Raw genomic sequence first — 72,089 nt, forward strand, 5'->3', positions numbered from 1 at the left:
AGCACTCCCTGGCGGGTCAATCATCTCCCTCATTTACCTATGGAAGCACGTCCAGTCACCCTTGTTTTCAGCCATCTGGGCCTATCTGTACTTTCTAAAAACCTGTCATGTTATTGGGGGCGGGGGACTCTGCCTGTGTCTCTCTGGCTGGTTCTCAGAGCCCTGGCTTCTCTGTCAGTGAGAGGACCCAGGAGTTTCTCCTTCATTCCCCACCTCTGTAGGGGCATGGGGAAAAGGGGCATCTAAGTGAACCCAAGTTTGGGTGAGACACCCTGCAGGTCACAAAATGCCCAGCATTGAAAAAGGGCCAAACTGCCATAGCAGGAACCATTCAACTCCAAGGAGCACCCCCAACTTGGCAGACTATTGTTTCCAGCTCACTTCCAGCAAATCTTGCTTCCTCTTTGCTACCAGGCCATCTGCCCCGTGTGAGTGACAGTGGCAAATGGGCCAGAATTTCAATGTCTTCATTGTATTGATTTCCATTTACTTTGATCTGCACAGCCTTCTCTCTTTGGCAGGAAAAGTTTTTGACCAAGGGAAATGCTATTCGGAGTTGGCTTCTTTCTAAGTTGTGGCACTTTAAAAAACACTAGGAAGTAACAAGACAAGTGACAGACAGGTGAGGGTCAAGAGACGACTGATCGAGGGTAAGTTGTAGAAAAGCACATCAAGGTAGAGTGAGAGAGAAAAGCAAAGCCTAATCCCTAGGTCCATGCTTTTTAACTCTCAGGTCTTTCTCAGATTCTGAGGAAAATCATAGCCTTGGACAAGAGAACCTGGCCTTGCAGAATTTCAGCGAAGGGACTCCGACAACTTCAGATCAAGTCGGTTATATCCCGATCCTGCTCTGATCTATGCAACAGTGCTAGGGTCACTACTTGTGCCTTTAACCCCTGGTCTAATGGCTGGCCCTGCTTCAATCACCCGAATAGTTCATTTCCTCCAGACATGAGGCCACAGCTTTTTTTTATTCCTGGTTCTTCCATGGAATGAAGGGGCCAGATATCCAGCCAAGTTTTCAGAGCCTATTACTTGTTGAGAAGTTTTCGTGTACAATGTTTCCTAAAATTCCTCATCCCTATGTGGCTAGCATTCTTCCCATTTTACCATTCATCCATACACTCCCACTGGACTCGTTCTATGTGACTGACTTTCAAGAATGTGGGTGCTCATGTGTTTATCATTTGGATGCGCCCCTCTTGGTTGCAGGGCAAGCTAGTAGGGGAAAGGGCATCTTCCATTTCTGTTTCCATTTTGCATTGTTGGTCTACTGATATTTCCCTATGATGTGTCAAAGTGTGGTTTTCTTTTTAATTAGTCTTTTTGGGTAGATGCATCAGGTCAACAAAGTTTGCTTGCAATACCTTAAAAAATAGATAACATAAATATTCTATTTTAAAGGATGTAAGAGAACCCTGAAAGTATTGAGGACTAGATGAATTAAAATTTATGAGAGGAATGTTTGGTGAGTTAACACTCACTGGCCATTTTTTCTCTCAGGAAAGCATTTACCCATTCTAGACACTGGCCAATAATCAGGGCTTGACTTGGCAGAGGTATTCTGCTGAAGGAAAGAGAAAACAGTGAGGTTTTTGTGGTTTGCACAGGTTGGTGAAAGATTGGAATGGGTGGGGCCACCAAAACACAGTTGGTTAACCCACAGAGCATTTGCTGAGTTCTGGGCAGCATGGGAGTTTGGGGAGATAGACCACAAATTTCTTAAAGGCAGCAAGAATTCTCTTGTGATCTCATACGCAGTATTTTGAAAATAAAGTCCAACCAGAAGGATTTGAACGATGACTAGTCTCTCCTGAAGACTGTGAGTAGGAAATTAAAGAACTAAGATTAAAACTCTAAGGGGCAAAAGTGAATCTCTCAGCCCTCCAGAGCTAAATCAAAACCCCAAGGATTCCACATCCTAGAAACAAAAAGTCATCCAAGGTGGACAGAGATTTAACAATCCTAAAGCCCAGCGCAGAACATTCTAATCCCTAGCTGTGCCAATTAGTTGCTCACAATCTCTGCCTAACAGAGAGCAGGATGGATATTTTCTGGGAAAAGTGGCACCATTCACAGTCTCTGTGCTTCTTTGTACCATAAAACTGTATGAAATGTGAGGAGGCAAGAAAATGTATCTGAAAATCAAGACAAAGGACAGATGATAGAAAGCAGGCCCCCAGGAATCTAAATACAGGGTTTAGCAGATAAGAATATTAAAATGACTATACTATACACATTAACAGTCTTAGGGTTTATTGGGCCTCTCCGGGTACCTCTCAATATTTCTGGAATTTTCTCATTCACCATTATTTTAAAGAGCCCCTCTTCCCCATTGTTGCGTCCAGAACTCTGATTAAACATACCATGTATGTTCTCATTCTACCCAATCTATCTAGTATACTTTGAGTTTGGTTATTTTACTTTTATCTGTTTCTCTTCAATTAAAGCACATGCTTCTTTAGGGCATGGACTTCAAACTTTTTGTTTATTGCTGTATCTCTAGGTCATTAAAAAGATATTTAATCTAATGAATCCTATGGAATATTCTGATTGGGGAGAATAACGCTTCTGAAAACATAACAATAAAGTATAGGTACAAAATTCTGAATAATATACACAACAAACTCAGTTCTGTGCATAAAATTAAGAAACAAAAACCATTGTACTATAATGTGATTAGAAATATGTCTACTGAGAAAGGAATAAGTAAAATAATATTTAATGTTCATTAAAGGCTTCCTTTGAACTTCTTATCTACCTCTCATTAGATCACTCTTGGTTGGTTCAGTGATATTATTATTTTACATAATCCTGGAACTCTTATTTACAGAAGGCATATAAAGTAAAAGAAATTACTAAAATCACACTTGTACACATAGTTTTCAATTCAGAAAGCATTGGGCTATCAGTTGAAACTCCATTAAAATTAATCAGAGAGCTAACCACAACTTATTTGAACACTTGTCTTTGGTAGCACCTTATTAACCTATGGCTTGATGTTGTGCAGAATAACATTTTAAAAAGTGCTAATGAATAGGTTTAACCTAATTTAAGTCAAAATCTGAGTAAAATTTGATGTTAATCTGAAAGTGATTCTAATGTTTCCCTGAATGGTGAATACACAATACAATATACAGATGATATATTATACCATTGTACACTTGAAACCTATATAATTTTATTAACCAATGTTGGTCCAATAAATTCAACAAAAGTTAGTCTTTGGTCAGATTTCCCATAAAGCAATTCCTGAGAAAGGATTTTAGTGAAAGTAGTATAATTGGGAGGTGACCCCAGGAAACACCAGTGGGGTGGAGAAGCGAGTCAGGGAGGGGAAGAAAGCCAATATGGGTTACCACTTTGGGCAACTGGGATTCAATTACACTTTAGAACATGCTAGAAAGTTGTCTCCCTTCAAGGGCAAGGGAGCGAGGGCAGGGGCTCTAAAATATTCATTAAAAATTTTTAAATAGAACTACCATAAGATCCACCAATCCCACTTCTGGGTATTTACCCCAAAGATTTGAAATGAGGATCTCGCAGAGATAGTAGCATTCCTATGTTCATTGCCGTATTATCCACAACAGCCCAAATGTGGAAATAACCAGGGAAAGAACCTAAATGTTCACTAACAGATGAGGGAATAAAGAAGATGCCACATATACATACAATTACTCTTCAGCCTTTAGAAAAAAGGAAATCCTGTCTTGTTTGACAACAGGGAAAAACACTGAGGACATTATGTTACCTGAGATAAGCCAGTCACAGAAAGACAAATGCTGTGAGATTCCATTTATATGAGATCTCTAAAATAGTCAGAAACTCAGAACCAAAGAGTGGAGTGGTGGTCGCCAGGGTCTTGGAGGGGAGTAGGGAGTTATTAATTAACAGGCATAAAGTTCCAGATAAGCCGGACGAATAAACTCTCAGAATCTGCTGCACAACATGGTACTATAGTCAATAATAATATATCATATATTTAAAAATATGTTAGGAGGAGATATTTCATGTTAAGTGCTCTTATCAGAACAAAATAAAATTTAAAAGGAAAAAATAGCTCTAATTCCCCCCTTTGCATTAATCAATAGGCAGAAGTGGTTTTCCAAAGAGGCAGCTCTGGGTTGCTCTCTGGTAACCTTTTCGGGCCCTTCACCCCTCCTGATGGAGCCGGTTCTCCCGGCGCCGCTTCCCGTAGCCAGAGGGCCCTGTCTACCCTTCCTCTCCTTACTTTGTGCCTCCAGCTGGGCAAAGTTTATTCTGTTTTATGTACTATAATCTGTCATGGCTGATTTTGTTATAACAAGATCGGAACAGATGGGGAATGGTTTGCTCAAGAATTACTTGCAGTATGAGTGACCTATAGAAAAAATTGGAAACTGGAATGCAATCCTGCAATAAAATCCCCACTCGCTACCCTCCCGGCAGGGTGCCCGCGTACCCCGCCCCCACGCGAAGGTGTTAATGACTAGTCCCCAGACCATGAAGGAGTCCAGTCCTTGAGGCAGCAACGGAGAAGGGCAGCGGCAATTCTTTGTCATAACTTGCCTTTCTGATTTTTTTTCCCATCATGCGACATATATTTAAAAGATGGCAACACAATCAGTTGACAATGAAATGAAACTGCTGCAAATAAAGCAATTTCCTTAGGACTGGAAAGACTCCAGAGTTAGACAGATTCCCATCAGCACTTAATAAACTTTTTTTTAACACCTACTGAGTCCAATTTCATAGTCCTTCGAAGTTCTTGCTAAGCATACCGGGGACGATCATCAGAAACCCTTACGGACAGTAGTCTGTCTGAAAAGCGTATTTAAAAAGAAGATCAGGCAGGGAGGGAACCGTTAATCCTCTAATCCAACTGCCCATATTCATGTTGCTTTTACACACACAAAAAAAAGCATTGTACATTGTTAATGCCTCCGCCTCCACTCCGAGGGACCATACAAATAAATCGGAATATCCTTCTCTGCCTAAGTTCTCTGTGGTTTAGCATGGTTTACAGTGACTGATCAATTAGAGCAAGCCCGGAGCCATTTCTACATTTAAAAAATTGCCACGTTAACCATATGATCTTTGAACAGCATTTGTGACCCAACTACATATTACCTGCAGTTTCCAAAATAACATGAGTGGAGAAAATAAAGAAAATGCAGAGAAAAGAAGCTCTCACTGTTTATGTTATTTCATGGGCTTCTTTTTTTTTGAAATGCGCTATCCATTTTTACCTATTTACCCAATATCTTGGGCATTTTCCATTCTCTACCGAGCCCTCCCTGATATCTTGCGTCTGTGTCAAAACTCAGGCATCACTTTTTTAAACACATTTGATTAAACTTCTGTTTTAGGTGAAATAGTTTCTTCTGTACAAGTAAAATTAATGTTTTGAAGGTCAAGACCACTGACTTTCATCTTCTATAGTTAATACTTAATAGTAGAATATCAATACCTCAATTTTCTTTTTTATGACCAAACAATTCACATCACGCCTATTGTGAAAACAGCACAGGGGGCAGAGGTCACTGGCTGCCAGGTTTGGTCACAGCGGAATTGGGCAGCACCTTGTGTTCGCAGCCCTCCTCCAGGGGGCAGCAGAGTGTCTTCTGAGAAAGCGACAGAAGCTTCAGACTTGGTATGTTTATGGTTTATTTTGCCCTGCACCCCGAATTCGGCATGGTTGGAAACCCAAGGCTTTAGTACCCTGGAAAGTTTCCCCACCGTGACTCACGAACTTTGCTAATCATGTCCCACAGCTACTGGGGAAAAATGAGTCACGGGGGTAACGACACTCAACATTTCAACGGCTCTTTATCCCTGTTAGTTAACTATCCTGCAACACAGAATATGACAATGATGCTTATTTAAGGGGGAAACGACTGGTTTTGCTGAAATTGAGAAACTCAGTGCAGCTGGCCTCTAGAACGCCGAGCACTTGGCCTCACCCCTGCCCAGCACACATGCGCCTTCCCGCTCCTCTGCCCCGGGCGCCTCGGCCACGGCGCCTTACCCCTGACTGCGCTGCCCTCCATGAACCAGCGATCCTGGCAACTGTTGTGTCGGCTGACTTCCCTCCGCTGCACCCCTGCCATGAGCAACGGAAACACCTGTGAACAGCTGAGGGTCACCCGGCTAATGCTGAAAGCTGGAAAAAGGTTCATGCCTGGAACGATGAAGAAGCTGGAGGAGCAATCCATGGGATGCTTGCTGCTTTCCCACCAAGGGTTTCCATCTGCTTTTTCGTGGGTTGATAATGTTTGCTTGTGAGCTTCTCCTTGGAGGGAGGCAATCTTGCTTGAGGCTGCTACGCTCGTTCAGGGTTGTGGGTTCATCACCACAGATCAGTATCAAATTTTGAGTCGTGGGGAGGAAATCGCATTTGTTTAACACAAGTGACTCACTTTCTACCCTTGGCCTAGGGCGTGTGGCCTGACTTTACAGTGTGTTCAGAGGTCAATGGTCTCTGCTAAAATGTCTGCAATAAGCCTGGTTCCAGCTTCCGCCCTCGTAGGGAGCATGTAGCCTTGATGGCACCTCAGAATAGCCATCCTCCCTTAGGTGTGCATCCCGTGGCCTCAGTGGTACAAGGGTCTAATCTCCATTTTGAGTTCCTTCTTTTTGGCACCTGGAAATTTCTCTTTCTTATTTTTAGTATTTGCTATGCATTTAAAGTTGGGCAAGTGATCTACCTAGTCGGCTCTTAGTCCGTCCTCTCACCAGACGTTCACTTCCCCACCATCCAATTGTTGGGTCGTACCAATGCCAACCACATTCCATTTCCCCACAGATGCCCAGGGCAGTCTCTGACTCTCTTTTCCTTCCAGCCTATGAATTGGTTCCCCCTACATCGTGACTACACCGCTTTTATTACCACAATCGCACAATGTCTTAACATTTCAAAAGGCAAAATTCACTCTCCCTTCCCGTTGCAGGTCCCCTGGGCTATGCTTGAAGCTTCACTTTTCTGTGGGAATCGTGCTGGAATCTGCTGGTGGTAGATTTACTATGATTATGGGACGAATCACTACCATCGAGGTATCGAAAAGCATATCCAGGTAACAAACAGTGTGTTGATGGTACTATGACCAGCCCTCGTATAAATTGCCTCATGACTAAATAACAGACTCTCTAGAGCAAATATTTCAACTTCTGTTCTGTGGCTCTGAAGAAAATCGGCCACAGCGGCAGAGGCAAGCAAGCAGGAGCCATCCACCAACGCAAGGACCGTCCCAAAGTGCACAGGGGCCTCCTGTAGGAAGGTCAGGGCTGGAGCGCAAGCCCTGGAAGCAGTCACTCTACAGAGACATCATTCCCATATCTACTTATTAAGGAATGGCGAAGGCTAGTGTATCTTCCATTAATATTTATAAGCATACAAGCTAGAGCAGTAACTGAGGTTTTCAACCTACTATCAGCTCCCACTATGGGCCTGATCCTTGGCTTAAAGAATGCTAGGTCAGGAGGCGTGGGGCATTTAGTCCATGCCCCGCACCAAACCCTTTCTTTCCTGCACCCATGCAAAGCAGGCGCTGCACTACCTTCCAGGGAATGACTGCAAGAAGCCACTGCGAGCATGGGGAGGCCCGGTGGAGGTTTCCTTCCACTCCCAGAGTCTGGCTAATGCCTCATTTCTTGGGAGAGGGGGGGTGAGGAGAGGGTGTCAGGAGGGAAAATGAATCACCACTCAGGGTTCTTCATCAATCTTACCCATGGCCTTTTAGCACAAATAGAGGCAGGTGACTGTGGTAGCTCTAACCGTGTTACAAGGACAGTGTATTATCACGAAATTACTAATTTGTTGAGGCGACGGTACAATTTACACATCTCCAGTCCCATCTCTAATTGTCTGACACTTATTTGGTGCTGAAAAGCAGCGCACAGCAGGAGAGGGGCTGCGAGGGCCAGTCAGTTGAAGGCTTTCAGGAGGCACAATGGGCTTCCTCCCGGCGCAGGACTCCACGAGGACCGCTCTCCAAGGGAAAAGGCCTCTTTCTGGTGCAAAAAAGGGACCTCTGAGACAGAAAACATTGTTTGATAGAGATAACATAAAAATGGGGACAATTCTGCTTTTTCTTACTTATAAGGCTGCTGTGAAGAAATTCTGAGATCATGGAAAAATGCTTTGTGAACCGAGTGTTGACAAATGTGAGGGGAATAGACATACATGGGGACTGTGCCCTTCATCAGGGCTGGAGTTCAGCGGAATCTCCAGCTTGCGGAATAACCCACTCACCCCACTCTCCTCAGCAGCCCCTTGGGATTGCCGCCACTTGCACTGCCTTGTCTTTTTAAAAATATTTTAACACCTCTAGACAGCTAATCAGCCCCATGCTTTCCCTTTTTACCCCTCTGAACATTTTGCCAGGAATAAGGGTAGCTTCCGCCGTCTTCTATTGCCTCGAAGGCAATGGGGAGCCCCACCTTGGATGGGTCAAAAGCCGAAAGCATCCAAGGTGACAAGGAAGGAAACCACTTTCTCAGCCCCCAAAGGACACCAAAGTAAATAAAGAACAAAAAGCTTGGAGCGCCCGCTCTCAGAGGCCAAATGCTTCCACAGCCCCTTCACGTTGCCAAAGCGCACCCCAAAGCTGAAAGAGGTTTGAAAGCCCCTGGGGGTGACCTGTTTGAAGACTCTGTGGAACTAAAAGATGCCTCTGCTATGGAGAAAATTAGAAATGTCCTCTAGGAGTATGTACACGCAAGGACACTTGCGCCTTCGTGTGTGGAGAAAGAATTAACATCCCAAAGGGACAGTGTGATCGATCAGCTGCTAAGTCCACGGAGCGCACATGTAAACGGGCTGAGGGTCCACGGGCTGAGAGAGGCCTTCCTGCTGCGGAGCAAGCAGGCTCCCCGGAGGAGGCTCCATTAGGTAAACCTTGAACTGCAGGATATGTACATGAAGCGAAATACAGACCAGTCAGCACATCAGTTGGGAATATCATTAGTGAAGGCTTCCAGGTGAGCAATCCCTTTAAAGAAGACAGTGGAATCACTTAAGTGGGAGCAGAGGATATGAGGAGGAGACAAGCATAGATAAATCTTGAAAAGGGTCATTTAGTGAAATTGCAGAAGTCCTTCACGACCAGAATAAAAGGAAGGATTGTTCAGATTAAGCAGAAGAGATGCAGTCACCACGCCCAGCCACAAGCAGTTTCAGCATGGACTTCAAGAACTGAATGAAAGGAAGATTAGTCTCAGGGACTATCAGAAATGTTGGTTTCTGGATAAAGACTCTGGAAGAGTCAGCAATGGATTGCCTTGCCCTAACTTCAACAAGATTTTTATTCATTTAAATGCAATGATCAAAAAGCTAACTAAAGAAATAGTTTACCTCTACCCTCTATCAAGCCATTAGTTATCAAAACCTTTGGGTCCCAAAGGCCAGCATGCTATGTAATCTTGGGTCATATATGAGTCATAGTGGAGCCCAAGCTTATTCTGTGTATTACTGTGTTTAACACACTTTCATTGGGACACTGAGAGAGGGCTGCGCAACCAGTCATGTGGCAAGTGACGAATCAGAGGCCACTTAGTCTGTGCTGCTCACATCCTAATCATTAACCTAGTTCGTATTTAAGAATACAAAACCCTTGAAGAGTTCGACAAAACAGAAAAAAACAATGATTTTTAACAATGAAAACTAACTTAAATATTAATTTAATAGAATTGTTTATCCAGAGGTTTGTCCACTAATATTTATCAAGCATATAGATAAACTTACTTAGAGATTATGAGCAACTGATAGACCTCTTCTGAGAACAACTAAGCAGGGAAAAAAGATATTAAAAATTGGGAACCAAATTTTAAACTGTATATTCACTTCATCCATAGATTTATTTATTCAATAAATATTTATTGAGAGCCTATAATATAGTAAGCACCATTCTGGGTATTGGGCATACAGAAATGAACAGCAAGAGCCTCTGCCTCCATGAAGTTTTTATTCTAGAAGGGGTCACAGATAATAAAAAACAAACCACAAAGGCATTTAGTGTTGTCAAGGAATGGTAAATTTCTTGAAGAAAAATTTTAAGCAGATCGGAGAAAACAGATTTTTAGAGGTATTTTCTTAAGTAAGGAAGTCAAGGAAAGGTTGTATAACATTTAGGAAGAAAGCAGATCCAAGAGAGGAAGATGGCCCTGAAAATATCAGGGGGAAGATTAGTAAAGGCAGAAGGATTAACGAATACAAAGGTCTTAATACAGGATCATGTTTGCTGCAGCAAAGAAAGAGAAAAATGTCAGTGATTCTAGAGCAGAGTGAATGAGGTAGAGAGAGAGGTTGGTAAGGCTGGAGAGTAGCCAGGCTCCTAAACACAGGGCATTGGTTTGTGTTAAGGACCTTGGATTTGAATCAAAATATAATGGGAAGTCTTAGGAAGGTTTCCTGTAGAAGGCTGACATCATTTGATTTTTTTCCCCCCAGAGGGTTTATTCTCTCTTTTGTGCAAAATAGGCTGAAGGGTGTAAAGATAGGGCAACAAGTCAAGATACTATTGCTGTAGTCTAGGTAAGAGATTGTAGGAACTTGAACTATGGTGGGAACTATGGGTATGGTGAAAAGTGATCAGTCTGGGGGTAGAGTTTGAAGACCAACAGGATGGCTTGGACACAGAGAGAGTGAGAGAAAGGACTCGGGGGTGATCTTCTGAAGCTTGGGGCTTGAACAGTTGAGTAAATGGTGGCACCATGTCCTGACAGGGACCCTGGAGGAGGAGAGTCCCGGGGGTGGTGGGGGGGTGGAATTGAAAAGTTTGTTTTGGAAATGTTATGTCTGAGATGCCTGTAAACGTTTAAGTGGTTATACTGAGTAGGTATTTGATTATAAGTTTGGAGTTTCTGAAAGTTTGGGTTGGAAAGAACATTTTAAGAGCCTTCAGCATGCAGATGATTATTTAAAACAATGGGACTGGTCGAGAACTTGTCTGAAGTGAGGACAGATAGAGATTACAGGATTCAACGTGAGGCATTCCAATGATCAAGTTGCCAACTGGAGAGGAATCAGCACCATTGGGTACTATTGGTTGTGGTATTTGAATATACAAATATTTATCTATTTTATTGCTAATGGACAGTTTTCAGTTGCTTCTAATACTTGGCTCTTCAGAAAATGCTGCAATGTACTCATTTTTCTACAGAGCTCCTGCTACACATGTACTACTTTCTCTTGGGTATACATCCAGACATAAAATGTATTGATCATAGGGTTCATCCATCTTCCATTGTGTTTGGTGATGTCATACTGCATTTCAACCCTAATTTACAACCCTCCATCAGTATATAATGGTTCTCATCACTTCAAGACTTTGTCAACACTTGGAATTCTCAGGCTTTAATTTGTATTCATTTGGTGGGTGTGAAACAGAAATTCAATGGAATGTAACTTGCATTTCCTTGGTTATAAATTATGTTAAGGAGCTTTTTGTATCTTTACATCCCATTCAGGTTTTCTATTTTGTGATGTTTGTTTTTTTCTCCCTTATTTTTCTCCTGGGCTGTGTGCCTTCTGAGAATTTCTTCAATGGCAGCACCTATCTCATAAGTTATTCTGTCCCCGACTTCTCAGCACAGTGAGATAGCGGGTGTGACGTAATCTTACGCTGGAAGAAGTGACATTGGGAGATTTTGCTCAGCTGTTTCATATTATTAATTGGGAGGGTTCCAACGCTGAGGAAGAGAGAAGCAAGGCATAAGCACTCACCCCACTTATTGACTTCACAGGCCCTGAGTGCCTTGTGTATTAACCAAGCAGATTGACTACAAGATTGCAGCTTTCTCTTGCCTTGTACTTCATCAATCCAAAGGATGTCATCCCCAGTGCAGGACTGACAGGCGCTCATGTCCAGCCTTGGTTCTATATCCCAATCCATTAGTATTGGCTCAAGGTCAGCTTTTTTAATACAAGATCAATTCTAATATAGTTACATTGACTTCTTTGTCTATCAGGGAGTAGATAGAAAGTTGAGAGGAATCAATAAATCCCAAACAACAAATCAGAAAATGCATAGTGTATATGAACCAGTTAGCATGCATGGATTTCTCTGTGCCAGTCATTATATAGGTAGACCAGAAATCATGTGTTTGTATTCATATCAAAAAGCAAACATGGAAATCAACAACTTGAGGTATGTCTTTAGCAGAACAGGAAATAGAAAATGAAAAAATCCTTGGCCTTGTACTCAAAATCGTATGTTTTCTGGGTCCGTGTTACCACTGCATACTTAGCCATGTCTTCTCTACTTTTGTTTCTGTCTGACTAGTCTAATTTGCCTTGTCCTGCAATATGTACTCCTTTGTACATATTTCTCAGACCCCGCAAGTAGCACCCCTCCACCTCTCAACTCCATCATCACCATACATTTCCTTCCCACCTCTTTTCTGCCTATAAAATCCATCCTCTAACCAAGGCCCTGCCCAAATTTATCTCTTCAAATTAAACCTTTAACTCCATTGCTCTGAGGCCCTCAAGCTGCCAAAATGCTCGAGCATTTATTCCCATTAGCACTGCTTTAGGGCCTTATCATGTCTTCCTTACATGATTAGTTTTCTCTCTCTCTTTGCTTCCCAACAAAATAATGACACCTGAAGACCTGGGACTGTGTTGCGGGTCTGAATATATGTCCCGCCCACACAGCCCATTGCCTGCCTACAAGCAGATGCTTAATCAAAACTGATTCATTCGTACAGATAGAGTCTGCACGCCTTCCCCTTGTTAATGTCATGTTAGTCAAAGTTGACCAGTCTCTTCTAGGATCCTTTTACCTTCTAACCTGAGGCACTAAGTCAGGCAGCCTCTATATTTCCACCCTCTTCCTATACCCATCCTGACTTAGTTTGATCTGTAAGGTGAGTCCCTGCTATTAAACAAAGAAAAATTAAGCTAACATAGCCAATTTGGTAATGCTGGCTGAGGTACGTGGGCACTCTATTCCTTTCTAAGGTCTATTGGCACATCCTGGTATCTCAGAGACTAGCTTGTTCCTGAATTGATCACAGAGATAAAAAATTATTCTAAAGATGAGACAATCATGTTCTCATAGAGTCTTGAACTGTGCTTGGGCCTGATGACTTAGGAAGATAATAACTATTAGTAAACTTCCGTGTTAAAAAAAACACAACCTCTTATATAAGTCTTACTATTCACTAAGCACAATTCTTAGTGCTTCCTTGACATTAAATCATGTAATTTGTATAAAAATTCTATGAGGTAGGTACTATTATTCTGCTTAATAGTCTTCCAAAGTCACTCTACACCCAGTCTCCTCCATTCCTCACTCTGCTCTGGGTCCAGCAGCTTGACCTCACCAGCCAGGATCCTTGCCCTCTGGCTTATTGTTGAATCCAGCCAGTGGAAGATGCCAGCAATAAGTGAGAGCTTGCGGGGAGAGAAAGGTCAGGATTTTGTTATCCTGTTTCCTTTCTACCAGACTGCATTTTGATACTGGGTACTTTTCTCTCCCAAAGTCCACAACTTCCATAGCTAGCCCGTTTCCGCAGCAGTAACTGTCCTAAGAGTCTATTAACAAGCCTCCCCATTGCCCTTTAGACCTATGAAGGGTAAGACTTTTATTGTCAGAAAACTTTACTTGTTTATATTAATTAGCCTATGGTAAAATTGGTTTTGTTATACATCGTTTCACTTAAAGTCACAGTTTTCAAAAATATATTGATGTCATTATGTGAGGGCTTATTGTATAGCCTCTTACTGTCTGGACTCCAACTTTTATAAATAAGGAAACTGAGGCATGATGACATTAAGTTAATGTTGAAGATCATACAACTAGTGAGAAGCACAGTTGGGATTCAAATGTTGGCTCTCTGACTCCACAGTCTGTGCTCTTACCACAACACTATGTTTTCGCTAGGTCTCCAAATTTAGCCAGACAACTGGTTTTTAACACTATTATAAGCCTCCAATTTCTACTTGTCAACTGAGGCCAAGAGCAAAGGGCCTTCTTTCTTTTCCAGGAGAGAAAAATCATCAGATCAGTTTTAGAAAGGATGTGGTCAGAGTAAAGCATGGGCAGGGGGAAGCATTACATTTGTCCATGGTTTTCATATAATCTTCTAGGTTCACCTGTTGTCTGTTTTGCATTTAAAGAGTGGAGATGGACAGGCACGAATCTAAGAAAACCTAATAGTACACAATTAAAAACAAGTGAGCAACAAAGAGCTGCAGTGTAAAATTAAAAATCCCAATCCTGTACTTTAAGAACTCAAGCCAGTCTTTAGCCCAAACGAAAACCAATAGCGAGGTTGAATTTTAACTCAAAAAGGAACTTTGGAAAGGAAACTCCCATACAATTATTTAAGGTGGCTGATGAGACATTTCACTCAAATTCTACAATAAATCAGCCAATCATTCTTCCTGTAATTTACCATGAAGACAGTGTTGTTTTAATGTCACTGTATATTACATGCCTACTATATGTGAAGCACTTTATATACATGTTATTGTTAAATTTCTCCCCACTCTTGAAAGGTACATAATATTAGTCCCGTGTATCAGGCAGAGAGTAGAGATCAGACTGACTGCATTATTTTCTCAGAATCAAAACATGAGCAGAGGACCAAGATTCAAACTCAAGTATGACTCTTAATATTGTGCATTTTTAAAATTATTATTGTACACAAGGTGTAGAATTACACAATAATTCACAACTCAGTGTCTTGGGAAAGGTGAAAACCACCTTGAATTCCACTTAAGATCTTCCCAGTTCTGTAGTATATACGTTATTTTGAGATTACGCACATGCAATAAAATGCATTTGTTTCCTTTTTATAGGTCTCTGAATGTAGCTACAAATGAGGTAAGAGTAGAGTATAATTTCACGTATCCAGCTGCAGCTTTTACATTTGATAGCTGAAATAATTGAAACTTATGAGCTCCAACAAACTCCGCCTATTGCAGAATACACCTGGCTTTACGCAAAGTGCAGGTCTCTGAAACCTTTTAGAATAAAAAATCTGGGGAATCATGTTCTTTTCCTGATGACTTTTAAGATCATTTGAGAAAGGAAATCTCAATTTTAGATGGAGCTCCTTTCATATTATTCTTCCTCCTTTTCTCCGTCCTTGGCAATGTGCTCGACAGTAAATCAAGTACTTTATTTCAAAGCAAACGTCTTAGCCCTGGCCGGGTAGCTCAGTCGGCTAGAGCACCGCCCTGATATGCCAAGGCTGTGGGTTCATCTCCGGTCAGGGCACATACAAGAAGCAACCAGCCAATGCATAAATCAGTGGAACAACAAATCGATGTTTCTCCCTCTCTCTCCTTCCCTCTCTCTCTCAAACCAATAAAATAAAATAAAAATTTAAAGCAAACTTAAAAAAAAAGAGTGGTTAGGTAGATGTAAGCCACCAGTGTCTGTAATAATCACTCAGTTTGCAACAGCTATAAGCACAGGGCCTGGTGCACGGGCTTTTCCTGGCTGCACACAATTTTCCACCCAGAGGTAGAGAGATCGCAGGCTTCTGTTGTAGGAAGTGCTGTTAACTGTGTTTACAAAAATGGTTGAGAAAACCCATGTCTGTCTGACAGCATTTTACCACATCAATTATAAATGCATCTTCCCTTGGGTGGTATTATCTCTCGCCCAAGGAATTTTCCACTGTCCTGGAGCGTTTGCTGAGGAGAATTGATTAGGAAGGCGGCTTCGCAGGAGATGGAGAGGAACTGCAAACGCTTCTGTTTGTTGTGGCCGATGCCCTCCTGGCATAAGGACTGCGAGCATGGGGACAGTCACAGCGGAAAATCCAAGCGGGAGCTGCTCTGATGCGATTGGCAGTTCTCCTGGGGGCCAAACAGGCCCAGGTAGCTGGGACTTGAGAATATCGACCTGGGCAAAGTGACCTTTGCTGGTGGGGAAATTATAAACGTCGGCCACGTGTAGGGGGGAAAGGAAGGCCTGTCTCTTGTTTGGGGTGGGCTGGAGTTATCTGGGTTGGCCACACTAAAGAGTTTTTGTCTGATTGTTTGTATAGACCTGGTTTCCTTTCTTTCTTTTGTTTAAAACTATATTCATGGGGCATTAACTATAGATTATTAGCAAATGAATTTATATTAAAATACTTTAAACAATTCTGGGTATGCTTCTCAAGACTTTTTATTTGCAAACGAGACACAAGCTTTTAAAATTAGCAAATTTATTTATATGCTCATTTTATTTTTATAATATAAAACTTCATCATACTTGACTCTAAGGTTATGTACTTACATCTTACCCTGCTTTTTGGTGTTATTTTATATTGAAGTTGAATGACACAATTTGTTTTAAGAACTTTTTCTGTAGCATTTGGCTCCAGATCAACATATAGAAAGCACTGAATTAATTAACTAATTAAAAGAGAAATACAGCTTAAGTTGATACATTTATTTGGGAAAATAAATAACTATAGAAAGTAAACGTCTTAAAATATCCAACTTCTTGAAGCATTAACCCCATGACTACAAATTTCTCGTAGGAAATACACTAAAACTCTTCTGTTCAACACAGAGGCCACCAGCCACACTGAGCATGTGGAAGCTGGCCAGTCCGATTGAGGTATAATATCAGTGAAAAATACACAGTGGGATTTTAAGACAATATGAAGAGAGAATGTAAGCTTTTGAATAACTTAACCTGAAAATAAAATATTTTTAATACATCAAATGCAATGAAACAGATTATTATAATTAGCTTCACCTGGCTCTTTTTACTTTTTTTAATGGAGCTATTAGGAAACATAAAGTTATGTACAAGACTCACATTTGTGCATCGCATTTCATTTCTATTAGACAGATGTTCTAAAAAGAAGAAAGAACTACTTGCATTGCAGATGTCCATTACCGCATGGTTTATAATGCTATTTTAGTATAGAATTGAAATATTTATTGATGAGAGAATGGCTATGAACATTATAATATTTATGTGATGCAATGGTAAGCAGATGATAGAAATGGTAATGAGGGAGGCTGTGGCAATATATAGAATACACACATAAGTGAAAAAGTAGGAAAATAATTGCATATACAGTAGGTAGAGAACTTTGTAAAAATATGTACATGAACAGAAAAAAGCTGGAAGACAATAGGAAAAATAGTAAGATATTGAAAGCATTGTTTTTCTTCTTCAAAACCTTATTGTTCACAGTATACTATTTTTTTTTCACAATTAACACAGCTAGAATAAAGAGATAAAACTGGCCCAGAAAGGTGCTGTGCTGCCTCTGAGTCGTCTAGCTGATGTCCCGGTAGGTGTTCAAGCCCCTTGCAGACCTGAGCGGCCCGTCATCACTGCCCGTTGCTGCCAGGGGGCAATCGGTGCTTCGGGTGTGGGAGCCTCGTTAACACTGGGGTCACCCTGCCGCCTTAGGATCGCCAAAGCCTGCACGGCTCCACCCGAATAGTTTAAAATTTACAGAAAATCTCTCTCTCTCTCTCTCTCTCTCTCTCTCTCTCACACACACACACACAAATAAATCAATTCAACTCAATCACAAACGAAATGAACACGAGTTCTTACATCATCCCTTCCCACCCATCATGTATATTTTTATTACCCTCATCTTCAGGGCCCCCCTGTCCCATTGCCTCAGTGTCTCATGTTTCATTATTTGGCGTCTGATCTAAAGGAGCTCTGCCGCCGTTCTCCCCATCCCTCCAGCCTTAGACATTACACAAGATAGTTTCCCTGAACTGCTTCTCTTACAGCATCTTGCCCCTCCTGATTCGGAGAAACAATGAAACCCTAAGTAAGCGGCCGTTTTCGTGCCCAAAGATCAAAAGCAGTTGTCTTTATAAAGGTCTCTATTCAGAAGCAGCCCTCAGGGGCTCCCTCACCACGACTACACACAGGTTCTACCTCCAGTCTCCTGGGTCTCCATCAATCAGCACAGCACCCACCCTTGAAGACCTAGCCTCACTGTCGCCTTTTGGTAAAGTGTCCCATGCACTACGTGCCGGTTATTTGAACAGTGACATGAAAACGAGGCCTCTGACTCCACTGCTCTAAGCTCCGTCCCACCGCACTGGGGTCCACTCAAGCTCTCCTGGTAGACAAGGGAGCTCCCAGCTCACCCCGCCTTCTCCTTCGTCCGTTCATCAAAGCCCAACTTTCTGTTGGTTTTACTTCCTAGCTGGTTCTTCATCTCTCTCCCTTTTCTGCAGTTTAGACCCCCCATCTTTACCATGCCCGCATTCAGGCACCTTCCAGGCGATCTTACCTGCTCTGACCTTGTTCCTCCAGCCAAGCAAGCCGCTCTCCACGTAACCGCTAAAGCATTATTCCAAGAACACAAACTTGATTACTCACTCCCTTTTTTAAAGGCCCTTACTTACTCTAGATCACCGTCAGGGTAACATTAGGGTGGTTTACAAAGCTCTCCCTCCGTTGCTGGCCTTAGCTACCTAGCAACATCTCTCAGTATTTATCTATCTAGCAGCATCCCTCAGTATTTATTATTTAATGCTCCAGCAACGCCAGTCTGTTTGTGGCAACACACAGCGCCTGGTTTTCAGGCTTTCTGCACTTTCCCTGGATTTTCACTCTGCCCCTTTGACCAGTCCCTCCCGCACTGCATATAAACAAATGGCACATGACTTATCTCTCCTTTATCTTGGAAATTAAAATGAGCATGGCTTTCTCTAGGAATGATTAGAAAATCGGTTCCCGTCGATATCGACAGCTGATTCCATTGCATTTCCCCTGTTCTCTCCCCTCCTGTACTTTAGACATACAGCGACCTACTGATTTTCACAGTGTTTCAGAACCGTTTGCTTGTCCCTCCCGGCAGACAGTGAACACCTCGAGAGCAGAGAATATTTATCCAGTTCTCCGCCACCAGCTCCTAGTGTGGCGGGCACTCAACGCCAGCTTAGCTCACCGCACATGAAATAGTTATAATGGCAACAGTTAAACCAAGTTTGAATTGTATTACTGCCAGTGAGCTCACTAATATTTATTTAATCTAAGGATTTTTTTTCCTGTTCTTGCTAAAAAATTAGTGCTAAGGCGAACAACCCTCCCTGCTTTCCTTGCTTATTAGTTTCCACATAATAAAAGATCTTGACACAGGCGAGCTAGGAGGACAGGGAGGGAAGGGGTGTGCAGCAGACGTCTCCTGGAACTTGTGGGCTCCTTTCAAGTTTATAAAACCAGTCAGTTACAGCTTGTAAAGGTGAATCTAAGTCCAGGTAAATGTTAGTATTAGATATTTGAGTTTTGTAAGAAAAACATTTTCCACTGGGTTGTTCCTTTTAAATACCATGACCAGAAGTGTCCACAGGGAAATCAAAGAACTGTGTTTGCCTTTACTTCTCCTCGTATGTACAATCTATTCCAGGATCGTGACATTGCACTTCCTTTGTTTGGTGAGTATGGATTTCCTAAGGGGCCAGGATGTATCCTTTGAAATATCAGAGAAATAAATTGTCATCTTATACAATTAATTATATAACAATGTATGTTAAATTTACAAAATCCATGTGAAGGGATTTAAAAAATCTGGCCATGTTTGCATATGTTGTACCACTTACACAACTTACTGTAACAGGAACTAGAAATAAATGTTTCTATAAAACGAATAAGTGATGCATTAAGACCTGTTCTAAGTGATAGAGAGGTGTATCAAAAGATAACAAAATATGTCTTGTTAAATTAGAATACATTTAGACCCTAATTTTAAAAGCTACATGAAATGGCAAGTTGTGATAGCTTGATAATTTCCTTTGTGATTCTCTACTAAAGAAGAGGGCCACTCTGGAGTTGTACCAAATAAAGAATGAAGTACAACATTTATTGAAAATGTTGCCAGATTATAGCCATTCACCTTTTAAAAGCATTCATACAACTTAACACCCAAACCAAACAATCCAATTAAAAATGGGCAGAGGACGTGAATAGGCATTTCTCCAAAGAGGACATACAGGTGGCCAAGAGACACATGAAAAAATGCTCAACATCACGAATAAACAGAGAAATGCAAATTAGAACCACAATGAGCTATCACCTCACATCTGTCAGAATGGCCATCATCAATAAATCAGCAAACAACAAACGTTGGCTCAGATGTGGCGAAAAGAAAAGCCACGGGCATTGGTGATGGTTTTGCAAGTTGGGGCAGCCACCCTGGAAAGCAGTATGAAGTTTCCTCAAAAAAGTAAAACTAGAACTACCTTATGAGCCAGAAATTGTACTTCTGGATATTTATCTGAAGAAATCCAAACACTAATTTGAAAAAATATATGTTTCCCTATGTTCATTGCAGCATTAGTTACAATTGGTAAGATATGGAAGCAACTAAAGTGCCCATCAACAGATGAGCGGATAAAGAAGGTGTGGTGCATATGTACAGTGGAATATTACTCAGTCATAGAAAAGAATGAAATTTTACCCTTTGCCATGACATGAATGGACCCAGAGAGTATTATGCTAAGTGAAATAAATCAGACAGAGAAAGACAAATACCATATGACTTCACTTACATGTGGAATGTAAAGAGCAAAATAAACATACAAACCAAATAGAAGCAGACTCGTAGATACGGAGAACAGACTGATGGTTGCCGGATGGGAGGAGGGTTAGGGGACTGGGTGAGAAAGGTGAAGGGATTGACAAGTATAGATTGGTAGTTAGAAAATAGTCATGGGGATGTAAAGTACAGCACAGGGAATATAGTCAGTAATATTGTAAAAACTATGCATGGTGCCAGGTGGATACTAGACTTCTCAGGGGGGTCACTTCATAAATTATATAAATGTGTAACCACTCTACTGCACACCTGAAACTAATATAAAATAATATAATATTAAATGTCAACTGTAACTTACCAATAAAAATAAATAAAAAGAACTTTTTTCTGAAGTCTGTGACCCTTTCCTTGAAAAACGAGCTTCTTACAGCCATTCTTAACCTTGTGTTGCTCTCAGTGAGCTTTTTCATTAATTAGTTAACAAGCATCTTCTAAAAATCTTTATCAAGCTAATGTGCTCAAGTGTAAGAACTCTAAGAATACACAAGAATTCAAAGAAGATCTAAGACCAATGAGGCAAGATTCCAGCACATAAGTTCAGTAAAATCATGGTCAATTCTGGAGACATGTTTCAAGGCCACACCGCATCCAGGTGTCAATGAAGGGCAGCCAATGAGTAAAGCACAGTTTCCCCTTTTTATCAAATATGTGACCAGAGGAGAAGATGTCACTGATCATCACGCATCCACATTTCCCACTGACACTGATAATCACCTATCCACACTTCTCACTGACATGCTTAAAAACTGGAGATGGTATGGTGAGGGGGGAAACACAGTAAAATAATTTTAAGGCCTCCATTTGCCAAGCCAAGGGGGTGGAAATCACAGGCTGTGTGCAGAGCTTGGCTGCCTTGTATAAAGGATTGTCTCTGTGTCCCTGTTTTGCTGCAGATGGCCCAAAGCGGAGGAGCAAAGGCCACCTTTCTGGCCGGTAGCCATTCTCTAATGCCATCAGATGGCTCTAACTCAGGCTCTACTTAGCAGCTGATGGCCAAATAATCCAAGTGTAATTAAAAGTCATGTTCCGAAAACAAAAAGAAATCCCCAGAGCAGTTTCCAGGGGGAAGGCTATCAGGCATCCACACAGGAGGCCAAGCACGAAGCCAGCAGAGCCGAGCCGGGGAGCGAAGGAGCCGGGCTGAAGGTGGAAGCATGGAGCAGGGGAGCAGGGGGGCAGGGGAGCAGGGGTGCAGGGGGGCAGGGGTGCAGGGGGGCAGGGGTGCAGGGGAGCAGGGGAGCAGGGGGGCAGGGGTGCAGGGGAGCAGGGGGGCAGGGGGGCAGGGGGGCAGGGGGGCAGGGGTGCAGGGGAGCAGGGGAGCAGGGGGGCAGGGGTGCAGGGGTGCAGGGGAGCAGGGGGGCAAGGGGGCAGGGGTGCAGGGGAGCAGGGGGGCAGGGGTGCAGGGGTGCAGGGGAGCAGGGGGGCAAGGGGGCAGGGGTGCAGGGGAGCAGGGGGGCAGGGGAGCAGGGGGGCAGGGGAGCAGGGGGGCAGGGGAGCAGGGGGCAGGGGTGCAGGGGGGCAGGGGGGCAGGGGTGCAGGGGAGCAGGGGGGCAGGGGTGCAGGGGTGCAGGGGAGCAGGGGGGCAGGAGGGCAGGGGGGCAGGGGTGCAGGGGAGCAGGGGGGCAGGGGGGCAGGGAGCTAGAGGCAGCGGGCGCAGGCCTGGCCATGCTGCTAGCAGCTGATTAGCTCACCTTAAGGTGGCAGGAAAGAAAAGGAAGGAAAGTCCCCGCCTTGGCCCTGAAACCAGAGAGAAGTCCTAAACTCATTAGCATCGGGAAGCCAACAGGCTTTGTTCACACCCAAAATTAGCAGAGGCAATTAAAGAAAAAGAGCAGTCTTTGGTAAACAGACTTAATGCCTGGAGGTAGCTCTGGCCCCCTGTCCCTTGTTCTTCCTGTGGACAAAAGGGAGCATTTGTACTGAGGTTTCTGACGTCAGCCAAGAAGCTGGGGTGGGCCTTCCCTGCAGGGCCTGAGGAACCCACTGAAGCAATAAAAATTATAAAGTGGTAGAACAATTTTGACAGAAAAAACCCTTTGGAAAAACAGAAAAGAAATTCTTCCTTCATCAAGGCAAGTCTTTGTGACTTAGGCTAAAAAATTAAAATTAAAAAACCATGTCAAATGTGTACTCCATGAAAATTATACTACTTGAGTCTCCTTGTTGGGCAGGTTAGTAACTAAATATGGAAAAAAGGCTCTTCTGGTTAACACTTTTTATCCCTGGATTTTATCAATTTGACAGAAGACGTGATGGCTTAATGAGATATTTATGCTGTAGGAGATTTCCGCGCATATAAGCGGAGTCACTCTCTGAGGCTGCTTTCGGACTGATTCCCGCCTGCTGAACGGGAGGAGGTGTCACTTGGATAGTCAGAGACCCACCGAGAGCCTGGACTGTCTCTGGAGGGTGCAACGGAGAGGTATTTTGGATCCTGCAACTACTGCTTTTAAATATCTAAAACGTGCTTGGTAGTGATGTACATAAATTATTAATTTTTCATCTAATACTGTTTCAATTCAAACATCTGGATAAATTGGCACCACATATAGAGCATGTGTTTGGCGTGGTCTGGCTTAAAACATAGACTTTATGGTATTGGTGACATTCACACTGGGGGGCTGCACTCTCAAAGATCTCAAAGATATCGCCTACCTCCAGAGGAGCTAAAGGTGAAGCTCGACAGGCCTCTGCGACTCTCAACCAGCAGGGAGGAATCACACACAATGAAACAGCCTGTACAGGAAAAACAAGCAGTGTCAACTCTAAACCGCAAGTCACAAGCCCAGGTATTTCAAATCACAGGCTGTGATGTGTGGCTTAGCTGCTTCTCCCTATGGGCGACTCTCCTATAAATGTCTGCAAGTTTGTTTGGGGTTTAAACAGTATTTGAAAGTCAGAAGGGATCTTAGGAGGAGCACACCTTTCAGAGCAACAGTAGAGATTGTTTTTTCTTTCAGAAATATCTTCAATGGCACCCACAGGTTGCTCTGGTGCTGGTAGCTAGATCCCGGGTTTTGCCTGACAGATGAATACAGATATTTTCATGGGAGGCAGTAACATTAGCAGTTAGGAAGGACGATTTTGCAGTAAGAGAAATCTGGAATGCAAGCCTAGGCCTGCCTGTGCATCAATCGCTTGCTGTTTGTCAACTCCACCTTCTTCAGTCAGGTGGAGACAACTATCACATGATCTCACTTATATGTGGAACCCAATGAATAAAATAAACTGATGAACAAAATAGGGCCAGAGGCATAGGAGCATGGACCAGACTGCCAGGCCTCAGAGAGAAGGGGCTGGGGGACAGGAAGAGACTAACCAGGGAACTTACGTACATACTCACATAGCCCATGGACACAGGCAATAGGGTGGTGAAGGCCGGGGGGGGAGGGGGCCGGGGGGAGGGGGCAAAGGGGGGAAATGGGGGACAGCTGTAATACCGTCATCAATAAAAAATAAAAATAATTTAAAAATACTTATTAAAAAACAAAACTATGACTTTTCTTGAACGCGTTAAGTTTCCACGCTGGAAGGACAGACTGTGCTTCTATAAAATTTCAAATATTTGAAAAGCACTTCCATTGACTGTAGCCAAGAGGGGATACTGTTTTTGTTTACTCCATTCCTCAGCAGTCAGAAGTCAGTTCAACCTACAACACAAAAATAAAAAAACGAACCACAGAATTTCTTTTGCAGGTTAGTTCTGTTCAATAATTTCGAAGTTCAGGCAGATTCACAGGCGTAATAAATTCAGAAACTTTCTCATGCTCGTTCAGATAACATCAGTGAGGCACACTTTGCCAAAGATTGCCTAATTGACCCAAGGACAAAAAAAGAAAAGAGTGGGGCATAGATTCACCTGAAGGTATTAAAGAGTCCTCTTGTTCCTTGTAGAAAGCCTCCTTTCATCCGCAGTGTGAGCCACGGGGACTTACGCTCTTTGCTCACCCTTCCCTTTGTAAATCAGAGCTTTCAGCACTTGTAGGAATCAAAACGAAAAGTCAGAAGGGGCTGCATGTCAAAGTTGGCATCTCATTGAAATTCACTTCTGAACAATCCAATGGTTTATGTTCTGTTTACTTTGTACAGTTTGGGCTTATCCACCCTTTTTCAGGAAGAAGGCATTTATGTTTGCATGAAAAATGAGAGGCCTGCATTTGTGAAGATCTTTATAGTCAATATATGTGAAGAAAATATATTTCCAATGCAAAAAAAGGTTGTGTGTGGGGAAAAAATGCTTACATATGTTTATGCCCATTTTTTTCTGTTAAGGCCTTCTATAGATTTTATTAAATTCTCAAGTAAAAACATTATTGAATAACTGATCTGTAGGGAAACTATTCTGAATTACTAAAAATAATAGAATAAATGAATAAATAAGTACAGGAAGTGTAGATTTTCAAAGCTATTAGACTTGTAATTAGTCTCTTAAATGTTCTAATTCAGAGAGAAGAGGGTGTAAAGAGGTTATCTTTTCTGAAGTTGCTGAGAAAATGTCAAGGGTTGGGGCCATCTGCCTCCAAAATCTCAATCAAATAAAGCCAATCAACTTCCTATAAAGGAAAAAGCACGCCCTCCTATCCAGGCTACATTTGAAATTGAAAATAGGTCCTTCATTAATCAGAAACACAGAATTACCTACAATTATTAAAATGCAAGCTGGAATTCAGTACATCTGGGGTGGAGCCCGAGATTCTGCATTTTTAAAAAATCTATCTTTATTGATTTCAGAGAGAGGAAGGGAGAGGGAGAGAGAGAGAAACACCAATGATGAGAGAGTCATTGATCGGCTGCCTCCTGCACGCCTCCCACTGGGGATCGAGCCCGCAACCCGGGCCTGTGCCCTGACCCGGAGTCAGACCGCGATCTCCTGGGTCCTAGGTCGGTGCTCAGCCGCTGAGCCACGCCCGGCTGGGTGAGATTCTGCATTTTTAACAAGTCCCGCAATAACCATTCTGCTGCCTGGGAAGACATTGAATGGCGGGGCCTGAGTCGAACGGTGAATGCTGTGGCCAGCCAAGGGAAAGCTGCGTGGTGTTTTATCTGACTGCTGATTTGTCCTGCTTTGGTACTGGGGTGACTTTTCCTTGTCACCTATATCCTAGGGCAGGCATTATTGCCTTATCTAGACATTCTTTCCATTATCTGCTAACTTAACTGCTCTCCCTGACTCCTATCTGTCCTGCTCCCCCAGACTATTAGTAGTAGTATTGTTCTTGTTATTGTTATACTATTACTCATGCTGTATGCCAGGTACTCTTTTAAAAACTTCATAAGCATTGTCTCATTAATCCATTCTGCTGCCACATTTATCATCTGCCAAAATAGTATTCCTATATAACTGTCATATCCCAGACCTCTGGGCAGCTCCACCAGTCATCTTAGAATGGATTCTGCTTCCTTTCCCAGGACTCCCCCATGTCACCATCATTGTCCAGAGTAAGAACTTCCCAGGTGAGGCAAATCTCTACTTTCGCCGTGTTATATTAACTGTAACTCAAACCTTAGTTAGCTGGTAAACGAAGTCACCTTTTCATAACCTATCCCCCGTGCCTGGAATGCTTTTATCAGTGTTTCCCTAGTTGACATGCAGGGCCTTTATAATTTTGATAATCCTCTGTGCGTGCGAAGGGTAGCAAGAATTAATATGTCTAGATTATTCAGGGTTTAAGAGTAAATGTTAATAATAAAATCATTCTAACTCTCAAGGGGAAAACAGGAGGAGATCTGCTGGGACCAAAGATAATTGGAAGGTACATTCTAATTTTTCTTGTCTCTGTTAATTTATGTAGATGGTTATAATGCTAGGTTAGGAATATCCTAAATTTTTGAGGGATACAGTTCTCAGGAGCTATAGATTTCTTGGGGAAAAAATGTACATGTTCACAAATATTCATTTCAGCATGATCTCCCGCAGCAAAAGGTGGAAACAACCCAAAGGCACATCAACTAAGGACTGAGTGAACAAAATGGGGTGCATCCAAGCAAGGGAATCTTATTAGGCTCTAAAAGAGGAGGTAGCATGAATGCGCAAAGCAGCGCGGATTAAACTTGAAAACACCACGGTAAGGGGAAAAGGCCGGACCCAAAAGGTCACGTATTGGATGATGTCGCTTCTGTGAGATATTCGGAGAAGAAAGCAGAGCAGTGACTTCCAGAAGCTGAGGGGAGGGGAGTTTGGGGAGCAGAATTTTTTTGAGGTGATAAAATATTTTGCAACTACATACAGGCGGTAGTATTACATTGTAAATAGTGCAGCCAAAGGCCATGCTCCGAGGCCCTGTAACAGGCTACGCGACAGTCCCACGGTCGCGGCCTGGCTTCCCGTGCAGCGCTTCCCACCACAAGAAGCTGGTCACACCCACACCCACGTGAGCCTCACTTCTCTGCTCCGTGGCTCTCTTATTTCTCAGGACTGTTAATAGGTTCCTTGTTCAGGTAAGTCTCCAATAACTTCTTATCATGATATCTCTGAAAGACAGAACTGTCCCCGTGTGACGATCGAATCAGTCCTGAGAACAAAAGTGAGAGCCACTCTGTTCAGCTCCCCAAGCCGTTCGACTTAAAACTAAGTCACAGGACCACCGTCCTTCTCAGTCCCATTACCCTCCTCAAGCCTGGAGGCTCTGTTTTCTTCGCCTATTACAGAGGAAATAGAAACCATGGGGTGAGACTCCGGCATCTTCTCTCTTCCAAACCCCCAGCTCCCCTCACCTGTGTCATCAGCCAGGCCACCTTCTTTCTCTGGGTTACGTACGGCTGTGGCTGTGAACACGCGTCCCCACCAACCTCCTGTCCCCTTTACGACTGCAGGCGCCCTCTGTGCTTTGAGTTCCATTCCCTCCCTTTCAACTGGCTTCTTGGTGTCGGCACTTTTTCATTCAACACACAAATAGGACCTATTTATGACATTGCAGATACCACTCAGCCCCACAAATCTCCTCTTCTTCGCCTCGTAACATTTCGAGGTTGGCACCCTTGTATGAATTTCCAGAGAGGGAAATAGTCTCAACAAGGTTAAGTACAATGCCAGACGGCAGGTGGCACAGGTGAGATTTGAAACCAGGTAATCGTGGCTCCAAAAAGGCGTTTTCCTGTTCATTTTCTATGCTGTTTTTTCTTCATTAGAATACAGGCGCCCTAGGAGCCTTGATCTTGTCTCTGCTGTAAAGCATTTTATCCCCAGATCCTTGAACAGTGACTGCCACATGCTACATCCTCAATCAAGAGGATTTGAATACATTGATGAATGAATAAGTGAATTCCCTCCTACTCTCACGGAATGGGGGCTGAGGAGCTGTTCCTTCCACCCCTTTGTTCACTATATGCTGATGGCCCCGCCCCACCCCTTGCTGTGCCAGTGATATGTAATCTCTCTTTTTCTTGGCAATTTTAACTTGGCCAAAAAGTGGCTTACTGCTTTTATTCATAGGTTTCCTCCTGGCTTCTTTCCAATTATTTTTGTTGAAATGATTCTTTCTTGAAAGACTCTGGCCATTGCTGGAACACCCTGAGCAGAAGGCCGGCGGGGAGGGATTTGGTGTGTTTATCAGCCTCTCCATGACCTTGCTGTTTCAAACATCCTCAGGCCAAAACTAATTTAGATTTTGCCCCATGGGCGCATATTGCCTCAGTTTTCTATGTTCATAGCTTGGCAGAGCACAAATCAAAGTCCTGTAGCTTCTGGGATCTCCATGGCCAACTCACTCCCTCACCAGATTTTCTTCTGAGCAAACAGGTTATTCTTTAGATGCTAGAAATAGCCGGTAGGTACGCTTGCTCCCTCTCCGACCGCTGAGAGAGACCGAGCAATTTTTCCCCAGGACTATTTTCCACCTACTTCTTACCCCTTCCCTGACCCTAGATCTCGTAACGCTAATCAATAGAATGTTAGATAGGCTTTTGTGGGAAATCTTTAAGCTGCTAGCAGTCTGCAATTGCATATTTTCTCTTGTTATGCTCTTTCTTTGGGGCCGTGTGTATGGCATTTGGCACAACAGCTTTAAATGTTTGATCTGTAGCAGTTTGCTCCAAGGAATTTCGCGTTCTCCCCTCACCTGCTTTCCCTTTACCCTTCCCGATCCCTAGTATTGCATCTAGTAGCAACTGTAAACCCCAAGAAAGTTAGTGTTGTCTGCTTAGATACGGATTCCCAGGGCCCACCCTTGGGGATTCTCACTGTAGGGCTGCGGGTTCGATTCCCAGTCAGGGGCGTGCAGGAGGCAGTCAGTCAATGACCCTCATCATTGATGTTTCTGTCTCTCTCTCCCTCTCCTTTCCTCTCTCTGAAATCAATAGAAAAAAAAAATTTTTTAATGTCTCTAAGCGATTCTGATGCAGGCCTAACCTTAGCAACTCCATGCTAAGAGGTAAGTGATCTTCAGGGAGGAAAGCAAAAAGAATGGGTCTCTTATTGCTATGTTAGCTGGAACGGGAATTATTATTCAGGTAGAAACTTGGCTTTATTTCTCTTCATTTTTGTCTCTTTGCTTGGGAAAGAATAGCGAAAACAGCTCATCGAAGCTTTCATGAATTCCCGAGGCCTAGGTTTCTGTATAAATAAAGAGCAGAGCTGGAAGCTAAAGGGTTAAGTCCATTTTCATCTAACCATAAATGAGGCAGAGGAGAGAAAGCAGATTCTGCCCCTGGAGATTGGAAAGGACTTAAATGTTAGCACTAACATATTGAACCTAATTCTCAGCTTCAGAGGTCGTCGGGGCAATCAGCCAAGAGATCAATGCGTGCTCCCTCTGGGGACGGGCGCGCTCCCGCCTGTCCTAGCCCACCCCCAAACCTCATTTCTGACCAGCTGCCCAAGACGGAGAATTGTTGTTTCTGTCGTGTGTGTATGTGTTGTTTTTTCTTCTTCTTACTCTTCTTTTTCTGTGAAAAATTCATTTAGGACATAACATCATAATTCTCCACTCCCACTTGTTTTTCTTCTTCTTGCGAAAATCAATAACCTATAGGACTGGGTTTTATAAAGGCTGAAGCAGTTAGGAGAAAATAAAGGAATGAATCTTTTTGCTCATAATATTTCACCCACCCACCTGCTTGCTGTTTTGTGGCAGCCAGAAGAGAAAGCACATCCACCAGACAGCAAGACACAGAGAGAGAGAAATCGAGAGAGAGGAACACAGATAAAGAGACAGAGAGAAAGATGGAGACAGAGGGGGAGGGAGAGACGGAGGGAGAGACATATAGGGAAGGACCTACAGTAACTCAGGTGCCTAAGTTCTGGTTACAACGCTTGTGCTGTGAGTGGAGGCCAACCATGAAATGCATGTTTGCTGACTGCTAGCTGAGCGACTTAGTAAGTGAATACAGGAATGGATATTTAGCAGATAAAAGGAGAATTCACGTTGGGAAGGCATTAGAAACACACCAGAAGTCTCTAAGTTTCATGGTAATAGAATCGGGAGAAATCCTACCTCTCTGATCATAGGGTGTCATCACCAACACAGTATTGAAGGTGGTTTAATCTGAAAGTGGTGTGCAGGGTGCCTGAGATTTTAGTGAGTAACAATGACAAGGGCTCCCATGTGGAGGACAGTGTCATGCTCTAGGCATGTGATGAAGGTCAGCCCTGGGATAAGGCCAGTGGTGATGGAGCAAAGGGGATGGTTAAAGGTAGTAAGTCCGGAAAAGAAACGAGAGGACTTAAGAAAAGGTTAGCCTGTGGGATGAAAAACATGAAATAGTCTTGGAAGAAGATACGTTCCTGCAACTCAAGAAGTTATCTCTTATGGGATGAATTCTCCATATGGTGAACGGCTACCTTTTCTGAATTTTCACTGTAATTTGCACAAGCTTTGTGCAGGGTTTGCATTGTGGGTTCCATTGCTATTTCTTTGCTTTCATCTTGGTTCATCTTGGACTGTTGGTTTCTTTGGAAAGACACATGCTCCCAAGCAAGCAGGAACTAGTGTCCTGGTTTCAACTGTGGGTTCCAGGAACCTGAGATAGTTGTCAGTGAAGGGAGAAGACTTGCCTGGTGTCAAGATTTTTAAAAGGGAAAAGCCACAAGACAAGTTCCCGGGGTAAGCTAGGATTCGAACTGAGCATCGTAAACCAGTAAAAGCACCAGCTGTCGAGTCAGGGCCCAAGGATGGGGCCATAGCGCAGAAATCAGACACGCAATGATACACGCGAGAAGGTGTGGAGCGGCGATGGGGGCGATGGTGATGATGACATGCAGTGTTTTGAGTGTTTACTGTCTGCCAGCATCATGTAAAATGCTTTATATCAACAGAGACATTACAGCTCACATATTGTGATTGTAAGAGGGGGAAGCTTCCAGTCCGGTGGCTGCCCAGCGCACAGCAGGCAGAAAATCTGGATTGTGCTGGCATGCAATTAGGTGACGAAAAAGCGAGACTGTGAAGGTACAGTGTTAAGCGTGAAAGCCGTGAACTTGGAGAGAAGCTGCTAAATACAGTGTCCCTTTCCCCCCAGCTCAGCTTAAGGCTCCTCCAAGCAGAAGGCTTTTGACCGGCCAGACGCTGAATCCGGCCTCTGTTCCCTCTCGTTCCAGTAATTGGGATCTTTTTTCCTTTTAAGAAAATCAGCCCTCAGACTTTGAGATTAGGCACAATGTTTGTTAACAAGGCTGAAATAGAAGAAGATAAATAATGTATTTTCCCTCTCGTCTAGTATTTAAACTTTGGGTAACACAGGGATGTTTTTCTATATTTGTCGTTAACATACAAATTATCTGCAGTATCCAAAGATTACGCCACCGCACCACCAAGAAAAGAATGAGAAGAACCAAAGGCTTCTCAGATTTAAAAAAAAAAAAAAAGCGAAACCTATCTTGCTTCCACTAAAAATGTGTTTATTTTTCTTTCGCCACCCAGTTTTGGCCACAGAGATGTAAGCAATCAGACAATATGGGAAGTCACTGTAAACACATAATGTTTGGGTAAATGTCTCTGAGCCGGGCTACTTTAGTTGTATTCAGACAGAGTTTTCAAAATGAAATATTAAAAAATAACCCTAAATCATATATGTAGGATTCAGCACCTACATCAGATATGTTCATGCCTGAAGGGCGCCTCATTTGTCGCCTGGTTTCACCCCTCCCATCATCTCTGCGATGCCATCACCCTTGGTGTCTTCAGGGAGCAGAACATTCACGCCACCGAGGCGGTGCCATGGATTCGGCTTTAAACTGCACAGCATTTGCTTTCCCTTCTCTTGCCACAGAAACTACCTATTTGGTCACTCGGTAGGCCTTGATTAAGTGTGTCCTGCATACCATGGTTTCTTTAGCATCGTAATAGAAAGAGCTGCACATCCCTCCTTGATGCCTCAAGTCCATGGGGATTTCTCTCTTTCCTAAGCTCTTAGGCCATTAACTTACAGAAATACTCATTGGAAACTCAGTTGTTAACTGTCCTTATGTGACTAACTTTTATTTCCCTAATATTTTTTAAACTTGCTGTGGACAGAGACTTATACCTGTTCAATGCTATATTCCCAGCTCCTCTCCTCTACCCACCCACATACCCTGGGCAAGGACTCAGAAACTTGGCAGGGAAAGTAGACACAGACACAAAACTGTATGACACGGGGTGACTGAATCCTCCTGGGAACCCTGGCAGAATTGCCTCTCACTGCGAAACTCATTCCCTTCGCTGAGATTAGTCTCTCCGATGGGCTGCGAAAAGGAATGAATCAGCCTCAAGGACCCCCCAGCAGAGGCTGGTCACTGATACATCTGCAGCCAAAAGGGCTTTGTCCAGGGCAGATGGAGGGAGACAGGCCTGAGCAGATCTCTACAAGGAGACTTTTTTCCCTGAGGCTGGAACGTGTTAATAACTGTGACAATTTCTGAGTTCTGATGGGTTTAAGTCTGTAACCATCCTGTGGACTAAGCTTCATTCCTGCCACAGGCTATAGTGTCCATCCTGTGGGCTTTTACTATCAATCATGACAGGCTCTACCATTTCAAATCTGTTCATTTAACTCATATTTCAGAGTGTTGGAGAAATCTCAGAGGGCGAGTTGGAGCAGGCACACAGTTATAAAGGTTTGTTATACCATTAAAAGACAACGTATGTGCATTAGTGTGTATGTACGTGTGTGTGTGTGTATACACATGCCTATGGGTATTTTAGAGCCTTTTCACTTACCATTTTCTCTGCCCATAATACTCTTTCCCCAGAAATTTATATGGCTAAATCCCTCACCTCTTTTGAGTCTTTGCTTAAATGTTACCTTCATAAAGAGACCTAACCATTAGGCTTAAAACTGTTATTGCCTCTCCCTGATAGCTCTCCCTGAACTTTTTCTTTGTCTTTACCCTGATATTTTCCTAAGATTTTATAAAATATATTTATTTATTTTATGTATTATTAATTATTGTGTGTCCCCTCACTGGAATGTAAACCATATGTGGATGGGAAATTTCATTGCTTTTGTTCACTAATGCATTACAAGCATCTAGAAGAGTGCCAGGCACTCAGTAGGTACTCAAGAAAATAGTTTTATGGGATGGGATGGGATGGGATGGGATGGGATGGGATGGGATGGGATGGGATGGGATGGGATGGGATGGGATGGGATGGGATAGAATGGAAAGAATGAAAGAGTATTGTATCCCTCACTTTGGATGTCTCACGAGTGGCTCACCCAGAGACCAGCCAGCCAGAGCAGGTGCCAGGAGATCTCCAACGACACAGTATTATCTGGGGATGTGCCAATGAGCACAGGCTCACGGCCTCTAGGAATTGTCTCAGAATCCTCTCTGCATTACGGGTTTCCTGTCGCTACAAGCTGTGAACCACGTGGGGGCATGCTAGTCCTCCCACTTCCTAAAGGCCCAAGAATTAAGAAGTTAAACTTGGAAAGATACATATCATCACCACCCACCTTTGATGGGCAGAGTGCACATGCCATGTTCCCAGCAGTGCTCTTAACTCTTTAGCAAGGTAGACAAGAAGGAACAGCCATTGACCCTGATATCAAGGCATCTATAGCAGGACCCTGGGGACAATAGAGGAATAATGAAAAGAATGAGAAATAATGAGGGGGTAGAGCAAACACACAGAACCCAAGCGTTCACTAAATATTGTGATTCAAGCCCTATGCTGGGTATTGGAAATATAATGATGACAACATATATTTTCTGCCAGGGATATAAGGAGGAGCTGTAAATGTATCATTATAATACAATGCAATAAATATGTAAGATATATAAATATGTAAGATATATAAATATGTATTGATATATATATACATATATACATATATCAATGAGAACACAGAGACAATGATGAATAATTTTTCCATTAAATGTAGGAAAAGCTACAATGACTAGGTAACATGTCCTTTTAGCCTTGAAGGATACATCAGAGCTTTTCAGAGGAGGAAGGTGGGCATCAGAAACAAAACTAGGCAGAGGCAAGGTTCAGATAGCAGGATGCCCTTATTTGAGACAGCAAAACCCTCTACTTCCCAGAGGAGCTTTCCTTACTCAGAGTCCCGGGGGCTGTCTAGAGCTCTCAGCCTCTCTCCCTGGACACTGGGGAGAGCCTGCTTCAGGAGACCCGCCCAAGTATAAAATGAATAAATGCCTGAATGAATGGAAGCAATTAGGGATTAGCCAGCTCACCAGCCAATGCTCCCAGCCCATTTTCTTATTTTTAACACAATGGCTGATATTTTCAAAGACCACCTCTAACAATCTATGGTTTTATGAGTTTGTGCTCTGACTTTGCTGGTAACACCTTCCTGCTGTGAAGGTGATGACTAGACCCTGTGATCAAGGGTCAGGCTTTTGTTCCCAATCCCAGAGTGCCTGGTTCACACTTGGGTATAGGGTGGGCGGTCATTCAGAAAATGCCAAAGGAGGACAGTAGGAAAACATTCCGAAAGGCAGATAGGCTGCTCTAAGGCTTCTCCTGCCAGCTATCAGTATACGCTATTGGAAAACTAATTAATATCCCTATTACTCTATTTACAAAATAGAAATAAGAATTTAGGACCTGGTGTTATCGTAAAATTCAAATAAAGGAATGCTGTGTAAAACCTTTGAACAGTACCAGATGCAAATAGGCACTTGGTGATAGATGTTGTTGTTACTGAGAGCTGCTGTGACAGTGATTTCCTTGATCCCTCACCTACAGTGCTGCTCTGTCACACCTCTCTGGCAGATGTAGCAGATGGAAGGAGCTGTGTACCAGAAGTCAGGAGGCCCACATCCTGGCCTTGGTTCTGCCCAAAATTAGCTGTCTCATCTAAGGCAAATAACATTCCCCTGAAGCCTTAGTTTCTAAAGACAGTCATGGTCAGGCTTAGACATGCCTATAGAGATAAGCAAATGGTGCACACATTCTTGTAAGACTCTCAGGGGTTTCAGTTTCTACTTGACCCCAAACAGATGCCAGGGCGATGATGAAAATTCCCCAGGGGGCTGGTACTTCCTCACGACCAGTTAAGAAGCAGAACACAGAGAGAATCTGGATCCTAAAATGAGAGCCTGACCCTGTGCCCAACAGAAACTGTGTGGAGGCTCCCTGGCCACCCCCTGCTGCTGTCGTTCAACTGCACCTTGAGCAGACCAAGTACAGGCGAAAGCCACCACTCCTGCCCCCGGCATGGCGCTAAGTGGAAGGAAAAGCTTTATCCCCACGGTGAGCAGAACATGATGGGGCCATGACACTTAAAGTTTCTATTTTCCCCTCCACTGTGGCATTTAACTTATTGAACTGTAATTGTAGGATTCCATTACCTGCGGTCCCCGTCTAAGCATGAGCTCGCCAAGGGCACAGACTGGGTATTATTTGCATCTATATCTATAGCATCTTACAAGGCACCTGGGACACTGAATATATGTTGAATAAATAAGGCAATCAATAAATGGGTAATAGTAGTAGTATCAACAAGAACAAAAATTGACTAATGCCTTTACTGTGTTTTACTCTCTGCAAGCACTGAGCTCCAATTAACTGTTCCAATTAGCCCTCAGGCCAGGACTGAGGGAGCGAGTCCCATCCTTATTTCATGGGTGGGGAAACAAAGGTTCAAGAAGGAAAAACAGCAACAAAACAAGCACATTTACACAGCCGGCAGCCAAAAGAACCAAGATTCACACTGAAATCTGCTTAAATCCAAAGCTCAGTTACAACCAGGGACCAATAATTCAGCATGAGAACGGACTAATCAAAGACCTCAAACCTGGAGATAACTTCAAAATTGATTAACTTTGGATTTCATGATTCTCTCCTTCTCTGCCTAATATTTATTTAGTAAAGTACATATCCTTAAAATCCTTGCATTCCTAGTTTTCTTGACACCAACTCTTTCCCTGAATTGGGTCGCCAAGTCCATGAGATGACAGTCCTAATAAAACTGTCAACCACGCCTAGGAGCCTGAAGCACATATGTCTGGAGGGAGGGGCAGAAGAACTTCCAGAGCTGAGAAGTCAGCACAGGTGCTTCATTCTTTCCAAAAGACCACTCTTTAAAAAACTTAGCCTAACCAAATCCCAATTTACCCCCACATTGCACCTCAGAGTTGAACCAGCACTGCAGGCAATGTTCCGCACGGCCCGCTCTGGCGCCAAGCCCGGTGCTTAGCCTGAAGTCAAAGGTCTTTGACCTGTTTGTTATCAGGACTATTAGCTGAACACTAGGTAGAACAAGGGCTCTTGAACAGCTGATTTGTTTCTTAGGCACCTGATAGTGGCAGACACTGGAAGTTCTGGAATAAAACATATGGGCAAATGTAACCTGCTGACGATTACCTTGACTAATCCCAAGGAGTGGCTGAGGGAAAAGAGAAAGAAAACAAAATGATCCCCTTTGAAAGCCCTTTCCAGAAAAGAACTGATTTAGGACAGTCACAGATTCATCTGAAAAAGCAATAAATGAAACAAGGATTGTTATTTCTTGGGGCCACTGTTGCCATTATTGCTTTTATGTGGATTAAATGTGGGGAAAGGATCGACCGCCCCAGAGAATTAAGACCCATCCTGTCTCAAAGGACAGGGGCAGAGATGCTGCAGAACCAGGGACAGAAGAACTTGGAAGGGCCCCTCAAGGGCACTGTGGAGGAGCGGGCCCGGCTCAGAAGGCCCCTACCCAGGAGCCAGGGCTACCGAGCAGAGGAGGGACAGGGCTCGGCCTCCTGGCCCGTATCCAGACCACAGAACATCGGTTTCCCCAGGCTCCTGCAGACTCGGTGAAGGAAATTTGGACATCTAAGGGACAGACTGTCCCCAGCTGTGAGACAGGTGAAATATCAGCAACTCTAATCAGGAGTATTACTGAGGAAGAGACAGCTACAGCATAGGGGGAACCTCACATGAAAAGAGGGCTTAGGTCAGGAGGGACAAACTGAGACAAAGAAGATGGAATAGAGGCCACCAAGATGGGCCCTGTCAGCACAGCTGCTTTGGGCTAGAGCTCCAGGTTAAAGTTGGTGGCATGCTATTGATTTATCAGCATTTGGGACGGAGCAAGGGCTGAGAATAAAAAAGTGAACCACGCATCAGTGGTCCCCTTTCTCCTGAAGTTTATATTGTAGCAGAGAGGAGAGAAAATACAAAATGCAAAATACTGAGCCTTTTTCTTCAGTATTTAGAAACATGAAAATAATAATGGCCACTTTGTCTAGATCACAGTGCTGTGTGAGAATCAAATGAAAAAGCTCCTGAGGAACATTAACAATTCCTTTCAAATAGGATGTTATTTCATTGTTTTAAATTGCTTTGAACAGGATGTTAAAGAATTATGGTAATTAACAGAATAGAAAAGTTTAATGTGGATATTGGCTCAGAATGATGAAGAATGCTTATGAATGTTAAAAAAAAAAATCTGGAATGAAGTAGAGAAATCAGACAGTTAAAGGGGTGGAAAATGACTCAGCTAATATCAGTGGCCAAATTTGTAAAGCAGCATATGCTCCCTTCAAGGAGAGAGCTGTCACTTTTGGAAACTCTGAGTCTCTCTGTGCCAATGGGAAATGACTGAACGAGAAAATTGATGAGATGGCCAACAACCTAAGACTGGGGGCTAGTTTTCTCAGGAACCAATCACAGATGGACTTTCATTAATCTGAGATACAGGGTACAGCAGAAGGGAGAGATGAAGAGAAGACAAAAAAGAAAGATTGGATGTTCCTGAGTGTCAGAGCAACAGTATAAGGCTGAGAGAGAGATAGAAATAGAGATAGAGATAGAGAGATAGATAGGTAGAGATATGAAGAGGGAGAGAGAGAAATGGGGGGCTAGGACAAGGTAATGTCTACAGAGAAGAGCTCTGGATAGACCATCACTGTAAAGATGTGTAGAGGAAGTGAGTAAGAGAAATGATGAAGACCCAAGAGCATATTGAGTGAGGCTTTACATAGAAAATACTTGGAAGATTAAAGGCTACACCTCAATATATCACCCGGCACAAACCTTGGCCCAGAATAGGTGCTGATTCAATGTCACTGTCATTTTCTTTTCCCTTCACTTACTACAGCGAGTAATTTGCACTCAAGTGTCCTCGCTCATGTTGCTGAGTGTTTCCCAATGTCCTCGCTACTGCTATAGAAGTGCTTGGTGTGTAGGGAGAGCTTGTGGCATTTCTCTTGTCAAGCTTTCCTCTCAGGCGACAGAGGTCACAAATCTTGGAACACCTTGGTTAAGACAAATATCACATGATCTTGCTTATGTGTGGAATCTAATGAACAAAATAAACTAATGAACAAAATAGATTCAGTGACATAGCAGCAAGGAACAGACTGAGGAACCTCAGAGGGAAAGTGGGGGTGGGCGGTGGGGAGAGATCAACCCATGGACACAGACAATAGTGTGGTGGAGGCCTGGGGCAGGGAGTGGGTGTGGGGTGGAAGGGGTCAATGGGGAAAAAGGGGACATCTATAATATTTTGAATAATAATTTTAAAAAGACTCTAAAGAAGGGTGCAAATAACTCCACAGCACCTCAAAAGAGAGCAGGGTGGAACGCTATGTTTTTATATACTCAAGAAAGCGGGAGATGAAGTTGAGGTGCTCTTGAAGATTTCACTAAAAGTAGAAATGATGTTTGTTAAAATGAGATAATGGTGGTTACAGGAATACACACTTACACAGAAATATATCAATCTGTTTTAGGCTTGATGCAGTTTTCACATCTCATTGTATTTAATTCATACTTCAGTTGGAAATATGAACTAGAAGGAATATACTTGAAGGTAAATGAAGTTTCTGAATTCCATACAACACACCAAGTTACTGCCACTAAGGAGCAACAGAAGAACTGGACGCATCTTAGGCTGTGCACTGACTGTCCCATGAACAAAACAGCCTACGTGGTTAGCGAAGGGGACGGCTACAGCCAGTGAGCCTCTGGCAGCCACACAGCATGAAACCAGTGCTTATGGACTCTGGACACCGAAAGTTCTGAGGGAAAGAGGGAGGAAGCTACTAGTCTTTGAGGGTTACCCCATGCTTTATACATGCTACCTCGTTTAATCCTCATGGATGAAGTCATTGAGATATACCCAGGGGGGTTAATTTTTCCAAGGGAGCTGTGTGCCATGAGGAGTCAGAGAAGTCAATGGCTGTGGCAAAGGATTCCTTTTCATCCCAAACCAGAATACCATGTTTTGTTTTAAGTTTAGTTTTGCTTTGCTTTCTATTTTTCTCATCTGAATGTTTTCCTGAGATTCGAATGGTGGTGGTCAGAAGCAGCTTCTCTTATAGAAAGAGGTCTAGTCTAGACTATTTGTTCCCACTATTACAAAGAAAAGCAAACCTTTCCCCTGTATTGGCATTTTCTATGGGACAGCCATTCCCCAGATCAACTGCCTCTATTACTGACCAGATGAAAATATCATTAGGTCAGGGAAACACAGAGTGGAGGTTTGGGAATTGAGCTGGAGTTTCTACTCAACCTCCATGCCTAACTCCCATCAGTGGAAATGCGTGTGATATGTGTGAGCTGAGGGAATGCTTCACTTTATTAAGAGAAAAAGACACATACAGTTACTTATGGAGCAAAATAAAATCGCAGAATTGCTCTTTGTCTATAGAAACTCTTTCTTATTAGTGTCATATAAATGCAAGTAGATACTTAAAGAGATTGGTAACATATGGGCCCGGCATAGCCGCACCATCTGATTGATGGGAGGCCAACTTCACAAACAGATAGGTGCGACTTTTCCCTACATTTTATAACAAGAATATTCCAATTTGAGAATCATCACCTCACCCCCTCGGAGACAGAGCAGAATGCAGTACATCTAGCTCTTTAACAAATCTGGAAGGCGGAGATCAAAAGCTGGTGAGCTAAGCATGTTTTCTCTACCTCCGCCTTTTCTACTAAGCAACGTAAGTTAATGAGTCAACCCATTCCCAGTCCCTCCTGTGATGTGCCAATTGCTTAATTCAAGTAAGAAGCTCTTTCTAGCTCTGGACCCAGAGCTCCAGTGAAAGTTGTCAGATTTGATAAAGTAGATTCTTTCAGAAGGAAATATTCCCTTCAATTTTCCAGGATACATCTGTTTGCCCGGGTGCATTTCCTTGCTAATACCAGTGTGCCGAGAGCATTTTCAATGAACTTTAATTGTGTGCTTTACCTGGCAGGCTTAATTGTAATCTGACTTCCTTCAGGTAGCAATCAGCCCAGTGAGGTAATCATCTCCCCGAGGCCCATAAACACACCACCTGCGCCTCTTCTGGTCCCCATTCCTCTTTTCAACTCCAGCATCATGTGGAGAGGGGATACGAAGCCTGAAAAGCATCTCTGAAATAGCTGCTATTTTCTTATCATTACGGTGGTGCATAATTAAACACAGACAGAGTAACTGAGGACAAAAATAATCCTCTATTATAAATTTTAATAGTAAAGCCAGTGTGCCATCTGGGATTGGCTTTTTCAGTGAGGAAGAAGGGGGTTCTGCTTCGAGCTCACGCCAGCCTTTGCAGGTTTCTCTGAAGAGGTTCTGGTTCTAGGGTCTCCTGTGTAAGCGTTGGGGCCTTCTCTTCACACCCCTCACCTGGAACCCCCACCCTGCTTCCCACTCCCTGTTTCCACTGCTCACATTCCCCATCCTCATAACCGGCCTCCTGGATTCCCGAAGAGGGCTCTAGTGGGCCTCCCTGTGTCCAGTGCACCTCTGTCCACACCACACCAATTGTAATAATCAAGTAATCTTTCTAAAATGAAAGTCAGATCAGGACACAGATCTAGCAGAAACAGCCAGGGAGTTGAACGTCCCTGAAAGATGGCACTGGAATTACCAATTTACAACTTATCACCACTCCCTGTCCCAAACCCACAGAAATGAACAAAAGAAAACAAGTCAAGAAAAACTTCTACGATGACGTTAGAACTAATGGACCCAAACGGATGCAAACACCAAGTGCAGCAAATCTCATTTTCACAATAAAAATATGTGCATTGCTTTTTTGAAAAGAGGACACTTGCCATAATTAGCACCCTGAATTCCTTTATGTGTGTCATAAACTTTTAAATTAAATATTCATGTACAACTAATGACATTTTACTGGTTGAATATAATTTAATTGCCTTTCACAGCAATTTATTTATACAGTTTCCTTTTTCCAACAGTTCCTTTTTTCCAATGTTTAGAAATAGTAGAGATAAACAATATATGATTAAAGTTTTTCATGCATAATCTATTCTTGCTTTGGAGGGAAAATTCCTTAAGACAAATGAGAGGATAGGCATATTGCTGAAACTAATGATATCTTTGCAAATTGCTCTCTAGAAAAATATCCTTCTGGTGACATCAACCAATGTGTCAGTTTTTCTTTCTTATGTTAGGATTGAAGTTAACAATTACTTCATAAGATTAATGGCCATTAATCTTATAGTATAGATGTGTGTGTTTGAACGTTACATACATATTTTTCTATTTTGTTGGCATGTCCACCTATTTCTTATTCATCTATAAGAGCTCTTTATACATTGATTTTAGAGAGAGAGGAAGGGAGAGAGAGAGAGAGAAACATCGATTCATTGTTCCATTTAATTATGCATCCATTGGTTGATTCTTGCATGTGCCCTGACGAGGGATTGAACCCCCAGCCTTGGTGTAACAGGACAACACCCTAACCAACTGAGCAACCTAGCCAGGGCTTGAGGAACTTAACTCTTATTTATATAAATTAGCTTATGGTAAACGGTTTTCATTTTACATCATTTTGCTTAAAGTCTCCGAACCCATTGGCGACATTAAGTGAAGACTGACTGTATTTTTACAACTTCCACTGCTACACCTGATCCATGTGCTTATCATCTTTAATCAAAGATAATTCAACAACTTTATAATTGTTTCTGCTCTTGCCCCTTTGCAATTTATTTTCAATAGAGCAGTCTCTATGATCCTGTGAAAACATAAATCTAATCGCAGAACCCTTCTGCTAAAGTCCCCAGGCACTGACCAACCCATGCAGACAAAAATCTAGAGCTCTTTAAATGGCCTAGAAAGTTCTACACCTTCCTAGACCTGTGCTATTGCTCTGAGTGCACCCCTGTTTTTATCCCACTTGCTCGTTTCTGTACAGCCACGGTGGCCTCCTTGCTGCGTTCAAGCATGCCGGGTGCACCCCTGTGGCCCAGCTTTTTGCATTCGCTCTTGTCTCTGCAGAGACCTCTCTTCCCTTTTGATACACATGGCCCCCCTCTCAAATAGGACCTTGCCAGTGACGACTTCCCATGTTTGTTAAAATTTCCACTTTGAAACCTGAATTTCCGTATCGCCCACCCCTCTTTATCTGTTCCTCACAGAGCAATCAGTGTGTAACAGGCCATAGGATTTACTTTCTTATTTTGTTCTTTGCCCAGATCCCCAGACTAGACTACAAGCTCCACAAGGGCAGGGGTTTCGCTTTTTATTTGTTCACTAATTTATATCCCATAGCTAGGACTATACCTGGAACACAGAAGGCGCTCAATAAATATTTGTTAAATGAATAAATGAGAAAATTAAACACAAAATCCTCTAATTAAAACACTCAAGTACCCACCCCAGTCTACACACATGAGCTTGTTGTATAAATTGCAAAAGATGTCACTGGTCAGCTGGCACATCTAGTAGCTTCAAGAGGAAAAACAGATCTTCCAAGGACAATAGTCAGATCGTCACTAGTCTGACTTATTAACAGCACAGTAGCTGCCTGGTGCTAAAGGAGTAATAACCTCACCATGCTAAGGGAAATACTGCAAAGTTTAAAAATTTTAATAAGCTAAACCACCATTTGAAAGCATGAAGTGAAAATAAAGACAATGCAGATATAAAAATTCAATTGTTTTCATCAGGATTGTGCCTTTTTCTAATTGTGTGACCCTTCCCACGTTCCTTCACATCCTAGCTGTGGTGATCTCCTAAGGAGTGGGTAATTATATTGTTGTTCCATGGGGCTTATTATAAAAGGTCAGTGAAGGTATACATGCAAAGCTTTAGCATGTTCTCAAAACTTCAGCTATGTTTTGGATCATTAGTTCTTACTTTGTTATTAGAAAACATGGAAATCTCTCTATTTTATTTTAATATCTTATCTTAATCCTAATCCTACTACTCATTTTGCCCAGCGAAATGAAAAATAAGAACTATGTCAATTTTACTTATAACTCAAGATGAAATGTCATAGATAAAATATTAGCAAATCAAATACACCAGTTAGGGGGTATCCCAAAGACACAATGAGTGAATGGATTAATATCAGGAAATCTGTTAATGTAATTCCATATGTCTAAAGATTAAAGGTGAACAACCATATGATTATCTCCATAGAGTGCTGATAAAACTCAATATTCTTATTTGATAAAACCCTAAGTACACTAAGAAAGCTTTCTTACTTGAAAAGATTTGTTCACCAGGTACATATACTCTGAAATTAGAATCCCTGAATCTGGATTCCTTTTTCTATCGGTGCTTCGGGCAAGTTGCTTTTTTACCCTAGACCTCAGATTCCTGAAATGAAAAGTGGGTGTACTAAGGGTATAGTGTCATTAGATTGTTATAAAGATTAAATTAAAAATTTAGTAGGTATTTCTTAAACTATGGCTTAAAATGCATTCCGTTATAAAACATAATTCCCACTATATTAATGATGACAGTGAGATGTTCAATGTCAACTTTCTTTTCAACAATTTGTTGAGGGTCTGAGCAAATACATTAAAAAAAAAGGAGGTACAAATGCAAAAAAAGCATATTTAAAGAAGTCTCTAATTACAAATATAAATATTACTTAGAAAATTCTAAGGAATCGACCAACAAACTATTAAAGCTACTACTACTGAATTAAGTATCTGAATAAAAAATTAACATAAGGCATTAGCACAAACTGGTAGTAATTTTTAAAGTGTGATTTTTTTAAACCCACCCACGAATGCTACAAAAAGCCATTCAATTCCTAGAAACATGTTAACGAGAAGTGTACTAGACCCCTGTCAAAAGTGATGTAGACGCTTAGGAAAGATCTAAATTAAGAATCCTTGTTAGAAAGACTCCGAATTGCAGATGTGTCCATTTCTTCCATTTTCATTAATAAATAAGCACCAATGCATTTTAAAGTATAACTTTTCATGCTGATTCTACAGTTGCTAGAGAAGTGTGCAGTTGTAAAGAATTTTAGAGCAAATAACCAGCTACGGTTTGACCCAGTTCAAACATATAGTAACTAGAATTCTCCTGCACACAAAAACACATGGAGCTGTGTGTCAATAGATTTAATTTCAGATCCAATGAAATTTACTTCCTTAGCTTTGTGGGGAAAAGTAGATAACTTAACATGTTTTTGAGAGAATCGGCCTTCCCTTAGAGGAAAACTCAACCACATCTTCATGATTCAACTTGTACCCCTCTATCTCTTATCCCCCCACAGTGCAGTAGAGCATCCCTTTAAAATGCAAATCTGACGACTTAGATTTCCTGCTCAGATCTCTCTAACGGCGTCTCATCACAGGAAGAATAAAACGTGAAGTTATACTTATAATCTCTGAGCCCCTCAACGGGATAGAATCCTGGCTACTTGTCTTGGCCACTTTCATCTCAACCACTCTGCAGTGTTTCAGGTCCCCGGCTTGTTCTGATGCGGCTGGTTGGCTGCCAAGAGACTGCATGCATGCAACTGCCGTTTGCAACATAAAATATGGTTTTTGACTTATTACAAAAATAATTAAAGAATGAAAGGAAGACGCTGTTTAAAGCACAGTTCAACCATAAGACCTTGAAGGAAACTAGCAACTGCGCATCTTGTTTAGACCCTACTGTATGTCAGGAGCCGTAGGGTGCTGGTTGTAAGATCAAACACCCTTGCATCACCTTCTGAGCTAGGCGTGTTCACTTCCGGTTTATAACCCGGGAAGCTAAGGTTTAGAGAGATCCAATAACTTCTGTTTTCTTGTTCAAAATTTTTTATTTAATGGCAAAAACAACTGCAAGAGTGAGAGAAAGAAGGCACTCTGATGGGGGGAGGGGCCAGGAGACAAGAGGGACAATGCCACCTGAGTGTAAGAAGGGAAGCAGGGCCCTGCCCTAGTTAGCCAAGAGCAATCACTGTCCAAGGTCCTGATAAATTTTCCAGTAGCTCCACACAGCATTTCAGACCAACATTTTCCGGTAAGTCACAGTATGACTTAGAAGTGCACGTCCGTAAGACTGTCTTACAGCACCTTCCCCACGCCTCAGGACTCCAGCCAGACAGGTCAGGGAGCCACAGAAATAAAATGCCTGCAAAAGGTGAGCAATTTATTTCTTTTTATTCCCTATGATCCAATATAATACTGGCTCAGAGGTTATTGCCATTTGCAGAGGATTAAGACAATTACTATTCATAATTGCTTCTTAGAATCAAGGGAACATCTGAAAATAAAATTTTACTCCTTAAGAGATTAGAGATTTCATTCCTTCTATCTCCAAAAGCAAACAGGAATAATTTAACAGGTTAACTTCTCTCCAATTATTATTTGCAAAGAATCAATAAAAGGGGAATATTTTTAAGAGAGAAGTTTTGTAACCACAAGTCATAAAGAATTCAGTATCATTTTTGTCAGAATAAGAGATCTTTGACAATTACCTTGCCAGTAATTGGAACTAGAAAAGGAATGGCTGGGATGAATAAACGATTTTTTAAAAGCTTAAATTAAGCAAAATCTTGCTGGTAAAAATGAAATTGTCTTATTTATTCAACAAACATTGCCTGATTTTCTGTGATGTGCCCAGCACTGTGCCCAGCAGAAATGTTAAGTGATAAGCAAATGAGAAGCAAAACAGACCTGGATCATGCCTTAATTTAATTTAGAGATGATAGATTTCCTTTCAGATAAAAATAAATTTTTTAAGAAAATTACTATTTCTCTGGAAGTCTAGCCATCACATTATAAGATTAATTTTTTTCATTAACTAGGAAGAATAGGCTAATGTACATTGGAATTCTTTAAAAAAACAATCTACCTCTGCCCAGCTGCAGGGGCTCAGTGGTTGAGGGTTGACCCATGAACCAGGAGGTCACAGTTCAACTCCTGGTCAGGGCTCATGCCCTGTTGCAGGCTTGAACCCCCATAGGGGGCATGCAGGAAGCACCTGATCAATAACTCTCATCATCAATGTTTATATATCTCTCTCCCTCTCTCTTCCTTTCTCTAAAATCAATAAAAATATCTTTTTTTAATAAAATGAAAACAATCTACCTTAAATCTCACCTTCTCTATTAACATTTGATATTTTATTTCTATCAGCTTCTACACTTCTTAAAGTAATCCTATTTTTTATGGTCAATGCTTACTTGGATTTATCTACATTTGCTAGTTCTTTCACTTTACTCCTTGCTTTTGACTTCAATATACTTCTTGCTAAAGCCAGTCCTTAGTAGTTCTTACAGTGAGGATCTGTCCAGAGTAAATTTCTTCAATCTTTGCTAGAAAATCCCCCTATCTCACCTTATTCTTAAATAAAGTTTAACTTTGTTTTAAAACTTTAGGTGATCAGTTGCTTTCCCTCTGTGTTTTGGATTTGACATTGTTGGTAAAATATTTGTTGTATGTCCATTAGGCATTTCTTTGTAAAAATAGCTCTTCTTTCAGAAAACATAATTATTTTTTTGTATTTAATGTTATATAATTTTACTATAATTCAACCAGCTATGGATGTGTATATGCACCCTGTTTAAGACTTAGAGTGTTCAGTCAATCAGAAGATTCAGAGGTTCATCAATATAGGAAATTTCTCAGGAATATATTATGTCTCCCCTATTTTCTCTTGTTCTTGCATTGAAACACCCAGCTTTTATTTTGTTTTCTATATCTCCTAAAACCTCTCTTCTATGTCCTTATCAATCTGCATTATCTCAGATGATTTTCTGCCCTCTGTCTTCCAATTACCATATTCACTCTTCAACTATGTCCAATCTACCTGTCAACTAATCTAAAAAGAATTTATTATTATTTAAATAATCTTGAATGTTGGTTTTTAAACTCTGTGCTTAGTTACTTTTCAACAGTGTTTCTTCCTGTATCATAGTGTACAGTTCTTATACTATTTATTACTTCCTTTATCTGTCTGATCATTTTAAAATTTAATTATTTTAAATTATCTTTTAAATTTGTTTATTATTTCCAGTTCTCTTCTATTTGATGTACATGTTTACTCTCTTTCTTTCTCTCTCTTGATATTAATTTCATGATAAAGTAATGATTTATAATTTTTAAAGTAAGTTCATACTCATCAGAAGCTTTATTTAATGAGAATTCTATTTTTTCCTGGTTCATAAGGCTATCTCTTTAGAAACATTTGCCTCTAATAGGCCTTTTCCCCTGGGTGGTTGGAGGTGTGGATTGTGAAGTATAAATTTAGATTTCATAGAAGGGGAAAACACTTGAGGTTATTATTACTTTCAGGTCACTTTTTTTCTGTCCATGCCCTCAGCAAAGTGTAAGTTTCAGTCCTGTTTTCCTGGATTGTTAAGAGTTTTCATTTTATGAATGGGTCCATTTTTGTGAATCCTAGTTTTATGCAGTAACTCATTTCTAATCCCCAGAACCAAGAGTCTCTTCCTATTACAGTGAGTAGTCGAGTCCCAGACTCCAGCCAGTAAGGCCCGTGAGCCCCTGGGCTCCAGCTTCCATTCACTGCTCCAACTTTATGTTCCCCCTTCATGTGGAGATTTTTTTTCCTTTTTTATATTTTGAGCTCAGTTATATATTTACATTTGCAGTTGTTCTATCTTAAAAGGCACTTCTAATATTTGAAATGGAAAAGATGTCCTGGGTCAGCCCAGTCCAGTTACTTAATGGAAATCAACTTTGCATTTACATGAAATATTCTAATCGCCAATTTAGGTTTAGTCTTCTGTGCAGAATGATTTCCTCCAGGAAAAGAACTAGATTCTATTTATCCGTGTTTCTATTTGTCAAACAGATGAAGGTATCACCTATGTCCTCATTTTACTCTTGCCATTTTCATGTGTTTCTGAATTTTGCCGGCTGCTGATAGAGATTTTGCAACATTTGGTTGCTGGAACACAAACATATGCAACCAGGGTGACCTTTAGTGTTCGGTGGGGTTTAATGAAGCTCTCTCTGAATGATGGCTTGAAATCTAGATGCAGAAAGCAGGCTTTTGCAGTCCCAGTTATTAGGGGGAAATGAAAACAGAAGCATAATTATAATGTATGTCTTTAGTGAAGCCGCCACGTGGGATTAGAGGTAGGCTTCTTTTTATTAAAAATGTTAAATAGTAGCTTCAAAAGTTCAATGAATCAATTAACATTTCTTTGTATTTAAGCCTGCATTTGGGGGAAAAGAAATTTGAAAGTACTTTGCACCTATTTTATTCTCAGCAAGAAAACAGATTTTGAATCTTAAAAGCAGTAAGATTTTGTTGAATATTTTCAACAAGAATAATATTGTTTTAATTTGTCACTTGCATTACACATTTGTATTTGTGTAATTACCTATGATAATTTCTCAGAAGGTTTGAAAAAAAGAGACATGGTCACCTTTTGTTTAGATTTCATGCTTGCATTATTTTTGTGACTATATATATACATACATGCGCGCGCACACACACACACACAAACATGTGGCTAGATTGCAATTACATCTATCTAGATACTAAAGAGTAATGTGCTTTTTCCAGGAAGATGGTGGATTGAATACCATTTCCAAGAAACTACTCCCTTCATTTCTATTATAGCAATTAAATTAGAATTTCTCATTCTTTTCTTAATCCCTGCTCCGTACAATGCCTTCTCACTTCTCTGCATGCTTCCATCAGCCAAGCAAATTTCAGGGAGCTTTCCTTTCTGTAGCCTGTTTTAACAAAGCCAGCACATTGAAAATAATGTTTCAAATTATGTTTCTGCATTTCAGAAAATTTTTCACAGAATCAACAGCTATTAAAAGTAAAAATCGCCTGCCTTATACTCGAGCAGGACTTACCATAAATAAAATCTCACAGTTTCTATTAGTGAAACTTCTTTTAGTAAATACAGATAAACTCTAACAGGATATTCCAAATTTCTACTCTAACCAGATAAGAACTAATCTACCTCAGGGTTGGAAAAATGTAGCCAGCAAGAAAAATCCAGCCCATGGCCTTTTTTTTTTTTTTTTAATAAAGTTTTACTAGAACAGGACGCACCCATTGATTTCTGTAATAATTATGGCTGCTTTCTGGCATATCAGCAGACTCGAGAAGCTGCGAATATTTCAACAGAGACTGCATGCCCCGCCTCCTCCAAATAAAAATATTTACTATCTGGCTCTTTACAGCAAATTGTGCAGAGTCTTGTTTTAAATTACTTAGGCCTGCAGTGAGGTCAAATTTCTTAAGCTAATTAATGCATGAGGGGCTTCACCACCAGCATGGCTTTTTAATTCTAGAGCCAAGTATTAGCTTGAAGAGATAAAGTGATAACACTTTGTTCAAAATGTTTACTGCATGTGTCTGGGAGGAGAATTCTCTCTCTGGCTCCCTTAACATCAGGCCTGGGCGTATAACTTCTTTGCCCAATGAACTGTGAGCTGAATACCATGTTTCACCTCCAGGAAGAGCTTTGCAATCCAATGCAGGCCTTGCCATGCACAGTCTTCCATCTGGAAGGAGACCCGTGATGTCTTAGAAGTTGTTCTGACAGCTTGAGCCCTCAGTAAAGGTAACACAGACTCGAGTGGCAGCCAAGCGACAGCATCTATCAGCATGGGTGGGAGATAAACCCTTATTGTGTGAAAGCCACCGAGACGTTGGGGTTGCTTCTCATGGCATGAAAACTAAACCAGAGCTGACTAATAACAAGTTCTTTGAAGAAAGATGCTTTAATTGGCTCCTCGAGAGATGAGAAAACTAGAGTGAAGACCAAATAAACAAAGTCAGCAACAAATAAATCTGATTTTTCTTTTAAGTCTGAGCCCAAATAAAAAGCAATTTAAAACTGTTTCTTTCCACTAAGCCAGTATCACATCCAGTAAACAATATCAGGATAGATTACATAGAGATCACACAACTGAAAAAAACAAAACCGCATAATGGAAGCTGAAACAAAAACAAAAATCACTAAGTTTCAGAGGAGCAAAGTTAAAGATAAACCCAATTTTGTCTGTTACACACAGGCAGCACAGAAATCGGTGTTTAATTCTGTCCTTTGACCAGCCAGGTAGGTGTCTGCTTTATTCCTCATGATTCACGTGCTTGCACCTAAAGGAAATTAAACCAACTTCAGGGCTATTATAGATTTTAACAAAAGAACATCCTTGGACCAATTGTCACAACTGACTTCAAACTGTTAAAAATTAAAAACACAAGTATTAAACCTATAAAAAGCTTGCACAAACTGCATATGCTAATTAATGACAAGAAACTATTTCTCTAAAGGATAGAACAGAATCTTAATATCTAATTTTGGCAAATATCTAGAAAAACATGTATGTTGCCCTCCTCCACCCAGACGTTGCCGGTGAGATTGTAAATAATAAAATCTTTCTGGGAGCCACATCACGATAGGTATCAAAGATCATTACAATGATCATAACATTTGATCCAACAATTATGCAACTAGAAACTTATCCTAAGGAAACAATTAAGCATGTGTGAACATAATAATTTACAACAATAATAATAATCTGATCACAGCTGCTAACAAAAAATTAAAAATTACACATATATATATCTTAAAACATGTAACTGGTTAAATAATCACACTGAATCTTTTTTATGGAAATCTACTCAGCAATCAAAAGTTTGGTGACGGGAAAATCGTAACATGAAAATAAGGTCATGGCAGATCATCAAGCACAGCAAACTAATGAACAAGATACTATTCATTAAACACAATATGAGTATATATTAGCCTAGGAAACATTCTAGAAGATATATGCAAAAGTGTGACTAACGATCAACTGCCGTTCATTACGGTAAGGATGATATTTAATGCTTTCTTGTCTGTATTTTCTAATTAGTCCATTATATGCACAGATTGCTTTAGTTAAACAAATAAATTTTAAATTAATAAATTATTAATAAAAAGTAATTAAGAATGCAGCAGGAAATCTATGTATATGTGATACATAACATATCTATTTATATATAATACGTTGTGTATTTTATATCATATAACGTAATATCATGTTATGTTATGCTCTCTTTCTCTCTATTTACACACATATATATGCACATATATATATATTTCTCCTAACATGTTTTCATCTCCTGACACAGGCGTCCATTACTACATTATCTGAAATTACACCCCAAATGCTCTGCAGAAAGTATTTCTTTACAGTTACTCCAGGGCATATGTCAAAGTTCTCTAAATGACGGTAAATTTGTATATTTGGCTACTGTCTGTTTCTCCCTAGTGAGTCCTGGCTTTCCAAAGACCTTGTCTATTATCTGTCAAGTGCACATCTATAGGTTTTTATTTTTTTATATGTTTTGTATTGATTCCAGGGAGAGGAAGGGAGAGGGAGAGAGGGAGAAACATCAATGATGAGAGTCACTGATCGGCTGCCTCCTGCACGCCCCCTGCTGGGGATCGAGCCCGCAACCCGGGATGTGCCCTGACTGGGGCTTGAACCCTGATGGCCTGGATCCTAGGTCGACGCTCAACGGCTGAGGTATGCTGGCCAGGCCATATCTATAGTTTTTAAAAGTCAGAACAGCTATTCACACATAGTAGATTCTCAGACAATATCTATTAAATCAAAAGAGCAATGTATTTTAAGTCTATTTCTAAGTTAAATGCTAATATTTATTTGGAAATTGTATTGATATTCCTAAACAAATTGGCATCTAGTTCTTTAGTTCATGCTTATCTGCTTTTAGAGTTATTCCAGTTTCATTTTATTAAAATGGCATTTAAAAATTACATTACATATGTGTATATTTTTTCTCAATGCCATAAATTGATTAAGAGTATAAAATTTATTTGCCATTTAAATATTTAATGTAATCTACCTGGAAAAATGTCTGAACCTTCAATTTGTGTGTAGAAATGGTTCATTGATAACCTTTTTAAAAGTTCATATGGTTATCAGCCTAACTTATTTGTGTTTTTATTTTGTTTTCTATGTACTCTTTATTAACTTATGTTTTTCCAGAAATCATATTTGATCAAGATTTTCAGAATGATTTATGTATGATTATGTAAATACATATATAATTACATATATGTCTTTTCACTAAGTACTTCTGAATATTATTTGTGATTTCCTGATTTCTGTTCTTGATTTGTCTAGCTAAATGTGAAATATTTAAGAAGATACATTTTGAAATTTTTCTTGTGATACTTTTCTCCTACTTTTGTTTGCTTCTATTTTGATTGTCAGTATTTATATTTGCATTGGTGTTATAAGTAATAATAACACTTACACCTTTATAAATTTAATATTGACACATTTCATAATTCACTGATATTTTATTTTTGTTAAATGTATACATGTGTGTACACTAAGGAGCATTTGTAAAGAAAAGCCCTTTCTTTTGTTTGTTTTTCTTTTGTGTTTCATTTCTACAGATTGATACTGCAACAATTAAACTTGTATTACATTTATATCCCTCTATATGATTATTATCACCAATTTTAGAAATGTTCCCTAAGAAAATACTTAATTGTTTAGATTCCCAACTAATTCTCGGGTATGCCAGCAATTTAATACAGCTCGTTAATAATATTTAACAACCATGTTAAACATACATATCAACTTTAAAACATACCCTAACTTCAGAGTAGTTAAGATATTAAAGATATTTATTTTAGAATTAAAGGTTTATAGTCATTTATATCATGAAAACATAGTGACATTCACAAATATATTTAAGGCAGAATTATTTAAAACAGTAAAGTAGTATTTTAAAAAATGCCTAAAACTAGATAAACATCTAAGTGATATATACCCAGTGTATATCATATGCAGCACTGTAAAATAGTTATGAACATATAATTATGAGAATATTTATGAAAGAACATAAAATGAACAAGAACAAAATTTATACCAACGCTAGAAATGAAAGCCTCTAAAAGCCTGCTTGCGTACGGATAACCATGAGGGGCATGCCGAGAAAAATGTGGAAGAGCACTCTATGTGTTCCCAGTGATGAGGCTGGGGGAGAGTCTACCTTTCCCCAAACCCCCAAGCAGATTTTGTTCTAAGGGCACAAGTACAGCAAATTCAGAGACACGAAGAAAGCAGAGAGGGCGGCCTAGGTGACCAGCTGAGGGCGGAAAGGGGGGACCAGCTGCCAGGGGTCTCACCTTCCTACCTGGGACGGCCAGGCGTTCAGACAACTGGTAGACCTGAGCTAAGTGGCCTGTACTTGTTACTGAGGACCTGGTAGAACAGAGTCCCGATCAAGACCGCTGTCCACTTGAAAGCATCGTGTTTCCTAATAAAATAACATTAACCTACTCATTTGGTTAACTTTTCTGTTTATAAGAACGTTTCTAAGCCGAAGACTGCAGACAAATATGAAGGAGGTTGAAGGAATGGCCAGAGTTATCTTTGTTATTCAAGACACAGCCGGTTCCCATAGTGAGCGTTCCCCCGAACCATTGATATCACTGCTCAACTTCTCCTCTCCCTTTTCCCTGTTTATATGGCTATGCCTTAAATTTCCAATAAAGTTCACATTCTTGAGGAGAAGTCTCATGTCCTATCTTTTAAGACCTGCTATAGTCTTTGTAAAAGTTTGGTACACAGTCGTCCCCCTTCTCTGTAGGGGATACTTTCTAAGACCCCCCAGTGGATGCCTGAAAATATGGGTAGTACTAAACCCTATATATACTATGTTATTTCCTACAGATGCATACATACCTATAATAAAGTCTAATTTATAATAAGGCACAGCAAGAGATTAGCAATGATAACCAATGTTAAAGTAGGACAATTATAACAATTAATGTAATAAAAGTTATGTGAATTTGAGGGGCCATTATTAAGTAAAATAAGAGTTACCTGAACACAAGCACTGAGATTTCATGAGTTGATCTGATAACCAAGAGTGTTACTAAGGGACTAGCAAGCAGATAGCGTATGCAGCATAGATATGCTAGACAAAGGGATGACACCTCCCAGGTGGGACACAGCAGGACAGCGCAAGATTTTATCACACTACTCATAATGGCACCCAATGTAAAGCGTATGAATTGCTTATTTCTAGATTTTCCATTTAACATTTTTGACTGTGTTTGACCATAGGTAACTGAAACCATGGCTAGCAAACTGCAGATAAGGGGGGACTCTGCTTAGTAGAACCCCCCCCTTTTTTTGCATTATATTAAAAAAAATACCATCTCCTAACTGGTATTGCTATTTTTGAAACAGCCACTGAATTTCCCCCTAAACAATCTATTTTAATGTGGAGCTTAAACCAAATATTTCAAACAAAAAAATGCCTGTGGAATTAGGTCATGATAATTGTTTCTCTCCAGTGATAATGGAAGTAGAATATCCCAACCATGTCAGATTTCCAAGCAGTACCACAGGTCTGACTACTCCTTTCTTACCGGCATATTTCCTGGCCCACTGGTATTTTTGTTTTGTGTATTTGTATGGACAAATGCATCCCTTTTCCATTGGCATACTCACTGTTAAACTCTGTTTTCATCACTTGCTACATCTTGTATTTTCTAGAAAACTAATTGCAGGCAAAATCCAACCTGCACTCTTCAAATGAATCTCTCCCCATCCCCCCAGACACATTTGTTTTCGTATGTCAAATTCTTAAAAATCAGGTGTAATACAAAAATATATTTGGGGGCATTTGGACTGTTATTTCTGTGTTTTTCAATCTTTATTAAACATGATTATGCAGACTAAACATATACGAGCTTTACTTTGTCACACTATAATTGTCAAAAAGCTAAGACAACCAAGTGTATGCAAATATAAAATGAATACATGTCAAAGATTGTTTAGCTTATTAATGATGAAAACACCAGGATGCTAAAGCTGCTTCAAAAAGTACTGGAGAAATGGAGATATTTATAGTACCTTCAAAATAATTTGGAATAAGATGGTTGGTCCATGAGCAAAACTAGTTAATGTACATACAGGACAATAAAAGTATAACCTTTGATCAAAAATTATTTACAATTTGCACAAAAAATCAGTTTTCATTGCTATGGCATTGGAATCATCTACATTGCTATTCTTGCAAAACTTTAAAATACCCTAAAATAATTAGTTAATAGCAAGTCAAACAGGTAATACACAAGGCGAAAGGCCTGGGGAACCCCTTGCCAGGGCTGTTAGGTAATGTCCAGAGGACACTGAAAAAACTTTGCTTTGGACACTGTTTCTTAACAACTGGCATTCCTGAGTAAAGGCCATTGTTCACCTCGGTTGTGACCTAACTGTGAAGGTCGCCACATGTGGTAGAAAGAGGGTGGCGGAATCTCAGGCCTCAGGGCCGCGCAGTCTTTACCCCGTCAGCCAGCGCAGACTCCACGCAGGCTATTCTGAGTGGGTACCTCCCTCCAGGAATTATTTATGTCTACTCTGCGCCAGGTGTAGTGTGTTGTTCAGGAGAAAATTAAAGCCTTGCTCTTGGGGGCTGAGAGCCTAATTGAGAAGACAGATGTACCACCAATTACAGTAGATCTGACAAGTCCTTACAGGATGCCTTGGGGCCCCCGGGGAGCAGCTCCTCATGTCAGGGCTTCTGAGTCAAACCAGGCTGAATTTTACCACTGAAATATTGTCATGGACTGCACCAGGTATCCATAATACACTTTTATACCTCGAAGTTAATTTTGACATCTTTAAAAAAAAATGTGCAACACAATTCTCTGACTCCTGAACCTGAGAATAGAAAAATAACTTAAATTGATTAGGTGACTCAGTCATTTTACTAAATACCCAATATCGTCCTGGGCTACCACTCAGCAATGACCCAGAAACCAGCGAGTCACAAAGGACGTGTTTCCCTCTCACCAAAATAAATAATCGCAGCCCACTATGTTTTTAAACTCCTGTGTCTGCTTTTCATGGTTCTGTGTCTCTTGCCACGCTGTCTGATATTGCTGTAAAATATTTTTGTCATAATTATTCTGTGTTTTGTATAGAAATGATGTAAATGTGTAATCAGGGGACTTACTTTTCACATTGTGCTACATTAAACTGGCGCTACAATGCATAGGGTAAAGCGTTCTCTATTTTAGTGTCCCATCTGTTACATGAGTAGAATGACAGACACTAACAACAGGGTAATAAACTAATAAGAAGCTCAAAAAAGTCAAAAGAACCATCTACGACACAAGGCTTGGAGAATTATGCAGCAAGAGGCGTGCGAGCCTGGGTGTGTAAGGGATAATTGAATAGTTCATCTTACTCCTCAGCACTTTGAGAAAGCTTTCAACACCTCATTGTGTTCAATTACCCTCCTGATTGCCCAGATGGAGCGAATTTGGGAAAGTGCTAAGACACTTAACTGTAAAACGCTGATGATGGAGTGTTTTCTCATTGCCCTTGTGTCCTAAAAGGGCAGGATTTGGGTCCCTTGTAGGCACCTGTGGATTTTAGTTGTTTTAATCTGCAGTCTTAACAGCTAGTGGCCTTTGTCAAATATTGAAAGGCCAGTTTGAATTAAGAAAAAGAGCCTCTGAGACTCAAAGGACCTGCCTTCCCTCTGGATCCTGCCTGAAGCAGGGGCAATGCTCCTCTCCCTCAGCCTGACGGTGTCCATGCTCCATGAACCGACTGTCTCTGCACGCATTTTGGTTTGGTTTTCCTCTCAAAAACTATACCCTGGAAAGAGGATGGGTCCCTCTTCTTTAGGGAGCCGAGGTTTTCTGAAGGACATAAAACAGAACTTTCCCGAACCTTACATCCCTTCTGACTTTCATAATATAATTGGAGACGAACCCATTTAGGGAAAAAAAATATCACAAAGATGCTAATAAAAGTCACACAGTTCCATCTGTAATGTGAATACATACTTTAGATCCCCAATTAGTGTTTATTCCTGGTAGGTAGGACATACAATAATGATGTTTTTTATCTTCCTCAGAAAAATAAAGGAAAATTCAAGAGCAAGAAAAAAATCTATGCCTTCAATTTATTCAATCTATAATTATGTCTTGTCAAACGTGTGGAGTTCTTGTCTTCACTGAATTTTAAACCAGCAAGAAAGACTGACGTTGGGCTAGGTGGGCTAGAGTGATTGGTGTCTTTGGGCAATGTGCCCGGGTACCGGGGCATGTAGGCCATGAAGGTGCGGGGTGGCCTTGGAGACGGGAAGGTTCCTCACCAGAAAGGGTGCACGAGCTGAGACATGGAGAAGAGTTAGAGGGGGCAGGGGGGTGTGGGGAGAAAGTTCTCACCACGCACACCAAATCAAGCACTTTAAAGTCATCATCCTTGCCCGATTAGACATTTAGGAAACATTGGGTAGGACATTCAACTAATTTTATCAAACCACTTTTATATTGGCAACTCCCCAGCAGACATTTAGACACCAAGTCAACGAAGTTAGTAGTTAACAGATACGTTTTTTGTTTCCTTATGCAAGAGCCTGAGCTGATCTGCCATCCCTTTTCCTCTTGTCTTTCCTGAGCACACATCTCTACTTTTTATTTCCATCCCGACAGATCACAAAATCTTGCCGAGAATTAGGTCACTAGATGCCTCTCACAACAAGAAACTCCAAATACGTAGGAGCGGAAATTAGTTTTCCCTTAGGAAGTAATTTTAACTTCGTTCTAAAATAAACACTCAGGACTTCATATTGACAAAAAAGGTAGAGCATTCTTTCCTCTGAGCTTTATCTTTCTCTTCCCAAGTTTCAGGCCAAAGGCTCCTGCTACAGGTTCTGCTCTCTCAGTTCTGGAAGATATTGTGTGGCACGTGATGGTGACAGTCAGTGTGGCTCTTACTGACATCTCTCCACACGACACCCTGGTGATTTATTTCAATCATTATTTCCTCTGTACCTCTATCAGCTAGAAGACTGAAGGGTACACAGTAGGTGCTTAATCAATATTGACTGAATAAATAATTGAATAACACATGATAAAATCAATACGTACTAATTGTAGACATTTTGGAAAATATATATGTGTGTATGTATGTGTAACGTTGTTGCCCTGAGTTAACCACTGTTAACATGCCAGTGGAAACTTTAGGATGATCCCCTATGAAAGTTATTGAAGCTCCTGCAGAGGTCACACTGATAAAATCTGGAAAAGTTAATCAAGGCAGCCAAGAAGGCCAGGAGAAGGCAATGATTTGAGAGAGAAGCTGAGAGCATGTATTAGGACGAATCTTTTCAAATAAGCTCAAGAAAGCAATAGAATCATTTACTCTGGAAAATCTCACTGAAGTGCCTTAGGAACATAGTTCAAAGGAAGAGCAGATTGTCTGTAACTTTATGAAAAAAAAAAAAAAAAAAAAAAAAAAAGAGCCATAGCTCTGGAAGTTTCTGTTTATGCCAGATAATACATAGCACTTGACCCCTCTCACCCCATAATCTATGAATCTCTATTATTTCCCTTGATATGTCCCAGACTCAAATTTAATTCTGCTTTGACTGGCAGTGAGAGTTGTTCACACTCCAATATTTACAGAAAACATCAATTTCCATAAGCCTAGATACTTATGAATTACATTAGAATTATTCGCGTGATATATGGCAAATGTATTGCTGACCTAGTTAGAATTCTTCCAAAAGTGCTTTGTTAGTGCATTTGAGAAGTTTAATATGCAGGGTGGCCTGTTTAGAACAGGTTCCACTTAATTCATCATGGCCAGCTGCAGTGACAGATACTTTAATTTTTTGGCCAAGAACAAGCTTATTTAATCCAAAATATTCACATCCACCCTTCCTGGGACACACAGCAGTGGCCACAGCCCCCTGGGTTGTGAAGATCCCCAGTTTTTCTCTAACCTCTCTTTGCTCACCATATGGCCATTTTTATTTCCTGATTATCTTGGGTCTGTGCTAAATCTTCTTGTAAAGTCCTGTGATCCAAGACACTCTCCATTCTCCAATTAAGGAATCTCCAAAACGATTGCTCCTCAGACTACCAATGCTCTGACTAACCAGAAAACAAATCTCAAAGTAATAAAATAATTACATGAGAAAATGTATGCGCTAGGACATAAAAATGTTTGGCCCTGTACAGAGTCAAAGCTCAGAAATATTAAAAAATAAAGAAGCGGGGGGGGGGAAATCTCTCAGTAATTCATTCAACAAATATTCATTGAAGGCCTACAATTTGCTAGATACTTGGGTCAGGGCTGAAGGCACAGGGCGTGAGCAAAACAGATGGAGCCCCCCTTTGATGAACCTCACAGTCTACAGGTGGACAGAGATTTTAATCAAGTTACCCCAAGATGACTATAAAATGGCAAAGGTGACAAGCAGGGCGGTTGGACGCGCCATGGTAGAGGCCATGCGGTTAGGGGCTGTGGCGTGAACGCCTGGGCTGCGCCCGGGAGGGGGGGCGTGTGCCAAGGCCGCGAGGCAAGCATCGCATGCGAGCAGGGAGTGCAGGCGGGCGTCCGGGGGAGGGAGCGGGTGTGAGCCCGGGGCTCAGCCTGCAGAGCGGGGAGGGGCCCGCAGCCCGGAGGCTTCGAGGACATGCTAAACCACAGGCGACGGGAGCTGGTGACTTGATGCAAGTGGGATCCAAAACTATAGGATCGGCCACATGATCCGCCCACAATGTTGCTTTCTCACACTGTTTTTTTACTTGCTCTCCATAAATGACATTAATGCATCTTTTATGCCGGGGGTGCTTATGAAAGGAAATGTTCGCATGGAATGGGGACGCGCTCTTCTGGACACCCCGTTTCAAAGCGAGATCGCCACGTGGATGGTTCGAACCCTCCGCGCCCCTTCCCCGACCTGTTTGATGGGAAGCCGGGCTCTTCTATCGGTCAGCTCCGCGTGCATTCGCTTTCCCTTGTGTTTGCAACAAGGCCCCGCACACCTTCCCTTGAGCTAGCCAGCAGGCTGCCCCCGGAGTCACCTGCGTCTCGCGGTCAGTAAGGGTGGCACAGTGCGTTTACACGGCCGTTCCGCCACCTCCTCTGGGTCTCATGCCACTGCAGTTATTGCGGAGGGGAAGATGAAACTTGTTTTCAACTCGAGTTTGGAAAGACACAGAGAAAGAATAAAGCAATTGGCAGGACTCCAATTTAAACACGGTGACAAGAGCCTGCGAGAGTGAGGCCTGGTGTTTGGGAAAGAAAAAGGCTAATATGATAAAGAACAAAAAATGTATCTTCTAGAGGCCCAACGAGACCCGTATTTTAAAAAGAGAGATTTGTGGAGGGCCTTTCCCCCATTAGACAGGAGATGGAAAGCACAGCAGCTAAACCAAGGGGCCATGGCCCTTAGGAGGGGACCATGGCATCGGTAAGGAGGGGCTGGCGGGCACCATGGCCTCTGCGGGCAAGTACCTGCGGGGAGGGGGCTGCAGATGGCAGGGGGCAGCCGCCAGAGCAGGCGCCACCAAGGCTCAGGCCAGGCTAGGGGCACATGAGGAGGCCACGCTCCCTGCCTTCCCTTGGAGAGTCCGGGGGAGACGCCCAGGAAGAAAGTATAAAATTCTGACATGTGAAAGTGGAAGCTCTTTATCCTGCACATCCAGGTGAAACCGGGAGGTGGTCTTTCTCAAACTTACATGCTGGTGGGGGGGACGGGACGGCCACATCCTGCTGCGACCCTCTCTCTCTGTAGCTGAAGCGCACTTGGGCAACACTATTCATACATGCGTGTGCACCCATGTGTGCGTGTCTGTGTGCACATACATGATCAGAGTAATATCAAGAGTCATTTAATGATTAACAACTCCCCATCTTGGAAGATTCCTAATGCTAAGGAGCTGAGTACTGCACATCAGAAGATGCCAAGGTTCCACAAGAAAGTACTAAAATAACCTGCGTATTGAGGATTTAGGTCCTATTACTCGGCCCTCTGCTACATTTCTCTATCCTATGTCTTTTACTTGCTTTGATGGGAGACATCAGTGGTGGGAGAAGGCGTGCTGATCTGGAAGGGGTTGTGCAGAGTGGAGAGAGGTGTGTTTTGAAATCAGCTGAACTCATTCGCACAGGGATTGCAAAATGGCATCACCTATGGCCATGCTGCCAGGAGGGATCGTGGCATCAATTAGGTTTCATTAGACTCTGAAAGGCAGACCTGTCCTTTTTCTCATCAAGTTATACAAAGACAAAAGCCTATGCCTCCAGCACAATAGTTAATTATGAAGTCAGCACACACGTTTCATTCCTGGTTGCTCGCTTCTCACGACCTCATCTCAGAGGGCAGGGGCCAGGTATATGCAGAACTCTGTTTAGCATCCATGCAAAGATGCCCTGATGGGATCTGTGTGATTCAAGTTTTCACTAGACTGTGCATTCCTCGAAGAAAGGATGTTATTTTTCATTTATGAAACATATTTATAACTTTTGAAAGCAGTAAACAAAGTAGTAAAGAAACAACAGCCTCGTTCCTCACTCAGCTGACATTCTAGTGTTTCCCCAGCACTTCATAATGCTTCCTCTCTTTCAAACACCACTCAGAGTTCTCCACATACGCTAGCATCTTAAGGCAACAATGCCATGAGGTAAATGCAAGTGTTCCTTTCTTCTTAACATGGAAGACCTAAAGCTGAGGGAGTTTAACTGCCTTTCAGGAGGGCACAGAGCTTGTAAGTAGAGATGCTGATATCTGTACCCAGGCAGCGTAGCCTCTAAGTCCCCGCGCTTGCTCACTTCATGTATCACCTCCCTTCCTTTGACATCCCTTCCTATTGCTAAGGCTTTGCATGGTTCCCAGGGGAGGGTAAGTGAACGCTTATTGCATAGGCCAATTAAAGAGAGATGGCAGTCATGCCACAGGGGATGATGGTGGAAAGATATTGATAACAATGGTGCATATTCATGTGGACCTGCCATGCTGTATTTTACTAATTACAAGCAGCAGCAGCATGTGGTCCTCTCAATAGCCATAGTGTAAGTTTTTACCAGCTTCACCTGACTGATGGAAAACCAGAGACTGGGGAAAAAATGAACTAATTGTATGATGTCACACAGCTGGTTAGCTATAGAACCAGAATTTGAACCTTGGTCTTTGTAATTATGATGTCCATATTCTTCCAGCACATCTACAAGTCTCTGATTTAGGGATTTCTCTGCTACATACTGGTTCAGTGACTTGAGATTAATTATTTACAACTTCTTATTGCACATTTATCCCTTTTTATAATATAAGATTAAAATATCCTCTGTATATAAAATATCTTCTGTATATTTGCAGTGTATTAAAACATAAGAACTATGGATGACAAAATAAAATTGCCCTCCCCCCTCCACAGACACACACAAGTGTGTGCACACACACACACATACACATACCTTATTCTATACGATAACTAGTTGAAAGTCACTATGTATAAGCCATAAATCCCAGTGGATCTATCAGAGAGTCTGAATGAAATTGAGATTAATATAGTAGACACAATGAATAAAATATAATTTATGACTTAAAATTCATAAAACAACTCTAAGGACTTTGTGATTTATTCTATATTAAACCCATTTCCCAATCCTAATATCAGTGCCCACATGTTTTTAATATGCTATTTAACCACACATTTTACAGACATAAACATCACCATATGAGCTTTCAATTAGCATTGATTTTTATCCTGAAGAAGTGTCTGTTGGAATGAAATGATAGGAATGGCTGGGAACTGATGTATGTGGAGATAAAGTGTTGTTAATTCAATTGCTTTATCTGATCCAAAGTCACTTAGATTATATTAAATTAGCCATCTGCTTGGCTTTCACCTTGGAATGTCTGCCAGATGCAGAATGTGTTTACAGAGTTCATTAGCAGCCCAACCTTAACAACAACATTCTTGTGGTAACACTAGTGACCAAAAGTTCCCCTGAGAAGACATCATAGAAATAATGCTTAAGCTACACTTAAATAAGTTTTTTCAGAGTAGACTATTTCAATTTATTATTATATATTTTTTAAATCCCTTATATTGGAAGGGAGTTTGCCAATGATCCCTACCAAATAATGATTGACCCCTTTCACATCTGTTTTGACAAGCAAAGACAGTTGACCAAGCTCTGGCAGAGTAAATGAGACTTGAAGCAGATAATCTCCTCTATAAGTCTGCATTTGTATTAAATGTTCAGAAAGTTGTGGAATTGTAAATGTCCCCCAATATTAATGAATAGCTACCCAAACCTACACAAATACTACTTTAAATTCAATTACTTTTCTAAAGAACTAATGCTTATGTCTTGGAGCAAAGTATTTCATTTTGATTAATTACCATTCAATATTTATAAAAGTTCATGTTTCTGCTAATTTAGAGCACTAGCTCCCATCACAGGCTATAATAAATGACGATGTATAATTATTATTTCAATTACCTAGTTCTTTTTAAATAATAATAAAAAAGATATGCACTTGTAGTACAAATGGGACAGTGCTCACCTACTGTAATGTAATGGTTCCAGGGTATCTTGTAGGTAATCATTGATAATTTAGAAATATCACTGTATTCAGAATGTAAAATACATTGAATGTTATGTATATGAGTCAAGAGATATTCAGAATTAAACTGACACCAGCTTTCCTGAAAACACATCAAATTCTACACATTGACTATTACTTATTTTTATTAATAGAGTTTAAGTTTTAGAACAGTTTTAGATTTATAGAAAGACTAAATTGGTGCAGATAGTTCCCACATGACCTATATCTACAATTAACATTTACAAAGGTTGTCACATTTATAATTAATGAACCAATATTAACACTATATTATTACCTGAAGGCCATAGTTTATTCAGTTTCCCTACTTTTTAATCCAATGTCCTTTTTCTGTTCCAGAACTCCATTCAGGATACCACATTACATTTGGTTTCCTGTCTCTTCAAGCCTCTCATAATTTTTGACAACCCTGGAGACAGTGAGTTTCCAAACTTCCAGACATACACATTTCCAGAGTAGAAGATAAGGCTTGGGGCCATCTAAGATAGAGTGCTTATCAGGAAAGCCTCACACAAACCTGTGTCCATTGTGTATGTCATCAGTATAAGTGGAAACAAAATATAAACTTACTACACATAAAGAAATAGCAAGGACATTTTGTGTCTAGGTTTTCGAGCTAGGTATAAAGGGGACATCTTCACTGAGAAGTAAAAAAAAAAAAAAAAAAAAAAAAAATCAGTGGGTTTATATAGTTAAAGAGAGAATTAGTAAAATGGAAAACACATTTGGTGAAATTATGTACAATGTAGCCTGGTGAAGCTAGGATCTGAAAAAAAAAAAAAAAAAAAGAAGTAGAGACCAAGAATCTATCAAGAAGAAATATGTGAAGAAACTACATTAAAATTAAAAACTTTTGTTTATCAGTAGACACCGTTAAAAGGTAAAAGGAAAACCAACAAGCAGTAGACAATATTTAGATTTCATATAATAGAGGATTTATATAAAGTATATATGAAAAAGTTGTAGATGTGTTAACAAGAAAATGACTAGCAATTCAATTTTTGTTTTAAAAGAGTCAAAAAAATAAGCAAGCATTTTAGAAAGGAAGTAATTAAATGGTCCATAGGCATACAAAAATGTGTTCAACCTCATTAGATAGCAGAGAAATACAAATTAAAACCATAATGAGATACAACTATCTGCCCACCAGAAAAAATAAAAATAAATTTTAAAAGCCTATTATACTAAGAGGGAGACAGAATGAGGAACAACTGAAACTCTCATATATTACTCTGGCAGGATAAATTCTTTAACCTTTTTGAAAAACAGACAATATTTACAGAAGCTGCACAAGTGCTTAGCCTGTGATACCACACTTTCACTTACAGGTATGTACCTAACAGGAATGCATACATATGTGCACTGGAAATCATGTATAGGTAGGTTTATAGCAGCATTTTCCTAATAGACAAAACTGGAAACAAGTCATATGTCCATCAATATAGATGAATATATTACTAGAATGAAATAATATGTAAGCTTTACATATCACTTAGTATTAATCTCACTATCACTAATATACTATTGAACAAAAGAAGCCAAATACAAAAGAAGGTATGCGGTATGAATTCAATTAGAAAGTTCAAAACTAATCAAAGCTAATATAGGTCATTAGAAGATAGCGGTTACTTTTGGATGGGAAAGACAAGAGAAGTGAAACTTTAGGAGGACTCTGAGGTCTAAAAGGGGGAGAATGCTATTGATAACAGCAAGAAAAAGACAGCATCCTTAGAAATAACACTAACAGAAGTTGTATCAATTCTTTAAGGAAAAAAATCAGAAACTTAAAAAAAATATATTATTGCTAGAAAGAGGCAAATCTAAGAAGCATTCCCACCATGGATTGGTGAAGTGTGCGTGAAGAGATGAGAGATTCTCTAATAAAAGCATGAGACTGATGAATCCAGAATCCAGAATAGTGGTTTCCAGGAAACAGAGGAGTATTCAATCAGCCATGGCCACCTTGACAGTCTTTTAATCTGCTGATATTCTTTTTGGCTAAATTGGGTTTTAACTACCTGGGTAATCACCTTATTACTTTTGAAACTTTACATATGCATTTTGTAAATTTCTATATGAGTGATATATTTTGTCATAGAAAAATATAAATTTTTAAGAAGAGAAAAAAAATACTAAGTTTTTAAAGCTGATTTGAATAAAAGAAATTTTAAATCTCCCAGATAAGAAGGTAAAACATAAAAGAAAAGTATTTTGAGGTTTCCATACAGGTTTAAATGCCAGAAAACAATTTAATCTTGCAATCAAAACTACTTACAAAAAAACACAAACTATGCACAGCTTAAAATACCAAGAATATTCTAGAAAGGCCAGGACCTGAGTCTCTCCCTTTTTGTGTCTCCATAGGTCTCCCAATGGGATTTGGAAGGACACAGAACCAGAAATCTTGCTAGAGGCCATGTCATGCCTCCAAGACAGCAACTGCCTCTCTTTGCACTATTTTTCTTTTGCCCAGCCTATGTCAGGTCCCTTCGTGTACCACTGCTAAACCCTCCCAAACCACACATCTTCCCAGCATACACTCCTGACCACACTGCTGCTTGTTGCTGCTTTCAATTTGATGACATGTTTAGCTAGACTTGCACAGTGAGATTCCCATCTGCCATTACCCCCTGCAGCACCTTGTGAGAGGAACATCTGCTTTCTGATGTGTTGCCCTCTTGGGCATCCTGCCAGTCTCAGATATCTAATTATAAGCCTTTTTTGCTAGGTAAGTGTACATCTCTTCTTACTGGGGGGATCTTTTAAAGGGTGGTCACAGAGCAGAATGAAATTGTCCTTTGCCTTGCTCTCTTTGCCTTGTCCTTCCAAGGACCCAAATTCTGGGAGTGGTGGGACCAGGGGATGAGAGTATTAGGGGCAAGAAGAAAGCAGACACATCTCCACGCTTTACCTTGACTCTGCATCTTTGAGGTCTCACATCACCTTTGCACTACCTTGAAAGATGTCTCCTCCTGCCCAGTGAGGTTCTCTCTGGGGGCCTTAGCTTCTGTTTGTTCGTTGACTTGCTTTGCCCCCACCCCATTCTCACATTTATCAAACATCTTTGCATGTGCATATGACAAAAATACCAAAGCATGAGAAAAGTGAGAGACTGCAACAGAACAAATGACCCCAAAGTATTAACAGATAATGTACCCTTAAGCGTCCAATTTCACTTGTAGCGCAATAAATTCAAATGATAGCAAATAAGATGATGTTGTGCATGCAATGATATATGAAAACAAAGGTAGTATAATTATCTAATGCAAGCGCAATTTAAAACCATCGATAAAACAACTGCAATACTCTTTAAAATCAGTACTTTGGGAAAGCAAAGTGGCATAATATAAAGAAACCAGAGACATATCTGTAAGAGGAAACTGCAATACATGTAATATATATACACAATATGTTTTGAGGAAGGAGCATCTTATACACTCTATTATTAAAACCAAAGCAAACAAAATTCAGTCCACTACCACTATCAACATCATCAAAAGCAAACCAACATTAAGATAGAAAACCATGAGTTCAATATTAAGACATTTTAACAAATTATGGCATATTGATAAATAAAACATAATTTAGAGGTTCTGGTACTTAGAAGCAAACACATTTATAATATAAAATACTTATGAAATAATAAAACTTATAGTTATAATCATAAATCTATAAATGAACATTTCACCAGTTGACTCAGAGATGCACATTCACGAAAGAACATTCCGCCATGGAGTGTACTTGAATAACACATTTTAAGTTACTTGCTTGTACAATATAAAATTGCCAAATGTCAACTGCTTTTGACCTAATAAAAAGGAAATGGCATCTGGTTAAGCCTAATATATTCAAAATGCTACCATGGGAAAAAGAAACATACTGTTTCGCTCTCAAGAAATGCCAGCCAACAGTATTTATAAAGGTAGGAGTGATCGTTGCCCACGATTTCTTAAGCCCCTTTAGTTTAATTATAAGCCCTTTGCTGTTTTAAGATGTATTTTAAAAGTTCTTTGAACCCATTTATTTTTCATTTGCTAGAGAATTCTGTTTCCCAGTCTTCTCTCACTTAAAGATCCACAAGCATAGGACAGTGATGTGCTCAGGGCGCCTAATGGCACCTAAGCCCCTGTTTCTCTAAACCCCCAACGTGCCCCCGCCACCGGGCCCCAAGCCCACCTGCCGCCTTTCAGCCCCTCCCGCCTGTGCGAACGCATTTGGCCAAACACCCCGAGAAACGGGAACGATTTGCAGAATCACCGCGAAGGAACCCAAGCGTGGAGAATCATTATTCATAATTTGCCGCCTATGGCAGAGCCAGTACCAGTCTGTTCGTTTTCACTTACGTATTCACTTAATAAATCATCACGTAGACGCGGCCCCCAGCCTCCCCCGAGAGAGACAAGATTCTTTCAGGGAAGAATCGCTGGCTGAGGTGAGCTGGAAACATGGGTGTAGTGGCCCCGGCACGCAGATGCCCGTCAGCCGCATAAATCTCGTGCCAGCCCCCCTCCTGTGCTCTGACAATGCTTAGAGGCGACAAGTGTGCATGAGCAAAACTCTCAATGTGCTGAATGTCAGAAAGCTTCTCGTGGACATTTTCAAAAGTAAGTTGACCTAAGCCCCGCTCCAGCTGAGTCAGTTTGGGAAAATTCACTCTGCATAAAACCGTGTTTCTGCCAGTCACTTAAATAAAGAAGCGGGTTGAAAAGATTAAACAGACACAAACAAGCAGAAATCAGAAATGTAAAGGAGTAAAATAGGGAGGAGAAAAGGGCGTGGAATAATATTTGTTTTACAAATTATGATAAAGGACATAGACTTGGAAAAGGAAAAGGAAGGAACAGGTGGGCGAGGGACCCCTGCCGACCCTGTACCAGTGGTCAGGTGCCAGGCCACGGCGCTCGCAAGGGCTCCCAGTTTCAGTGGCTCCTGAAGACAATGTGGTTTTTCCTTTCTTACCTTCACTGGCTGGGGTCCCGGCCGAGGTAGCTTACCTGTGTCTGGGACGTGCGTTCTCACGGCAAAAGGAAAGAAGCACTGGTGGCAAAATTGGATGGCTCTTCATACTTCATCTCGGATGTGGCCTAGATGGCCTGGTCCCTTCTGCCCGCAGTCCACGGCCACAGCAAGTCAGAGGGCCAAGCCTGGCGTCAGTGGGAGACACCTGCAGCCGTGGGTGTGAGATGCAATGTCAGCAGGCGGCCGGGAATAATCCTACTGTATATCACACCCCTCCAGTATCTGCAATCCCTAGCAGAAGGATATTCCTAGAGAAACCTAAGTTCAATCAAAGATCATTTGCTCTCATGGGGAATGTAGTCAGTAATATCACAATAACTATGTATGGGGCCGGGCGGGTGCTTGGGGCAGCGGGGGGACCTCTCTGTAAAGTATAGGATTTTCTGGCCACTTTGCTGTGCTACCGAAGCTGAGACGGAATAGTGTTGAATGTAGACTGTCATCGAAAAATTAAAATTAGAAAAAAAAGATAATTGGTCTCAATGGGGACTCAGCGTCGATATTAATTACATTGGAATGTTTTTGCAACTGTTGTAAATGGGCCAGAATTTTTGATCATGTAATTGGCCCCCCTAATTTGCTTGTTTATACTGAGATAGGCATTGAAGAGGGGGTTAGAATTGCTTGCTGCCTGTCTAGCTTCGTTTTTCTCCTCTGTAAGGGGCTGGTAAGCATTGCTTTTCCTTTGCTCCCTGCCATTGGAGCCGATTGTGCAACATACAAGACATAAACACAAAGACAAAAATATTAGCTGCATTTACGGTAAAAATACCAAACAGCTGTACAATATAACTTTAGACCTGCTAATAGAAGAGCTTGTTCATACTCACTGCCCTTATATTAAACAGACTTACTCTCCTTTCACGGGAAAACTGCACAAATTCCAGACTCCAATACAGGGAAAGTACCTGGATAAATTATCACAAACTGAGAAAAGCTTCAAAAGAAGATGCCATAGAACTTTTAGTTTTGAAGGCTATTTATTCTATCCCATAAGTGTTTAACTTTTATCTATTATATTTCAGCTTTCTCTATTGTATCTCCTCTAAAGAGTCATCCAGACCATTTAACTCCGCCATGAATAAGAGAGGATCCAGGGAATCTCACCTAAAATGCTGAGTAAATATGTGTGTATCTAAATCCTACTTATGGCCCGGCCGGGTGTGGCTCAGCGGCTGAACATCGACCTAGGATCCAGGGGTTCGGGGTGCGATTCCCTGTCAGGGCACATGCCCGGGTTGCGGGCTGCAGCCAATCAGTGACTCTCATCATTGATGTTTCTATCTCTCTCTCCCTCTCCTTTCCTCTCTCTGAAATCAATGAAGATATTTTTAAAAAATTAAAATTAAAAATAAATAAATAAATCCTACTCATGTTTCAAGATTCACTGTGTATCTCTCCTACTTCAAGAAAGTCTCTCAAAGTGTCAATATTTCATGATTAGATATTTATGCCAAAAAAACCCCTGCATAGCTAGGTATCATTATAAATGCATATATCTTGTCACATAAACAGAGGTGAGCACTCTAAAGGCATAATATATACTGTGGGTACTTTCAAGATAATTTGAGGCTATTTAAAATAGAATATCTAAAGATAACTATTCTGGAAAACATTTGGAAAATCAATAACCATCAAGTCAAGATCAGTTCAATATCCTATTTTGAACTGTAGCCATCTGTAGATATCCTGCCTTTAACTAAAAAGATGACCAGATGGCAAAGCTAATGTTCAGCTATGCAAATAAGAGTCAGGCTTTTTTCCCAGTTAGTTATGAGGACGCCCCATTACCATGTACTCACAGAAAGATATTTTTTTCAAAGTTGTTCTTGTTCGGTTTTATAACTTGCCCAAGTATGTAACTCTCAGTGCTTCATCAGAGGGTAAGGGAAGGAAAAGTGTCTGGATGTATATTTTTTTAAGCAAGGTAACTGTCTGCCATCTCAGAAGAGCTTTGGTGGAACATATACATTTTGACATCTTTTTTTTTTTCCCAGAATGAGTCACTGTAAAATAAATTTCTAGTAGATATTTGATGAAATTCAATGTTTGCTCGTTTTAATATTGGAGAAAGATAGAATTTTTTTTTTTAATAATTTTGGTCTAAACATTTTAAAAGATAATGGCAGATTCTCTCATTCTATGTTTTTTTTTTACAGTGATAACTAGCAGAATAAGGTAAGTTTTGCACTGTATTCCTTTTACATTCAATAGTTTAATCTGTGAAATAAATATTTGCTGCTGCTTATATAGCCCCTGTGCAAGGACTTTGTCCTACAAAAATGGAATGAACAAGACCCAAAGGTCTAATAAGGGAGAAGGACATGAAACTATGTAATCATAGTATAATGCGTTAGGTGCTGAAATAATGGCGTGTGTGGTGAGGTCTGAACGGTCCACTGGAAGATTCTTGAGTTTCTTTGATATGACTCTGCTTGCAATTCATCTAAAAACTGAGTCATATCATCTTAGGATATGTTAATATGGTAAAGATTTGGGGAGAAATCTCTACTTATATACTTTATAACTACATACATATAGTCTTCCCTGTTTGTTTCTGGGAGTCATGTAAACATTCAATCTTTAAAGCCCATGTTACCCACTTTTCCGTGAATCATACGTCAAGCTAGATGTTCTTTCAATAATGAGCATTGAAAAATATATGTTTTATCCAGCAAATATGCCATATATATTATATATACCAAATATTTATTATTTATGACCTTTCTATAGTATTTGGATATTTACTATGCGTTTTCTCTTTTTTTGTTTTCGATTCACGTTCAAGCACATACAGGGAACATTGAGACAATCAAAAGCTCATTAAATGATTGAATATGGATTATGTAAGTAACAAAGCAGAATATTAATGAGATGAATATAGTTTTTGACAGATTTGCCTTTAAAAAATCGAATTGTTTCAAGATTCTCCATAATGTCTGTTAGCTTACAGAATGACCTTCTAGAGTAATAAAGAGCAAGGCTTAAAAATTAGCAATGTACAGAGTTATACCATTCCCCTTTGCTGGTTCCAGAGATTTATACTTCCTCAAATTAGCTACCACTGGGCACTTAGCTCCACCCCAATCTCAACCAACAGCTTGTTAAGAAAGCATTTATCAACTGAAACAGGAGCCTTTTTATCCTCAAGCCATCCAGAGCCTTCCTTCTACATCACTATGAGAAGTAGGGGATCACTGAACAGAGAAGCCCAGACCGCAACAACCCTGGCATCACAATTATCCTTGAGCTTTGGGGTAAGTGTCTGATATACGCCTGGCCCTGTGCTAGTCAGAGAAGTGGGTGAGAGATGACATGGTGCTTATTTTGATGGAGATTAAATTCTCGATTCCTCCTTTCTCTCCCCGCCCCCTTCTAATATTAAAGCAATCATCACAGTTCATTGCATCATGGCCTTAAATCTTGTTGCATAAAGAAATTCTATTATTCAAACTTCTGTTTCACACAGCATTATTCCACATAAAACATGCTTAATCAAAATTATTGAAGAGTTGTATGTATGGAAAAGTGAACGACTGAATTCAGCCGCAGTGATACGCTGGGGCGCCCACTCCCCT

The sequence above is a fragment of the Miniopterus natalensis genome, chromosome 13, assembly GCF_054644295.1.
Source record: "Miniopterus natalensis isolate mMinNat1 chromosome 13, mMinNat1.hap1, whole genome shotgun sequence".
Classification (NCBI taxonomy): Eukaryota; Metazoa; Chordata; class Mammalia; order Chiroptera; family Miniopteridae; genus Miniopterus; species Miniopterus natalensis.